The 71,507-nt window shown below is 44.1% G+C and overlaps 1 protein-coding gene across 16 annotated transcripts; it reads left to right on the forward strand.

Annotated features, from left to right (window-relative positions):
• The first annotated feature begins 4,410 nt into the window (after nucleotides 1-4,410).
• Nucleotides 4,411-57,357, forward strand: LOC123849904 (integrator complex subunit 6-like). Of its 16 annotated transcripts, XM_064574614.1 has the most exons (19): nucleotides 4,447-4,797; nucleotides 4,939-5,016; nucleotides 26,951-27,100; nucleotides 27,816-27,905; nucleotides 28,132-28,333; nucleotides 28,533-28,661; nucleotides 30,827-30,990; nucleotides 33,425-33,577; nucleotides 36,369-36,501; nucleotides 44,392-44,486; nucleotides 45,473-45,583; nucleotides 47,823-48,041; nucleotides 48,694-48,817; nucleotides 50,026-50,168; nucleotides 51,690-51,924; nucleotides 54,247-54,621; nucleotides 55,621-55,714; nucleotides 56,340-56,472; nucleotides 57,091-57,357. In XM_064574614.1, the coding sequence occupies exons 1-18, from the start codon at nucleotides 4,687-4,689 to the stop codon at nucleotides 56,446-56,448; spliced, it is 2,715 nt and encodes a 904-aa protein (XP_064430684.1). In that variant the 5' UTR covers nucleotides 4,447-4,686; the 3' UTR covers nucleotides 56,449-56,472; nucleotides 57,091-57,357. The 16 variants fall into 16 exon arrangements, 12 of the variants coding, with proteins under 12 accessions (XP_064430680.1, XP_064430682.1, XP_064430687.1 ...); XM_064574610.1 differs by lacking the exon at nucleotides 57,091-57,357 and having other exon boundaries at nucleotides 4,445-4,797; nucleotides 56,039-56,360; XM_064574612.1 differs by lacking the exon at nucleotides 57,091-57,357 and having other exon boundaries at nucleotides 4,445-4,797; nucleotides 56,057-56,360.
• Nucleotides 57,358-71,507: the final 14,150 nt, after the last annotated feature.

Below are 71,507 nucleotides of genomic sequence, written 5' to 3' on the forward strand. Positions count from 1 at the left end.
AGGCAAAGCCAAGGCACAAATTAACCTATAACCCGAGGGGGCTGATGGTCCGGAGCGGAAAAAGATGAAGAAAGGGCCCTTGGGGGGGCGCGGGGTTTAGCGTTGATGTGTGCCAAAGACATGTGATAAAGGGGTCTACGCGGGCTCAAGCATGCCAAGCTGTTTACTTTCCTCCAGGAAGTGAGGAAGAGAGGTTTTACGCTGAGGGCTGGGGGTTTGGTTTGATCTGGATAAGCCAATAAATCCACTAGATGGTTATTTTTAAAATATATTTTGTCACTTTTGTATTTTATAATGAGACACAGAGAGTTTTCAGATTCTATATTTACATCATTTCAATTCCATTTGCCCTTATGCTGAGAAAGATCAATAACGTGCCCTGGTAGGGGGAAAAGGAACCATGAAAAGGCATTTACCTGCACAGGGAGCATATCCTAAGGACGGTCCTATGGGGCCTGCATGCCCTCAACCCCGGGATCACTGCCGCACTGGAAGCACATGTGCTTCCCCAATACTGGTAAAGCATTTCTGGAAACTGTTTCAGCAGTATTCACCTGGGAGGGATTGTTTTGAATAGTTTGTATGTCATTTTTAAAATTATTTATTTATTTATTTATTATTATGTTCAATTAGCCAGCATATAGTACATCATTAGTTTCTGATGTAGTGTTCAACGATTCATCAGCTGCATACAACACCCAGTGCCCATCACATCACATGCCCTCCTTAGTACCCCATCCCCCCACCCCCACTTTGTATGTCATTTTGTAACATAATCTCTTGCCTGACTGTAAAAGTAGGGCACACTCATTGTAGAGAAGTTGGGGGGAAAGCATAAAGAAGATTTTTTTGTGTCATCTCAAAATGCCATCGGGGTACTGGGGCATAGATCTATCTGTCTATCTAACTGCCTATCTATCATCTATGATATAATATATTATAAAAATATACATGTTTATAATTAAATATATTTATTACTATAGATAAATGTTTTTGTATAAATACAAATGCATAAATAAGGAGTGTGATCTGCCTCAATTCACAAATGATATTTATAAATTATATCAATATATTATAAAATATATTAAAATGTATAATAAAAATATATTATGTATCTGATATAAACTCCTAATAGGAAACCTTTTTTAATTTTTAAAATTTAAAAAATTCTTTTCCTTTTTTTAAAATTTAAATTCAATTAGCCCACATATAGTACATCATTAGTTTCAGATGTAGTGTTCAATGGTTCATCAGCTTTATACAACACCCAGTGCTCATCATATTACATGCCCTCCTGAATGCCCATCCCCCAGTTACCCCATCCCCCCCCACCTCCCCTTCCGCAACCCTCAGTTTGTTTTCCAGGGTCGAGAGTCTTTCATGGTTTGTCTCCCTCTCTGATTTCTTCCCATTCAGTTTTCCCTCCCTTCCCCTATGATCCTCTGCACTATTTCTTATATTCCACATATGAGTGAAACCATATAATTGTCTTTCTCTGATTTACTTATTTCACGTAGCATAATACCTTCCAGTTCCATCCACGTCCATGTAAATGGTGGGCATTCATAATTTTTAAAATTTTTTAAATTTATTCATTTGAGAAAGAGAGACACAGCGAGAGAGGGAACACAAGGAGGGGGAGTGGGAGAGGAAGAAGCAGGCTTCCCACAGAGCAGGGAGCCCGGATGCAGGGCTCGATCCCAGGACCCTGGGGTCATGACCTGAGCTGAAGGCAGATGCCCAACGACTGAGCCACCCAGGCACCCCTATTCGTCCTTTCTGATGGCTGAGTAATAGTCCATTGTATATATGAACGACATCTTCTTTATCCGTTCATCTGTTGATGGACATCTGGGCTCCTTCCACAGTTTGGCTATTGTGGACTTTGTTGCTATGAACATTGGGGTGCAGGTGCCCCTTCTTTTCACTACATCTGTATCTCTGGGGTAAATACCCAGTAGTGCAATTGATGGGTCGTAGGGTAGCTCTATTTTTGACTTCTTGAGGAACCTCCATACTGTTTTCCCATACTTTTGCATTCCCACCAACAGTGTAAGAGGGTTCCCCGTTCTCCACATCCTCGCCAACATTTGTTGTTTCCTGTCTTGTTAATTTTAGCCATTCTAATTGGTGTAAGGTGGTATCTGGTGTAAGGTGGTATCATAAATAAGGAGTATGATCTGCCTCAATTCACAAATGATATTTATATATTATATCAATATATTATAAAATATATTAAAATGTATAATATAAAATATATTATATATCTGATATAAACTCCTAATAGGAAATATTTTTTAAAAGACGTGTTTATTTTAGAGAGAGAACGCCTGTGTGTGAGTGGGGGGAGGGGCAGTGGGAGAGGGAAAGAGAGAATCTTGAGCAGATTCTCCACTGAGTGCACACTATTCCTTCCAACCCAGAATCCCTCCCTCCTGCCTCTGTGCTCCATCTGTGAAACCTTCTGAACTTCTAGACTACTGGCCCATTGCTTCTGTTGCGCTTTTTACTTGCATCGCTTGTTTGTCCCTGGTTCAAATACTGCCATGTGGCCTCTTCTGAAATCTTATTTTTCTGAAAATGTTATTGAATGTATATGTAGGTATATGTATACATGTGCATACATACATACATATATATATGTACATATATATATACACATATATATAACAAAGAACATATGAAATTGTAAGCTCATTGACGTTCAAGGATTCCACGTTGCTTATAGCATACTGCTGGGAATCACACTTCCATATTTGAAAGTTGTGTTACATGAAGTAGTCAGCCAAGCGTGGTTGGCCCCCTCCTGAGCCTCTCCATAGAGCCAGACCTGAGAATATTTCTTTTTTTTTTAAGATTTTATTTATTTATTTATTTGAGAGAGAGAGAGAGAGAGAGAGAAACAGCATGAGAGGGGATAAGGTCAGAGGGAGAAGCAGGCTCCCCGCCGAGCCAGGAGCCCGATGCGGGACTCGATTCCAGGACTCCGGGATCATGACCCGAGCGGAAGGCAGTCGCTCAACCAACTGAGCCACCCAGGGCGCCCCTAATATTTCTTTTTTTTTTTTTTTAAAGATTTTATTTATTTATTTGACAGAGAGATAGAGAGATCCAGAGAGCAGAAGCGGTGGAACGGGGCGGGGGTGGGGGGGGTGGGGAGGTGATGGCAGAGGGAGAAGAAGTAGGCTCCCCTCCTGGCTGAGGAGGGAGCCCGTTTCGGGGCTCAATCCCAGGACTCTGGGATCCTGACTTGAGCCAAAGGCAGACACTTAACCATCTGAGCCACCCAGGAGCCCCTATTTTATTTTTAAAAAGATTTTATTTATTTATTTGAGAGAGAGTGAGCGCACAAGCAAGGGGGAGAGGCAGAGGAAGAGGGAGAAGCAGACTCCCCACTGAGCAGGTTGCCCAATGCGGGGGCTGGATCCCAGGCTGAGATCATGACCTGGGCCGAAGGCAGATGCTTAACCGACTGAGCCACCCAGGCGCCCCCTCCCCTTTTTAAAGAGAGAATATTCCTCATTGTTGCCCTAATTCCGGCAAGCTGCACTTTCCCTTACTGAAAATCGAATTTAATGCCATCTACCATAATTGTTTCAAAGATTAAATAAAGCTAATGTGGGTGCCTGGCACTTCATAGGTGCTCAATAAACGTGAGCTGAATCAGAACCGAGGTTGGCAAACCTCCCATGTGTAAAGGCTGTGCAGACGCAACCATGGGTGGAATTATCCCTGGCAGGCCAATACTGAAAAAGCTCAATGAAACTGAAGAAACTTGTGCATTCAAAAGGCCGGTTTAGGTAACTGTGTTTAAGCTTTAGCTTTCTTTCTGAGTGGATATGTGTGGAATGCAAGGCCAGCAACCGCCTCACAAATACTGATCAAGAGTGGGGAGGCATCGAAAGGAATGCGAGTAGGCCTTGCCAGGAAAGAAGTTTGCTGCTTCTGAAATGTTTTGGTCTTAGCCAGTGGCAGGATTGATCGATTGCAGTTAGCAGAGCGTCTTCTGTGCAGCCTGTCCAAGCATCTGCTTCTGCAGTGCTGCACAACTGTTGCTCAAATTCACTCTCCCTTTCGAGTCATCATCTCTGAAGAGCCAGCGAAAAATCCCTTCAAGCCACCCGAAGTATCCTAACAGCTTTCAAGTCCCTTCAAGGAGGGTCCTTAACATTTCCCCTTACCCCCTGCCTGGGTTCAAACTTCAACTCCCAGGGTTCGCCCAAGGCCCTCCCCTTGCCCTGTCATCTAATGAATATGCAAATACCACATAATTGGCAGCCAATGGCGTGGGTTCTGGTCACATGGTGCCCATGGTAGGTGAGCGGACAGAAGTTGTGTGTCGGTGAACAGAGACAGCTCTCAGTCTGGGGCGAGCGCTTGAGTGAGCGTGGACGGATGCTTGGGCAGTAGTCCCTGCGGCGGCGGCGGCGGCGGCAGGGGAGGGGAAGGGGGAGGGCCCCGAGGGCTACACACGCTCACACTTTCAAGTTCCCTTGGAGGGAGAGGAGGTGGGGCTGCAGAAAGAGGAGGCCAGGAGCAGTTCCATCCGTCCCGTCCCGTCTGCCCCTTTTCTTCTTGCTCCCTGCACCTTGGCTCTGCGAGAGTTGAGGGTTCGGGTGGTAGTCCGCGGCAGTGAGGGCAAGAGGGTCAGGAGAGTGGGCAGCGGAGCCAGGGGTGCGGGGGAAGATGCCCATCCTGCTGTTCCTCATAGACACGTCCGCCTCTATGAACCAGCGCACTGACTTGGGCACCTCCTATTTGGACATTGCCAAAGGCGCTGTGGAGTTATTCTTGAAGGTAAAGGGAGGGGAGGGGAGAGCTGGGGAGAACTCCCGAGGGATGGGGGTGGTGGTGGATCTAGGTGCTTCTGTAACGTCCGTGTCGCCCCCTCCTCCCTCCTTCCCTTCGCGGCCCCCTCCGTCATCCCTCGTCACGCAGCTGCGCGCCCGGGACCCGGCCAGCCGCGGAGACAGGTACATGCTGGTCACCTACGACGAACCCCCGTACTGCATCAAGGTAAAGGGGCCCTTGAGGGCGTGGGCGGGCGGGAAGCGGGAGCCAGGCGCCCGCGGCTGCCGCCCCTGCCCCCGCCCGAGGCGGTGCTGCGGTGCCCGGCGGGGCGCGCGGGCCGGGCGGGGGCGCGCGGAGGGCTTGGCGGAGCTGCGGCGGCGCCCGCGGCCGGGGCCGGGGGACGCGGGAGGGGCGGCCGCGGGGCAAACGGCTGGGTGTGGGGGGGTGGGGGGGGCCGCCGAGCCGGTGGCGGCGCCGACCGCAGCGGCCTCGGAACATGGCGGACATTTTGCTTTTGTATGAGCCAGAGAGGGAGACTGAGGGCGCTGCTGAGATGGAAGGGAGGGAGGGGAGGGAGGGGGGGGAAGGAGGGCCCGAGACCCGGAGGGAGGCCGCGGGGTGGGCCCGCCCCCTCGGGGTGCACCGGGCGCGGCGGCGGCGGCGGCGGCCGAGAGGCCGGGCGGGCCGAGCGACTCCGCCCAGAGGTGCTGCCGGCCCGGCGCGCGGGCTCTCCGGGCGCCGGCTCCTCCTCCGGCCCTGCCTCCCCCCGCTCCCCGCGCCTCCCGCTCTTCCTCCCGCTGCCCTCCCCTTCCTGCTGAGAGCGTGGCCGAGCCAGCCGCCGGCCCTCGGAGAGGAGACGGAGCCTGTGCACGACTGTGGTCTCTCCCCCGCCCCTCCCGATGGCAGATCTGCCCGCGGAGCGAGCCTCCCCAGCCTCAGACCCGGAGAAACTTCTCATTTCCCCGCCCCCCGGGATCGGTCCGCTCCAGCCCGCTCGCGGGCACCTCCGCTGTTAGTGTTTCATCGCCGACTCCGGCGAAGCCGCGGCGGGCTGGGGCGGGGACGTGCTGATTGGAACTCACACGGGGCCCGAGCTTTTTAGGGACCTGGCCTACCTATTTACATCCTAAATTAGGTTGCTGTTAGCCACGTAGGGATTTGTCCCGGGAGAAGAAAGGAAGGGGGAGGACTCGACTGCGCGCGGCTGCAGTAGCCAAATTCGATGATTGGATCCACGGCACTCTGACCTACAGGCGAAAAGGAGGGAGGATTTAACCTCCGTGGGGGTAGTTAATTTATGTTCCGAATGGTGAGGGGATAAAGAACTTCCTTGCCTGCAGTGGCCCGATAAAGTAGAACGCAGACTATCAAATCAACCTGCATGAGAGTCCTGCTTGCATGTTGAAATTTCAGAAATGCATTATTACCATAATCCTTGACGTCTTTTGCGAGACGCCTTCTTTTTCTCAGAATCATCTTAATAGTGCTGGGGAGCAGCAGTCTGGATGTGTTGTAATCCGTTTTCAGGCGAGGGAAGTGTTTAAAAGAATGGAACCTACCAAAACCGAATGGTTGGCCAGAGAGAGTGTGCCTTCAGAAATAAATCCAAAGGGAGGCTTTAATCTTGTAACTCGGAGCTTGGGTTAGCAGTTCGATTGGTGGGTTCCCCTCCAAACTGTTCTGGATTGGAGGTTTTGTTTTTAGTTTTCGATTTATCTATATTAAAAACTGCAGCGAGTAGACAGCTTTCAAAATGCCATAAGCTTTTAAAAAATGTCAGTTTCCCAAAAGGGTGTGACCATTTTTTTTTTCCACATAGAAAAGCAGATGTTTGTACATCCTAAGTCTGAAAGCCTACACCCTTTGAGTACTAATGCAGATAAGAACCCACCATCTGTAGTGTGGCCATTGGAAATTCTCTTTAATTTGAAGTAGTAAAAAGGATAAGCCACAAAGCAGTGTGGCTTTTTTTTTTTTCTTGAAAGGATAACTTATTTAACATTTTTGATATAGAAACATTTCATGGCAATATTTACAGAATCTTTGGAAAGGAAAAAGAAAGTCTCCCCCCCTCCCCCTTAACAACCATCATGCATCTTAACCACGTATACATATTACTTTGTGTTCTTGCTTTCCCCACCTATTTTGTCCCATGAATTATTCCGGGTTGCCACATAGTCTTCATACTTAAAATTTTTAGTGGCTGCGTAACTTATCCATGGTATTTTGGAGGCTCCAGATAGTTCTGGGAACAGAGGGGAAAAGTTGGATCTTGTTTTTAGTGGAAACTTCATCTGTTAGCTCATTTTATCCTGCCATGTTATAGATCACATTTTTTCCCCTTAAGGAAAAAAAAAAAAAAAGGCGTCCTTCCAAGTTGAATTTGATCCTTGTTTTCTGCCGTAGGTCAGGTATGGGAAGGCACTTTGGGTAATGCTTTTAATTACCGATCATTAGTTGCCTTCTTATTTAGGCTTGATGCTTTTCCAAGGTTCGCTCAGGGTTTTCATTTTCATCTCACAAGATAACTCCATGTGCTAGAAGATGGCTCATGGTTAATGATCTTAATGATGTTTCTGTCATGTTGCTGTGTGTACCTGAATCACTAATGATCCGCATCTTTGGTAGCATTTTCTTTTTCGGAGTCTCCTCAGCCACTCTCTCCTTGCCTTCCCCCCAACCCTCCCCTCAGCATGTGGTAACTATTTGTTCTTTGGCTTTTAGGATCTAGGCATTTGGAAGGCCTGACATTTTAGAACATCTGGTGAATTTTTCTTAAAATTTAGTTGAGTCTTTCATTAGCTGATAGCTGGGAGCCAGAAAGGTCTGTTTTCCGTCACATGGATTATCAAAAAGGTCTTTCTTTGATTGTCAGCGGGCATCTTAGTTCCTACTTGAAACTTCACGCTTTGTTAAGAGCCTGGGTCCCTTCAGCCAAGTGATGTTATATATAGGGCTTATTGGTAGCTTATTTTCTGCAGAATACTGTGTTCTGTTATTTCTCAGTTGCTCTACAGTTGGAGGGCCATTGTTTATCTCTTCTCAAAATAACTGCTTATTTCTCAGGTCTTGGTTATATACAGCTCCAAACACTGCAGAGAGAATTTTTTTTTTCTACTAGAAGATTCAGTTCTGTTCGTGGTGTAACAGGCAGGAGTTGTGCATTTGGTTGGGAGGTTTTTTTCTAATAGGCGTGGAACTATTCCCAGTGTATCCACTTACAGGCTCTGACAATAAATCTTGTGAAAAGTTACAGTGACTGGAATTCTTCTCTAATGTATACTGTTGGAGTACATGAATATAGTGTTTCACCTAGGACTTAGTAACTTCTTACTGCATCTCCCCTAGGAATGGCTTTGTGCTCTTTTAAAATTAGTCATACCTGTTACTTGCAGTCGGCTTGGCAGGGATGGAATGAGGTTTGATTTGGGGACCGTATGAAAAGCATATGGAATGCAAGCATTTTGTGCGACATCTGTTTCAAGCATTGCTTTGTAGACCGGTTTTATACACAGTGTCACAAGTGTTAACACTACTTTTATAAAATACAGCCTTAGTGTACACAGCTGGGATGAAACCCTGTTTAATATTTTATTTTATTATTTTTTAAAGATGTTATTTACTTATTTATTTATTAGAGAGAGAAACAGCACGAAAGGGGAGAGGGTCAGAGGGAGAAGCAGACTCCCCGCCGAGCGGGGAGCCCGATGCGGGGCTCGATCCCAGGACTCCAGGATCATGACCTGAGCCAAAGGCAGACGCTTAACGACTGAGCCACCCAGGCGCCCCCTGTTTAATATTTTAAATTTCTAGTGTAACCATATAAGACTAATACAGGGTTTTTTTAAAAAAAGTGGGGCTTGTTTTGCATACTGGTTCTTAATAGTTTGGCTGAGGTTCTGCTGTCTTGTATGTTTTGTTTTGCTATGAATCATAATTTCCTTTTATTCAGTGAATAGCTGAGGTAAGCTTGTCGCTGCTACTAGTTCTGAGCAAGCTGAAGGCTCCGAGAAGAAAGTGAGCCATGAGACTGGGGGATATAATAAATATTCAAAATGGTTTGATGTTTGAAGCTACTTTCTTAAAATGATTTCTTTTTTATTGAAGGAAATGCTTTTTTAACATAAAACTGAGTCACTTTTCTAAAAATAGCTGAAACACATTTATAAATAGTGGGCAGAAGTTGTTTTTTTTTTTTTTTTTATAAATAGGAAGAGATGTTTCAAAGAAATATCCCAAGTCTGTAATTTGAAAACACAGAGCACTTGAAAAAGTGAAATTTTCCCTTGAGTGTTGCTTTTTCACATCCTGTAGCTAGTTTTGTTCACTGGTAGCTGCATGCCCGAGTCCACATGTGTCAGCAAAGGCAGCAGTTTGGCTTACAGATTTAGGAAGTAAACTTAATGCTCTTTAAATGATCTGTGTTCCAAACATGTATTGGTAGTTTAACTAAGGTATCACTTTTTCCTATGCCCCGGAGTATAGGTGATGGGCCTTATTTGGACAAAAGAGTGACTTAGAGGGGAGCCTTTCACTGTGGCTGGAAGCTAAGGAAGTGCTTTTGGGTGAACCGGTAGCAATGGGGGCCTGTGAGAGCACCCTGAGACAAGAAGGTGCACTCGAATCTCAAAATGCCACAAAGGGGGTGCATTGACTTCTATGATGAACTGTGTCTCCCCTGACCTTGCTTCCTTTTCAGCTTTCATTGGCCATTCCGAAGCATGCGATGATAGGCATTTTGCAATAACAAAAGGGGAGAGGAACCATTCACACAATGAAAAGGCAACCTACTGAATGGGGAGAAAATACTTGCAAATCATGTATCTGGATAAGGCATTGATGTCCAACATCTATAAAGAACTCATCCAACTCAATAGCAAAAAACCAATCATCTGACTTAAAAATGGGCAGAGGAGGGGCATCTGGGTGGCTCAGTGGGTTAAGCGTCTGCTTTTGGCTCAGGCCATGATCCCAGGGTCCCACATTGGGCTCCTCGCTCAGCGGTGGCCTGCTTCTCCCTCTCCCTCTGCCACTCCCCCTGCTTGTGCTCTCTTGCACTCTGTCAAATTAATAAATAAAATCCCTAAAAAATGGGGATCTGAATTGACATTTCTTCAAAGAAGACGTCCAGATGGCCAACAGGTACATGAAAAGATGCTCAACATCCTTCAGCATCAGGGAAATGCATATCAAAACCACAATGAGGTATCACCTCACATGTGTTAATTAATGACTATTATCAAAAAGACAAGAGATAACAAGTGTTGGCGGGATGTGGAGAAGAGGGAAACTTGTGTGCTGTGAGTGGGAATGCAAACTGGTGCAGCCACTCTGGAAAACAGTATGGAGGTTCCTCAAAGAATTAAAAATAGAAATACCCTTCTGGGTATTTATCTGAAGATCATAAAAACAATGACTCAAAAGACACCTGCACCCTCCAGCCCCCTAGGTTTATTGCAGTATTATTTACAATAGCTAAGTATGGAAGGGACATAAGTGTCCATCGATGGATGAATGGATAGATAGTGATACGTATATTATTCAGCCACACAAAAGAAGGAAATCTTGCCATTTGCAAAACATGGATTATGCTCAGTGGAATAAGTCAGGCAGAGAAAGACAAGTACCATGTGGTCTCACTTATGTGCGGAAGCCAAAACAAAAACAAAACCCAAGGAAACAGATCAGTAGTTGTCAGAGGCAGGAGTTGGGAGGTGGGCAAAATGGGTGAAGGGGTCAAAAGTTACAGACTTCCAGTTATAAAATAAATAAGTCATGGGGATGTAATGTATGGCATGGTGATTATAGTTGATAATAGTGTTATTGCATATTTGAAAGTTGCTAAGAGAGTAAATCTTAAAAGTTCTTATCATAAGAAAAAAAGAAAATAATTTTGTAACTGTGTATGGTGATGGGTGTTAACCAGACTTATTGTGGTGATCATTTTGTAGTATATACAAATACGAAATCAACATGTTGTATTCCTGAAACTAATATAACGATGTATCAGTTATACATACATAGGTAGGAAGTAAATGCTTACAGACTTTTGTCCAACCTATGAATTAAATACAGTTTACTGGAAAGAATTTTCTTTTCTTTTTTAAAAGATTTAATTAATTTATTTATTTGAGAGAGAGAGTGTGCGAGCACATGCTGGGGTGGGAGGGCAGAGGGAGAACCAGACTCCCCACTGAGCAGGGAGCCCTATAGGGGCTTAATCCCAGGACCCTGAGATCATGACCTGAGCTGAAGGCTGACACTTAACCGACTTGAGCCACCCAGACGCCCCTGGAATGAATTTTCTGAGTGAGGTACTCTGAGTGGTAACACTTTTCCTTTATACGAGGAATTAGAACTTTAGTGAAAGCTTATCCAGAAAACCCTTCATCGCTCAAGTATATGCCACTCTATCTGTACTTTTGTTGGTGGTTTTGTTTTGCAGTGAACAAAATTCCATGTTAAAAAAAAAAAAAAAGCAAAGTTTTCCGTAGAAGATTCGGCACGACCTGGCGGATGATGGGGGAGTGCTGACAGAATTGTGGAGGCCAGTCTGTTCCTATCCCAAACCTCTCCTCTGTCCATTCATTGTCGCTCAGCTGGTCTCCCTACTTCCGCTCTTGCTCCCCACTGATTCCTCCCCTTCCTTGCCACTAAATTGGTCATCCTCAAAATAAAACAAAGTAAAATAAAGTCATCCCCCTACTAAAAGATTTTACTTCAGTGGCTCCCCCAGTACATTTCGGAGTAGAATCCAGGCTCCTCCAAGGGCTCCGTGATCTAGTTTACCTTCCCAGCTGTGCCTTCTCTTGGACCTTAGGCTCCAGCCACAGTGAGAAAGTAGGCTGTCTTCCCCAGACTCACTATGCCTCTTGTTGATCCCTCTGCCTGGGACACACTTGGCCTGACATTCTATATGTCTTCATTCCATATTCTCCAAAGTCATCCTGCCCCTCTGCTCCACCTCTACTCCAAAGGGCATAACAACTCCCACCGTGATCCTGCAACACTGTCCGGACCTCAACTCCAGCAGTCAGCACGGCATACGGTGATTCTCAGTGCTCACGTGAGCTTTTTAAGGCCCCATATTTGAACTTCTCTCTACTTGTGCCCCGGGCACCTAGGGAGTGCCTGGATTTTAGCAGGTACTCAATGAATGGGAGAAAAAGGTCTCAAGCAGTATGAAATGTGACAGCTACCCAGTCCTGCTCCAGTTTCTGCTACTCTTCCTTCAGAGGGTGATCGCTATTAACGGATTGACGTGTTTAATGTTGATGACAGCTAGCGTTTTCGCTTAGGTTCAGGTTTATAATTTGGGAGAACTGTGTCTTTGACAAGACCAATGTATGTGCATCCCCTTTCTTTTGTTGGTTGAAGTATAACTTATCTACTGAGATACATCCATCTTAACGACCTGACTCCTTTTTACAAACCTTTCTATGTTCGTGTAACCACTGCCCCAGGGCCAGCTACAGAACATTTCCGTCACCGCAGAAAATGCTTCTTGCGTCTTCCTGCAATCCCTTCCTCCCCTGCAGGTAACTGTTGGTCTGGCTTTTATCACCACGGTGGTGATAGGATCAAAGTGGTGTTTACAGAAGAGAAATCTGACAGTGGATCACCACCACAACCGTCTAGGGCCCTACGATCTAGGCCTGAAAGACCTGGCCCAAGGGGAGACCAGAAGGGTAAAAGTCATGGTCCTAGTCATCAAGGGTCATGAGAATGGTCCTTGGAAAAAAGGTGACTGGAGAATGTGGATGAAGGTATGGGATGTGTCAAGAGCAGTGGACCCTTAACCAACAGATTGGAGGTGAGGGAAGGGGGTGGGCAAGATACAAACAGAATTCAGGTTCTCCAGTCAGGATTGTAACTAGCTGTGACTGGGTCACAAAAGGACTTTGAAACCTCCAAGCCAGAGTGTGTACATTTTTCCGGGGATGAAGAGCTAGGAGACGGAGCTGAAGAGAAATGGGGCTAGACTTGTCTGTGCGCTTGTTCGGTGATTATTCCCAGTGGTGGAGGATGAGGTGGGCTGGGGAGAGGGACATAGGAAAGGTGGGAGGGGACCCAGAAGATGTGGTTGAAATTGCCTAGTTTTGCATTAGTGCTGACCACCTGAGAGCTCTTGGCCTTGAGGCTGGGCTTGGGGTGGGAGGGATGGCAGAAAGGCAGGGCACATGGGAGGAAAGGGCAACTCCTGTCCTCCGCAGGTTGCCTGTGCTTCAGGAAGATAATTAGAACTGCTTCTGAGACAGGGCTCTTAGTTTCACAGAGCGATCAAACGTGGCGTCCAGTTCCCTTTTGCCAAGAGCATAAATGAGAGATCCAGGCGGTCCCTTTGTGTGTGTATTGGGAGGTGGGAACACACTAACTCCTGGATACAATGTTCTAAATGGTGATTAGGTTCCCAGACCTTCCTCCCCAGGAAAGCCTTTTTAACCCTTAATGTCGCTTAGCCCAGAACTATTGTGTTGGTCATTGTTTCTATGGGGAAATGGATTTGGGTTTCCAGGGTGATTTGTTAAAAACACATCCTTCCCCTCTTCCTCACAACTCCTGGTGACTAGTGAGTGGTCCCAGGGAGGGGTAGGGACACTCTAAGGGCTCCAGTAAGGAGGATGAAGGGCTGAGGTGGCAGTGAGGGTAGGCATAGCTCTTCAAATACACCATTCGTGTTTTATTTTTTTAAATCTTTTTAATTCATTTATTATACACACACACACACACACGTATTTTAGAGAGGGAGAAAGAGAGAGGGAGGGGAGGAACAGAGGGAGAGGGAGAGAGAGAATCTTAAGCAGTCTTCATGCCCAGCAGGGGCTCGATCTCATGACCCTGAGATCCTGATCTGAGCCCAAATCGAGAGTTGTACGCTTAACCGACTGAGCCACCCAGGCACCCCTCCATTCATGTTTTAGATCGGCCATATTTACACCGTTCAGTACAGCACCTACTGGGCACATTTGGTGATCAAGCGCTTGAAAGGCGGCTAGTCTGAATCAAGATGTGCTGTAGGTGTAAATTAAACACTTGATTTTGAAGACTCAGTACAAAAATATATAAAGTATCTCAACAGTTTTTGGGTTGATTATAAGTTTAAGCAATCATACTCTTCGTATATTGGGTTAAGTAAAATATACTATCACTTTCACCTATTTCTGTTTTTTAAAATGTGGCTACTTAAAAATATAAAATGACATATGTGGCTTGCACTATATTTCTGTTAGACAGCAGTGTTAATTTATATTCTTTCTTAAGATATTTATGACGTTCATGTCCTAGAAACTATTTGCTAAGGAGGCTCTTTTCCCTTGAAGTTCTGTTTAAAATTAACAGCATAATGGACTCATTTGTGCATGAAAGGTTATCATACAGTTCAGAGTTGATGGGTTGATAACCCTCAGCCCTGGGGCAAAATATGAAAGCATCCCATTCTTGTTTGAATTGAAAGCCAGTTGGGTCGCTTAGACTTTTGGATGCAGTTGGTGATCCAACTGGTTGGGTTAGAAGTGTTTTCCTAGGCTAAGTACAATAGAATATATGTGTGAACTCCTAATGTAACTCCAGGAATGCAGAATTCTGTTTGTAATATGTGCTCGCCAGTGGCCCTAAATGTTGCATGCTTTTAGTGTTATTAGAAATATGGGACATAGCCCTGATTCGATTTATAGAGCTTCTTGGCCCAAGAATCCTTAGGAACAGCATTCATCAAGAAAAGTAGGATAAAGGATAAATTCTCTAGCTTGGCATAGTATAAAACCTAAGAAACAAAGGGGGGTTTGTATCCCTGCTCTTATTGAAGGCGTTCTCGATGTTTCCTAGCCAGAGCCCTTGTCTTATATCATTAAAAGGAGGGGGGAGGCCCAGGTCCACATGATAGGAGAGCTCCCGTGATTATTCCTCTCTCTAACCTTGGTCCCCCTAATGGGGGTTACAGAAGTGAAGTGACTACGTTATCTTGTTGCTACTGTAATGATTCCCACTTAAGGAAGAAATAGCAATGTTCAGTCCTGAGTCTGGACGAAAGTGCAGACGTACTGCTGAAGGGCACGTATTTTACAGACCTAGTTTTGGGACCTCCTAAAACCCACTGTGTTGTCATCGAAAGCGTTATCTGGCTTTTACAGATATGATTGGCCTTATAACTACTTTCTTATAATTCTGAACAATAAATACAGTGGCTTTCTAATAATAGCAGCTGACATTTATTGAGTCATGCCTATGTACAGGGCAATTTGCCAGTGAATATAAAGCACTTATTTCATTTATCTTCCCGACCAGGCTAACTCAGAGAAACCGGGGCCCAGAGGTTACTTATAACACAGCCGAATAGTAACCCGGGACTGTCTCTACTCCAGAGCCTTCGCTAAATGAGCCACTTGACTTTTCCTATCAGTCATGGGAGAGCATTCCTTTTAATAACTTCTCACTGGTATTTTCCCATTCTGATACGCGTCCTGGAGCCATGTTTTTTAGACAGAATTATCATGCTCTTATTTATAGTTGTTCTTGATATAGCAGTGCTTGGTATTAGAGCAAAGCACTCAGTGAATGAAAGTTATGACTGCCAGGGTTGCTAGTTTTATTTTATTTTTTTTCCTGACTATTTCTAGGTGAATATCACGGTGCATTCGTTTGTGAAATGGTTTGGCGTTTGATGTCCCCCGGTTCTGCCCCTACCAGGACGGCGTGTGGAGGTGGTAGAGATTGAGATAGTAGAGATTGAGATAGTAGCTGTATGTTGGGGGTGGAGCTTGAGGGCCGGTCCCCCGGTCTTCCGGGGCTGAGTCCGCCCTATAGGAAGAGTGGGAGGCTTGAAAAAGCAACAGGGCAGTCTCTGCCTAGCTTAGCGGCTTCCAGAATCTGATCTGCCACTTTCACTTTATGAATCTCCTGATACATGTTTTTCTCCTAAGGAAAAGAAAGATGTTCAAGATACACCACAGTAACCATTTCGTTTCTTCTAATCCATAACCTGTGGGGAGGCAGAGTGGTTTTGTAAAAGGCTGGAAGGTGCCAGAAGCACCCTTGCAGTGTTTTAGGCATTGGCCTGTGCCTTACCTAATGCTACCTTCTTGATTCCCTCCACATCACCCAGTCTCCCCAGGCCCCTGACCCCTGCCATAACCAGGTCACTTGTATTTCTTCCTGCTTAGTTAGGTTGGGAGAGGTGGACTTCAAAGAAGGAATGGAGATGCACCCTCCCCGCCCCCGCTGCCCCCAGCCACTGGGGTCTTAACCGGAGAAAAGGCGTATGAAGACTTTCGTGCTAATGTGCCTGATGTCGGGAGGAAAAGTGGAGTGCCATTTCTTTCTTTCTTTTTTTTTTTTAAGATTTTATTTATTTATTTGAGAGAGAGAATGAGAGAGACAGAGAGCATGAGGGGGGGGCAGAGGGAGAAGCAGACTCCCTGCCGAGCAGGGAGCCCGATGCAGGACTCGATGCGGGACTCGATCCAGGGACTCCAGGATCATGACCTGAGCCGAAGGCAGTCGCTTAACCAACTGAGCCACCCAGGCGCCCCGGAGTGCCATTTCTTAAACCATGTTTGCCTGATTATACTCGTCATTAATGGCATTTGCTCTCTCATTATCTATATCCTGACCTGTAGGTTAAACAGTTCAGTAAACTTAGTACCAAGAGCCAGACTCTGGACTTGAGTGCTAATGAACAAAAGACCGAAAGCATTTGTGTTTGTGCAAGTAAGGAACAGTACTAGTGAGAAAAGTAAATATGATTTCTCAAGGTCTTAGGATTCACTATATAGCTACTTGGGCCAATTTACTCATGTTTATTCTCTTTGCTCTTGACCACGTTTGGAACTGTTAATACTCCTTCCTTCCAGAAACTGCCTGCCTCCTCTATATTCTTTCCCTGTCTTCCAAATCCACTCTCTTGGTCAATGTATCTGACCTCATTCATGGTTTCTAATATTTCTTCCACACGGATGCCTCTCCATCTTCAGCTTCTTACTTAGCTGACTACAGGACATCTCCACTTGGCTGTCTCTCCTGCCCTTAGCTCATGGTGGGCACATCAGGAAGACCCTGTGGCCCTGAACCTATCCCCTCTTCCATATTCCCCAGCTTTTAGTCACCCAGGGTTGAAAGCCAGGCATTATTCAGCTTTGACCCTGTCCTTCCATTTCTTCTAAGACCTGTCCATCATCCCTTTGAAATATCTCTTACATATGTTCCTTCAACTCAATTTCCGGCTGCCATCACTTGAGGCCGGGTCCTGACCTTTTGAGCTTTGACCACTATAACAGCCTTCGACTTGGTCTCCCCAGTGCCTCCCAAATTCCTATGCTTCCCACACTGACCGCTAACTTTCTAAAAAAGCTGGTTTCATCATATTCACTTCCTTCCCCCGCCCAGGTCTTCAAAGCTTCCCCAGGGCCTATGGGTGCCATCCTGGGCCCTCTGGGATGTGCTCCATGCGTGTGTATAAAACGTATTCCCCATCATTTCCCCACAGGAGCCCCGCGCTTCAGCCAGACTTGTCTCTTCCACCCCCTGAGTTGGGTCTCCCCATTCCTAATGCCAGCCCTTAGAGCATCAGTTAACCAAAGGAAGGGGAGATGCAGAGCCCAGATAGCCAGAGGCTGGTGGGGGGGAGGAGAGAAAGTGAACTGGCAGCATTCCAATAAGGGTGTGACTTGAGGGGGAGGATGTGACAGAAGGTGCTTTATTATAATGATGAGAAGTTGCAAAAGGAAGAGGGAGGAGGGTGGAATATGACCTTTGGAGGTTGCTTAGCCTGAACTAGACCAAGATGTGATTTAAATCGGCCTGCAGTTGCCTGAAGGCACGGCTGTGTCCTCAGGAGCCCCGGTTCTCTTTGCATTTGTCTGTGCCCAAGGGAGCCTGCATAACTAGACAGGAGACAACAGGATTCTGGGGGAGACTATCTAGGCTTTAATACAGCCATGGCATTGGAAAGTGGGGGTCCCTCCTGGTGTATTTCTTGTAGGAGAAAGCTGAAGATGGGCAGGTCAAAGCTCTCTCCATTTTTCTTAAAAGCTCACACATCTGTGTCGACACACTGTAATCTCCACCTCATAGTGACGCTTCTGAGCTGTGTGTTAGAAGTCTGGTTAAGTCTAGGTCCTTTGACAAAAATCAGTTTCTAGAAAGTGGTTACGGTACATCCTGCCTAGTAGGTCACCCAACCTACTGTCATGTACCTGTGGCGAGGGGTGTCACTTTAGCACGTAGCCACAGTCTGCCGCTGATTAGATAGATACATGACCCTGGGCAAGTCACTTTCCTTTTATAGGGTCGATTTTCTTATCTGTAAAATGAAGGGATTAGACTAGATTATTTCCACTGTTCTTTCCGGAAAAAGTACGGGACAGACCGTATAACCGAAAGGCACGTAGGGGAATAATTGAGGCATGGAATTCAAAATTGCCTTAAATTTTAGAAAAATGGGGGCGCCTGGGTGGCTCAGTCGGTTAAGTGTCTGCCTTCGGCTCAGGTCATGATCCCGGGGTCCTGGGATCGAGCCCCACATCAGGCTCCCTGCTCAGCAGGAAGCCTGCTTCTCCCTCTCCCCCTGCTTGTGTTCCCTCTCTCGCTGTGTCTCTCTCTGTCAAATAAATAAAATCTTAAAAAAAAAATCTATTAAAAAAAAAGTCTAGGGGGGCCTGGGTGACTCTCGGTTTTGGCTCAGGTTGTGATCTCAGAGTCCAGGCTCTGTGCTCAGCAGGGAGTCTGCTTCTCCCTCTCCCTCTGCTCCCCCCTCACCCTCCCTCCCCGTTCGTGCGCTGTCTCTCTCTCTCAAATAAATAAATAAACAAATAATCCTTAAAAAAATTAGTCTGGAGGAAAGAGATGCTATTTAATCTTTGGAAAGTCATGAGCGGCCATTCTACGGTCTCCTCTCTTCAAGTCTTTCTGCAGTGTTTCGGTGGCTTAGTCTCACTTCTGTCCTTGTGTTTTTCCAAGGCCACCTTTGTTAATTTTTATTTTGTGTATGTGTTCATAAAAATGTCTCCTATCAGAACCCAAAGTCTCAACAGTTGAACACGTGATCTGCACAGTGGCTTTTTTTTTTTTTTTCTGATAATAGGTCAATAGCTACCGTTGAAATGGTCTGAGAGTGAGAGAGGTTGCATTTAACACTCTATCTGATGGAGTTTGGCAAATTCTTTGCTACTCTAAGTATTTTTCCTTTAGTAACAGTACAATGAGAAGTTGCACGTTTCTAAAGTTTCTAAAGTTTCTAAAGTTCAGTTTCTATGTGTTAGCATCCTCTGGTGAAGATCAAATTTCTTTTGATCTTACCATGCTTTCAAGTGAGAGGTGTGCTACTTCCTAATTTCATCCTGATTCTCTGGGGTAAGAATTGAAAACTCATAAATGCATTTTGCAGATATTTTATTTATTTTATTTTATTTTTTAAAAGATTTTATTTATTTGACAGAGAGAGACACAGCGAAGGAGGGAACACAAGCAGAGGGAGTGGGAGAGGGAGAAGCAGGCTCCCCACTGAGCAGGGAGCCCGATGTGGGACTCGATCCCAGAATCTCGGGATCATGACCTGAGCCGAAGGCAGACGCTTAACGACTGAGCCACCCAGGCACCCCCATTTTGCAGATATTTTAGAGTAATCTTTAGGATAACGATCCTATCCACTAAAAAAAAAAAAAAATCCTAAAATCCTACCCACTAAAAAACAAAACAAAACAAAAAAACCTCATACTAGGTATTCTAAAGAGACCGGTGACACAAAATCATGAATTTTGTGTCAGTAGAATCAAACTGAATCATTTCTTTCCCCCGTTTACTCAAAAAATAAGTGCTCATGGTGGCACCTGGGTGGCTCAGTGGGTTAAATGTCTGACTTTGGCTCAGGTCATGATCTCGGGGTCCTGGGATCGAGCCCCACGTTGGGCTCTGTGCTCAGTGGGGAGTCTGCTTGAGGATTCTCTCTCTCCCTCTCCTTCTGCCCCTCCCCCTGCTCGTGCTCTCTCTCTCTCAAAGAAATACATAAAATCTTTTTTAAAAAATAGACACTCACGAGGGCCTTTAGCCATCTGCTGGAAAAACAGTCCTGCAGGCTGCGCACTGTCAGATACATTTCTGCAATGTACTAGTTCTTAAGAAATGGTAACTTTTTTAACAAGTAGAGGACTCGAGTAAGCCAGAATTCTTGTGTGTGGTCTTGACTGGTAGTATTTCCTGAAGCACGTGGGTGGAAATTAATTGGTGGACTGAAACACAGAATGGTAGCATTCAGAGTTCTCAGGGAGAGAACCGATTTAATCAAATAAATGCACTTCGACCATTTTAGCAAGTTCAGGACACTAAGTGCCCCTGGGGAAGTGACTTTGACAACAAGGAATCCAAGATAACCGGATATTCTTAAAACCAGTAATTTTATAAGAAAAAGCTGTATTAGTAACACAGAATGATAGACCACCTCTTTTGAACCTGTAAGTGTATCAGTACCTCGAGTCCCCCAAAAGTGAAATCAGTCCAAATCGCTAGTGTTTTGAGGGGGGGAAAAATGTCAGGGTCAGAAAATATAATACCAGAAGAGAGTTTTAAAGGAGATACAAGAGGCAAGACAGTTCCATTCTTTTAATGATACGGTGTCTTTCTCATGTGTAGTTCACCATTTTAACAAGCTCCTTTCTAAGTGTGCGGCCTGTAAATACGATTTCAAAAGAAGTTTGAATGTTTTAAGGTGATTCAGCTATCACAGTGGTCTGTTTACGTAGGAGGGCAAGAAAACCTTGTCTTATATCTCTCAGAATTAGAGTCTGTTTTTGTTGTGAGAAGAAAACTCCAGAAGTTTTAAAGTTTTAATTCGCACAGATATTCCATATAAGGCTAAGGGCAAAGACCAAGGGAAAAGTCATCCGTCTCCTCGGGAGACAGAGTTGATTGGAAAAGCAGGACTTCCTACTCTTCACGTCATTCTGTCTCGCTGGTCAGTTTACCAATGCAAGGACGGTATGCGGTGACAAAGTTGATAGAATGTCAGATGGGAGAAGAAAGTAAGTTGCTCGAAAAATGCGGTGGAAATTGATTTAGTCCGATCGTCCGAGTTGCAGCAGAACCAGTTTGCCCCCAGCTTGCGGAGACCAGATGGAAAAAAAAGGAAAATAGTTTATCTTTCAACAGGAGAAATGGTGGCCCCGCTAAATTTAAACTCCTTGGCTTTAACTTGAGACACCTGGGAAAATACTCAAATCCGTTAATCATCTGGTTTGTAACCACCTCGAAGAAGAGCCCGCGGTCCAGGATAGCCCTCTATCTGGGATTATGAAGGGCAAATATTACCAGGCTGATTTCATTTCCTTTAATAAAAGATTAAAAAAAAAAAAAAGAAAGAAAGTCTTGTCAAGGAGAGGGAAGCAGTGTGTGTTGTCTCTCCCTGAATCCCAGGGAGGCCTTTTTATTCATCACGAAGGGCTTACTAACGAGCTCTGAAGACTTGGGCTGAGCGGAACTATTATTTTTCAGGGGAGTGTCCAGATAGGCTTGTGACAAGCTCTATTTTTGCTCTTTGAGAAGATTCTCTGCGATTCCCTTTCAGTAGCTATCACCCTAGAGAACTGGAATTATTCATTTATTTCTTGATTTATAAGTATTCCATTTACATAGTTTTTAAGGGGGCACTTCTCTTGTGGAAGGTAAGCTGTAGCTGCCCTAAGTCTGTTTTTCGGTTACGTTAGAGGGGGAGATTCACAGCCTGTTCATTAAGTTTGCACGTGAGACTAAGCCTAACAAGGTCATTTGTATTTTGGAGAAGGATTACAAGTGCCCTTTAGAGATGGAGCAGGGCTTTTCCCAAAGGGCTCTAGCGCCACTCCCACATCCCCTTCAAGGACAGTTGATCTGCTTTTATCTCTGTGACTTGTTTACACTTCCTGGCATGATTTCGATGGAGGAAAGGATTCTCCCATTTTAAAAAAGAAAAATAAATAAAAATCAATGAATCGGAGAAATGGTCTGGCCAAAATGGGATGAAGCTCAGGAAGGAGAAGTGTTAGGATGGTGAGATTTGGGGGGAGCCACTAAATAGCACCCCCTCCTTTCCCTCCTCCATTGAAACCAGTAACGAAATAAGACACAGGAGTCCAAGTAATGGCTGTCTTCCTGACAAAGGCTAGACTGGAGGACACAGCCTAGGTGCGTGTTCCCCAAAAGCTCCCACATTGTTCACACGTTGCTAGACCTCCCCTATAGAGCCTACCCCTTAAGCAACATATGTCAGAACATACCAGAAAATTAGAAAGAGTTTCAGCAACAGGCCTACAGGGAGCATGCCACACCCAGCAGTCAGATAAGAAGATGGAAGTAAGGCCGCAGAGGAGAGTGGAAAGTATTTCTTTTAGGCTTCGCCCTTCCAGGGAAAGGAGTGCAGCTTCTCTCCTTTCCGTGGTGATCCTAGGGGGCACTGACAGACTGAAAGGCCCATACTTTTTCTGCTGGTATTCAAAGACGTGTTCAGTTGACTCTACAAATTTTAACCAGGCCTGAATTAACGTGTTTATTAAGATGTGAGGTGTTTTCTTTCTGTAAGTCAGATTTTTATAACGGTATGGAATTAGAAGGTAGGAAATCTCGAAGGGACCTTAGCGGTGGTTTTTCAGCCTTTTCGTTGCTTAGATGAGGCAACAGCCCCAGTAAGGGGTAACCGACTTCCTCTGGACCAGTTGCTTCGCTGATTAGTTCCGGCCAGGATAGACCAGGGTCTTCCACGTCCTAGGTCACTGCTCTCCACACCCAACTGGTCTGCATTTAGACATCAGGGAAAGTAGGCTTCAGTGAAATGAGATTTGGAAGTTTCAATAAATGTATGAACTTTTAAGCTACTAAAACAAGGCCTGTCTATGAGGTGAATATGTGGAATAGGTAGAAGGTTCTCTAGTACAGTGGTTTAAATTGGCAGGCTCTAAACTTAGGCTACCTGGGTTCAAATCCTGGCTGTGTCATTTACTAGTTGTTCGACCTGGACGAGTTTCTATTTCCATTACTATAAAATGGAAATAAGAGCAGCACCTACTTGATGGGGCGGTGGCGGCGCCCGGAAGAGGAGGATACTGTGTTTAGTGTAAGTGGGGTCCTGACACGTCGGCCCAGACACGCATTACCTCTCATTATTATTCAGCACCATCATCATTTGACTTCTGGGAGACTTTTTAAAACTTGACCTGGGAAGACCGTAAACTCTTAATTTAGGATTTCACTCATCCCAGGTTAATCCTTTGTCCCAATCCTCTGTTCCTTCGGTGTCCCGGGCTAGAAGTTTTGTCATCATCTTTTGCTCTGTCTCCTGTAGGCCCATGCATGGTCTGTCTGTCACCAGGTCCTATCTTGTTGGTTTGAAGTGTTTCTCAGTTAACCCCTTCCTCTTCTTTCCCATCCTAATTCGGGCCCTGATTCCCTCAGGCCTGGATTACTAATTCAAGCCTCCTAGTTTCTTTTTCCTGACCACAGCTTCTCCTACTTAAGTCTTACTTCTTCCTGGTTTAGGAAAACAAAAGAGGGATGGTAATACCATGCCTGTTTTATAGGGTTGTCCTACACAAATGTGAAATGGGAAAGTGCTTAGTAAGCTGCAGAGCTCCATAAGAATGTGTGGAACTCATCATCATGAGTCAAGATTTTACAGACATAAGAGTAGGGTGCCTTTGGAGTAAGTTGAAAGAAAAGACTGTATTAAGAAGGTAAATGGGGCGGGGGGGGCGTCTGGCTGGCTCAGTCGGGGGAGCGTGTGACTCTTGATCTCGGGGTTGTGAGTTCGAGCCCGACGTTGGATGTAGAGATGACTTAGGAATAAAATCTTTAAAAAAAAGAAGGCAAATGGGCTGTCCTGAATTCATTTATTAAAAAAAGTCAACTCCGAGCAATGAAGAGTATAATGAGAATGAGAATGAAGAATATAAACATCTACTTTCTGCCACTAGCTTTTTATAATTATCTTTTGGGAAGAAATTTGCCTCATGAATAAGGTTCTCTAAATATTGAGATTAATCCGTAGGCTTTTCCCTCCTCAGCATTGTGAGGAATGCATTTAGGGACATTCGGTTTTCTCTTGAAGGAGCTAGACTGCTCCGAAGACATTTATTGCTTTGGGCCCCCACACTTTGTAGTACCGAGGTGGGAGTAACATCCAAATTTCTTGTACTGTTCCATTCACCGCAAAGAATTGGAATTGACCTAAAAACAATGCCAGTGATTCAGGTGCAGAAACGATTTGCAAAATGCTTTCAATTTATAGTATAAGGGGAAACTCAAAGGGCAATTATTCTGACAGATTGATTAGTAAGATGATGAACAATCAGGACACATTATTTTAAATATGGATGAGTTACAGGGTGCTTGCTTACGTGGTACTCATGTCTTATCTCAGCCCTTCCCCAAATCAAGTAGTCAGCTAATTTTTCTTTGCTCATGCCCTGAACTACTTTGTGGCTCCCGGGAGTTCAGTGCTCGCTGTAGTGAAGTAACTCCGAAAAAGAAGTCAACTGTATAAAGTGGCTTGTGGGTGAACGACGGGCCATTCTCAGATTTGCCCAGGCCACAAAGCTCAACTTAATGGACGACCTTTCTCCCTCACCCAGCCCTTCTAATTAGCTCCTAAGAACTTCTGACTCCGCCTCTGAAACACTTTGTTCATCGGCAGCCTCCTCTCCCTCGCCGCCGCTCTTGCTCAGGCTTTCATCACTCTTCCCATAAGCTATTGCAACAGTTTCCAAACCAGTTTCCCTGCCTCGAGCTTCAGCCTCCCCACCACCCCCCAATTTATTCTCCAGCCCCCCAGCGGAACGATCTTGCTAAAATCCAGATCTGATCGTGCCCCTCCCCTAATTAAAAACCTCAAGTCATTCCCAGAGCCAACAGATAAAATCCAAACTACAGAGCACAACGTACAAAGCACCGTACAGTGAGGGCCCCACTTACTGGCCTCGCCTCCCGCCATGGACCCAGAGCAATGATAATCAAATTACTTGTGGTTCCCCACGAAGCCCTAGCCTTCTATGGACGCTCGTTCTCTTTCTTGGCGTGCCCCTCCACTCCCACCATCAGGGCGGGTTGCCCCATGCTCTTCCGCAGATGCCCCGTGTTCGGTGAGAAGCCCTCCGCGACTTTCTGGCCACTTGTCCCTTCAGCCTGTAGAACTGCATTTCTCATTCCTCTGTGGCAGGAGTTCCTCGAGGGCTGAGCCCTTTCCATATCCCCGGCGTGTAACGTTCTGCCCAGTGCGGCCAAGTTGGCCCATGCAAATGTGTTGACTGAAGGAAAGACTTGCTCTGTCCCTGCCAATGGCAGACCTTTCTCTTCGGCCACAAGGAAGAAAGCTTATTTTTGAACTCAGTGTGATTTGTAACCTTCTGATGTTTCTAGGTATTTGGTGAGGACAATTTCCACCACAAGCCTTCCTTTTAAGTAAAGCTGAGTTTGTCTAATCCAGCAAGATTTTCCTGGGGCCACAAGGAATTGTTCTCATGCTCTACTTTGCCTGGGCGCTAGAAGTCATATCCACAGTGTGGCCAAAGGAGCACGTGGAAAGGTTTCACCTTTAGATCCTTTGCTCTATAGGATATGTTAGGAGTCTTTTTATTTTTATTTTAAAGATTTTATTTATTTATTCATAAGAGACAGAGAGAGAGAGGCAGACGGAGAAGCAGGCTCCCCGCTGAGCAGGGAGCCCAATTCGGGACTTGATCCCAGGACCCTGGGATCATGACCTGAGCCGAAGGCAGACGCTTAACCGACTGAGCCACCCAGGCACCTGTTAGGAGTCTTTTTAAAGGACAACTAAGCACATCTTTAATTTCACAGAATCCCAGACTATTGGACTGGACTGGATCTTAACCAGGTTCTGGACTGTTCAGCGGAAGGGGGCGCCATTCTCACGGATTCCAACGGGAATGACCCCTCCCTTGGGTTGTGTTTTGCGCAGCCTTACGCAGTGTCCCTGCTTGCTTAACCCTCTTCATTTGCAGAGCATACAATTTAGGTCCTCAGAGCCAACAGGTTCGCTCCAGGTCACGCAGACTCTGCCCCCTCCCCGCGCCCCCCCCCCCCCCCGAGTCTGTCTCCCACTCATCCTGACCCAAACTGCTTCTGGAGACTGGGAAACTAGCGAAGATAGTGTTTGCTGTGGTTGCGTGGATAATGGACAGGATGCCTTCAGCTAAACATGACCTTTAAATGCTTTATCGCTTATTATTTGCTTTTGCTTCCACATCCAGCTGTCCTGGCCCAGTTGGCATGACTTCAGCATTCAGCATCTCACACTGCTGCCCTCGGGGCTGCCGAGACCCAGGTGGCCATTCCTCCCACCAAGTTGCCAAGCTGTGTGCTGTTTGCTCTGACCCTGGCTGGCCTTCTCTGTGACCCGCTCTTAGCTGCCAAGTCTTCTTTTGGCTTCTCTTCTTTGCATTTGGTGCTGCTTTGTTTTTGTGGCCGTGACTGACCAGTCACCGTGATCTTTTCCTTCTCTTCTACAAACCATTCAATCAGAGCGTGTTGGCTGCTGGCCTTGGGTCTCTGGTTCTTGGCCGCTGTCCATGGCTGCTGGGGGTGCCGAGGGGGTGCTGCTTCTTTGCCAGAACTTTTTAAATTTCTTTCTCCCCCCTTTCCTAGATTTGGGGCTTTCTGAATGTTTGAAGATGCCAGAAGGGTTGTCTCCAAATAGTTGTGGCTCTATTCCTAGAATTCCCCCTTGACTCTTATTTAAAGTGAAAATATTGTTTGGGCAGAAGAATCTTGGTTAGAAAAGTTCAAGTAGATCAGACAGTCAAGAGCAAGTTGTCTCTATCAAGGACAGTGCATTTAAAAATAGTCCTTCCTCTCCTCCTCACTTCATGCTCATCATCCGTGTCAAAGTAAGGTAAATACTGAGGTGTTTGGGTAGGTTCGATTGGACCTGAACAGAAGATTGGACTTCTTGAGCCAGAGCCTTCCAGCCGTAATGGACGAATGCACTGTTTGCATCTTTGCTGTTGGTCATTAATGCTGACAGATCTTTCTGAAACTGATTGCTTGCTTTAGTTCCACTTGGTCAGTCAAGGCATAGAATAGGATTAGATCAAGGAACTATTAATTTGTTAGAGGTTAGTGGCTGCTTGCACTTTATATATTGTTCATTGTATAATCGGGAATTTCTTTGTAAATGTTTGGTTTTCAGGCTGGTTGGAAGGAAAATCACGCAACATTCATGAGTGAACTAAAAAATCTTCAGGCTTCTGGACTGACTACTCTTGGTCAGGCTCTAAGATCCTCATTTGATTTGTTAAATCTCAATAGATTAATATCTGGAATAGACAATTATGGACAGGTAAAAAAAACTTTGAGTGAGTACAGCTAATTTATTTTGGTGACTTGGGGTAAGAGTTTAAAATTGGGCATGGTTACCGAGTTTTCTGCTACTTTTCACAACTGCCAAAAGGAAGTCCGTATCTTTTAAATACCTGCTTTAAAAAAGATCCCTCTTTTGGGGTGGGGGCGGGGGGGTCCTTATATGTGGCTTGATCATATAAAATATGTAGTGAAGATTGCCTCCCCATCAGATCATCAGCTATCTGAGAATGGAATGAATAAATTGCTGAGAAATATTGGAACGAGGCTTTTAAGGAGAAATTTTCAGTGTCCTGCACTCCCTCGTCTCTCCCAATTCAATGGAAAAGCTCTAGAATAAGAGAAAGGCAAGATAGCATCTGGTGCTCCTGTTGTCCTTACTCTAGAAAACTCTGCGCACAATAACCAGAGTCACTGTCCCGGCTCCAGAGCATAAATCACTACTGAATGATAAGAATTCCTCAGTTTATTCTGAATGTTACCTCAGCAGGGATCCTTATTTTGATTCCCACCCGCTTCAGTCCCTAATCTTTTCCTTCTTATTTATCCAGGCAAATTTTATCACACACTTGAGACATCCCTGTCTCAATGTAAAGGCAAGGCAAATGTAAAAAAAAAAAAAAAAAAAAAAAAAAAAAGTTTAAATACGATTTTATTACTTTACATGGCTCTAATACTTTTTAAATGTATTTTAGGGGAGAAATCCATTTTTTTTAGAACCATCTATTTTAATTACCATCACAGATGGAAACAAGTTAACAAGTACTGCTGGTGTTCAAGAAGAGGTGAGATTTCATTTTTTTTTTTTAAGTTTCGCTTAAATGGCAGAGAACACGCCGCTATTTCTGTGGGAGGCCCGCATTGCCAGTTAAGAATAAGTTTGATCAAGCCTTCCATCTTCACGAGCCCTGAAAGATTGTTGAGTCCACGAAAGAAAAGTGACCCTGTTAACTCTTTCTTCACTGTTGCACGGGTTGTTATGATGAAACGTCTCAACTTTTGCCTTATCAGCTTCATCTCCCTTTGAATTCTCCTCTGCCCGGAAGTGAACTAACCAAAGAACCTTTTCGTTGGGATCAAAGGTTATTTGCCCTGGTGTTGCGTTTGCCTGGATTGGCTTCTACGGAACCAGAGCAACTAGGCAGTGTACCGACTGATGAGTCCGCCATCACTCAGATGTGTGAAGTCACAGGAGGTATTGGCAGTATTCCTCGTAAGCGCCATATTCCGTCTTGTCCTGCTTTCCTCCCGAATCTTATAGCTCTACTGCTACTTCTCGTCGTGAGTGTGAGGTTTGCTGCCAATGTAGTTATGATCCGTTCGAGATGTATTTTAGGATTTCAAATGCTTATATTGTTAAGTCGCATTTTATTTGATCAAACTCACACTGTTTGTTCTTCCTTCTGGTATAGGTCGCTCCTACTGTGTTAGAACACAAAGGATGTTGAATCAGTGTTTAGAATCTCTAGTTCAGAAAATTCAGAGCGGTGTAGTTATTAACTTTGAGAAAACGGGACCAGATCCACTTCCTATTGGAGAAGGTACAGTAGATGACTTTTTTTCCTTTTACCCTGGAGAATGATCGGAGATGGGGAAGACATTAAACGCATAATAGACATGGTCTTTACTGTCTACACCCATTCATGGGGTTACACACATCCGTCCAAACAGCTGCCATTCATTCATTGCCTGGGTGGTCAGATTCTAACAACTTTAATTCAGTGTCAAATCCTCTTACGAAAAGTCTTCCTTTTCCCTACCCTTTTCATATCCCCTGGTCCCAGTCTGGCGATACACTGCATTGTTCACCTCTCAATTCACGAAATATCTAGAGAATCACTTCGGAGTGCCACTTAACCAGTAACCTGGTTTTGGTCTTGTGAGCCCCAAATGTGCCAAGTAATCTTTAGGAAATACGTGTTTGTCACTGCATGTCAGCAAGAGATTGTGAATATTTGTCCAGAAACTGCGTAATGTCCTATAAGATCCTACACCGGGATTTTCCCGCCCACTTTTTAACTGCTGAAACTTTTCTCTTCAAGTGACATTTTACAGAAAGTTCAACATCGCAAAATAGTTGAGCACAGAAGTACTGTTGTATAGGGGAAGGGTCTTCTCCCTCACGTCATCCCCGCGCTGCAAGGCCGCTTCTCCTCGTTCCTGGGCGCTCACACACATCATTACCCATGGTGCTTGTCTCACCTGATCCATACATTGGCGTTGCGTGGCCACAATCAGTGGGGGCTGCTCAGAAAGACAAGTGCTCCTGTCTGAAGCCATGGATCCTGTGGTTCCTGACCTTTTTGATGTTTAGTTCCCAGAACCCTTTAAGAAGCTGTTGGAAATGTAAAGACCGCTCTCCGTAGAATAATGGACATAGGCCACACAAATACAATTTGGTATTTAATTCTAGGGTTTCTTGGACGCCACTTTAAGAACACCCACCACGGAAGACTGAGGACTCACAGCCTATTTGAAAGTCATTCAATTAATTGAGGAAGGGCACGTTTTCTTGCTAATGATTGACGGTTCCATCCATACTTCTGTGTTCATTATCTTAATGTGAACTGGGAACAGTCCTATGGAAAGCCTATTGGATTTGGTGTCCTGTAAATAGCTCAGATTTTCTTTCTAGCTCCATTTCCCCTTTGTCCAGGGTTCTTAGCCTTTGAGATTCTGAAGAAAGCTAAGAACTCTCTCCTCAGAAAGATGCACATCCCCAGAATTGTGAGCTCAACTTCAGGGGGGTCTCTTGGTCCCCTGAAGCCATTACATGTATTCCCTAGAGATCCATGGACCCTAGTAGATCTCCTGGCGTAAAGTAATTACTTGTTTAAAGTGACACTTATATAAGTAAATCAAATGACCTGTAATTTAAGAAATATGACTCAAATCATTAAAACGTCTCTTTTACAAATATAGACTATTGAATCATTGCATTAAAGGTTATATAACTCTGCCTTGCCCTCTTTTGGTGGACAAATGAAATATGCTAGTTTAAACAATTCAAATACATTCAGGATACATCCTTCAGCATTCTACAATGCCCAGCTTCCATGGAATTTTAATGGTGGCTGGGGAAACTATCATGAATTTGTCCATAATAAACTCGATGCATTTGCTTTATGTTCCCTCCCCAAACTATATATGTAGATTGTATTGTCAACATTCCTTCTATTCTTTGAGTGCATCTGGATTGTTTTTATTTTGCCTTTGTGGTCATTGGGTCTGTTTAGTAAAGAATACTTTTTTTCTCCCCATCTAACTGGGAATAGAAAGAAAATCTAAATGGAATTTATGACCTACTTTGTCAGATCCCAAAAATGTAAAAACTATACCAAGGGATGAGCAATTTCATTTACCTAATTTGAAAAAATAACTCTAGTGCTTTGGTGGGGGTAATTTATGTGTCCAAATTCAGAAAATTGAAAACTAATTTTATAATAGTTTTCCATATAACTAGGTGTTCGGGGCATGGTTAAGGATGGGGGTGGGGTGTTGGATTAGAGGGATGGATTAGATGAAAAATGCTAGAGAGAACATTCAGAAATCCTGATAGAGTCTTTGATTTCTCTCATTTTTTTCACCACAAAGTACCGTTTTGGCTTGTTTTGTACTTTGCCTGGAGCTGAAAATTTTGTGCAAGAAGATCAGCAGCTGTAAAAAGAAATTGATGCCTTAGTATCTGTCTTTGTTTACCTTTTAGATGGACTTATGGATTCATCCAGGCCAAGCAATTCATTTGCTGCTCAACCATGGCATAGTTGTCATAAGCTCATCTATGTACGACCTAACTCTAAGACTGGTGTTCCTGTTGGACATTGGCCAATTCCAGAATCTTTCTGGCCAGATCAGAATTTACCTTCACTAGTAAGTGTCATAAAACAAAAAGGTAAACATCATTCCGGATTTTCAGTTTGCTGATTACAGTGACCCTTGTAAAATGGCTTTGAGGCTCTTTTTTTTTTTTTTTTTTTTAAAGATTTTCTTTATTTATTTATTAGAGAGAGAGAAACAGCATGAGAGGGGAGAGAAGGAGAGAGAGGGAGAAGCAGGCTCCCCGCTGAGCCAGGAGCCCGATGTGGGACTCGATCTCAGGCTTTTAAGCTATACCTTTTCTCTCTGGCTGGAAGTCTAAGCTTTTACCTAAAAACAAGAGAGGACTTCCTTGGTCTTCTGGCATTCTTTCTTTTAGTTGCCTTTTGCCACTTGAACTGCCCACTTTGGATGTTAAAGCGTTGTTATTTTTGATGGCGTCGCAATCTGTGGCTTGGTTTTTATTTCCCAGCGGCTGACTTGACTGACATGGGAAACGCCACGTCCAAAGAGCACGGGCATTGTTTTTCGTGTACATCCTCAGGAAATGAAAACTTAGCTTGCACCTTGCCTAGGTTCTAGAAACACAGAAGCTCTTCTACTTCCTCCTGGGGAGTCGTTAGGCACCTAGTGGAACTTTGTGGACCTGCTTTTCATCTTTTTGTAATCCATGGACTTGCGTTCCTTGCAGTGTACCTTTCGGTGATGGGTAATTAAGCAGTATTTGAAAAATGATCTCTAAGCGAGGACTTTTCTTTTTGTTCACTGCATTTGGGAGAAGAGGGTTTGACATTGTAGTTGTTCCTAGTACCAGATGAATTGGCTTTTTTGGGGGGAGAGGGGTGTCTACCAATGAGGGAAAGCATGTGGAGCCCACTGTCCCTTCATCTTCTTCCCCCAAGCCTCTGCACAAAGGCCAGAGTGAGCCTTCTGGTGTGGGGGGAGGGGCACAAAAACGATCACTACGCCTTCAGTGCAGCACCGTCCTGGTTCAGCCAATCTACATCCTGTGTGCGTTTTAGAAATTTCTGACATGAACTGTATTTTCTTCTGGATTACTCTTTCTAGGCTCCTTTTCCCAGGAGATGCCATGAGAATATAGGACTGAAGAGCCACTTCCGCCCCTGCTGTGGGGGAGGGTATATCTCCTCCGCCTTCCCTCAGGGCCCCAAGGTGACACACTGGGCAGATCTCAGTGCCCAGTCGCTCTTAGCTCCAGACCCCAGAGTGAATGTTTTAGTTACGGATTTATGTCATTATTGCTAGTGACAGGGCTTCACTTGTGTCTTTATGGCTTTTTAAAAATCAGTTTAAATCAAAGAAGCCAGAAGTATTTCTCAGGTTTAATTAAAATGAAAATCAGGAGGGGTGCCTGGATGGCCCAGTCAATTAAGCGACTGACTCTTGATTTCAGCTCAGGTCGTGATCTCAGGATCGTGGGATCGAGCCCCGTGTGGGGCTCCACACTCAGTGCAGAGTCTGCTAGTCCCTCTCCGTCTGCCCCTCCCCCCATGCTTGCACGCTCTCTCTCCCTCTCTCTCTCTTTCTCAAATAAGTAAAAATATTAAAAAAAATGAAAATCAGGAAAAACTGGGATGAAAGAAATTCCAGCTAACCCACACATCACCCCTGTTACCACCCCCCCAGCTTTAAAAGCACATTTGATGGCTGTTTCCCTCAGCTCCTCAAACATCTTGTAGGTGTGTAAATCACAAAGGCAAAGGAGTATGTTTTTCCCCTTTATAAGGGAAACGGAGATGTTTTGTCATATTCCTATTAGCCTGAGAGATCTCTCGGCAAGAAGAGGGGGCATCACGTCTCACCCTTGTCCCGGGGATTTGTCCTATCTCCTCATCTCTTCATCTCTACCAGTCCGCTCTGGTACCTCTGCAGCCCGCCCAAAGCATCCTCGGCTCTAACTGGTCTGAGACAAGCTTGTGGGGGTGAGAAATTTCCACTGGTCCTGGGTGTTGTAACTGGCTCATTTTTGGTACTTGCCTTGCCCTTTCCATGGCTTTACAGTTTTTCTGCTTGCTTGTTGGTAGCTCTAGCCCTGTCATTAGCTCCTTTGACAGCTTCATGGATTTCTTCTTCGCTAGCAGCATCTGGACTATCTGTAATCTCATGGTACAAAGAATGAAGGGCAGGTCACGCTTGGAGGTTGCAAAGTGGATCTGAAAATCGGGGTTCATTCTATAGATCATTAGTGACTTCCTAACCGTATTCAAAGCACTTGTCATCTTTACTTCACTGAAATTGTAGTTATGAGTGTTCTAATTCACCTTTCCTCCTCCCAATGCCAAGTAGATGGTAGAGCTAAAGAATCCCTGTGCCCTCCCCAGATGGACGCTGTTGGCGATGCCCTCTTTTTCAAAGCACTGCTCTATATCTCAGTGATGGTTTCACAAAACACGGAAGGGGTTGCGGATTTGTCAGAAATATAAGCTCGCTTTGATAACGGACCGTATCTTCCCCTCTTGTCTTTTAGCCTCCACGAACATCTCATCCTGTTGTGAGGTTCTCCTGCGTAGATTGTGAGCCAATGGTAATAGACAAACTTCCTTTTGACAAATATGAACTTGAACCTTCACCCTTAACTCAGTACATCCTGGAACGAAAGTCTCCCCATACCTGCTGGCAGGTACTTACCCTTACCTGTTGGCCAAATGTCTGTAACCACTCTGGGAGCTGGGAATTCTTTTAAGAAGTTTCAAAGGTGGCTTCTGCAGCTGAGGCTTCGTGTGAACTCGACAGATTGGAAGTACAAGATCAATTTTTTTTTTTTAACGTTTTTCTTTAAATTCCAGGTAGTTAACGGTACAGTGTATAATATTAGTTTCAGGTGTACAAGATATTTTTGACACAAAAAAAAACCCATAAGCCCTGAGACTACTTTTGTGTTTCTGTCATGTAGTCAGACTTCTCTTCCTGTACAAAGCACATCGGTGTGTGTAACATGGATTTTACTCGGATGTGGCAAATGCATGTGTTACCGGCTCTTCCAAACATTATACTTCAGGCGGAAGGGCTTGCTGATTTATTAATAGACTCACCTTTGGATATTAGTTTGTAAAAATCCAGACATGGCAGTCACACAGCCCTTTTATTGGGATATAATAAGGAAGTCCTGCGCTGGAAGTGTGTTTGTTCTATTTCTAAACGCCGGCACCATATAGCAATCAGTAATTGTTAGCTTCTATTTACGCAAGAAACACTTTTAGACTGCCATCTGTTTCATCCTAAAATGTGAGATTATTGCTACTAGTTGTCTTTAAGCTACTTAAATTCTCCGAAGATGCTAAAACTGGGTAGGAGAAAAGAAACACACTTGAAGCAAGAATGTAAAAGTGTAAGATCCTGTGATTCTATTTTATCTACACTCGAAAAGAGGCAAAGCGGGCTGACTCTGTCAGAAGTCGGGTTGGTAGTTTCTCTTGGGGGTGCAGAGCAGTGACCAGCAAGGGACATGAAGGGGTTTCCTTCTGGTTGTGTTCTATTTCTTGATTTGGGTGCTGATGACACAATGCCCCGGAAATGTGCTAGGAACGTAGAGATACGGATGACAGAATGTTAACTCAAAACCACGATAGGAGGTTGACTTCACGGATTGACACAAATTTTGCAACACAAGCAAATACAATTACAAATCATATCTTTTCCCTAAAAAGAAGCCCTCTTTTCTGTATAGCACATTTCTTGTAAAGCTTCTCCAGAGGCGCATAAGACATCCTGCCCTTGCTTCCTGCACCACCCCTCAAATAGGCCATATGCCTATCTCCTGTACCTTATGTGACTTTGGTTTAATTTGAAGGCAAGGAATTAGTGGGAGTGAAAAGGAGTAAGATGAACCAGGAGCCAGGAAATTTGGCTAAATCATGATGGAGCCTGGATTCCAACCCTACGTCTGCCACCAGTAATGTGGTCCTGGGCCAGCCACTTACTTTCTCTAGACAAGATGGTCTCTGATGATCCCTTTGAATCCCCCTCCCCCCATTCTATGAATCTGCAGGTGATAAGGAATTTGGAAAAACTCAGGGGGCTTATGAGAGGGAAGGGAGGGAGGGAGGGAAGAAAGAGAGAAAGGGAGAGAGGAACAAAAAACAGTGTTTCACCTCTCATGGGCCTCCTAGGCCTGACCCCCGATGGCTGTGTGTAACGTTTTTAATCCTTTATGATGATTTCCCCCCTCTTCTGTTCTACATACTTAGGAAATAGGGGGAAATCCACCATGTGTTACTACACTTCTTTGTTTCTATTAAGGTTCAAATTATGACATGAAATCTAGTAGATGAGTCCTGTTTTATAGCACCAGCACGACTCATTGTTTTGTGGGGTCACAAAAGACACAGGAAAGATTTATTCTTAGCTACGACTAAATATAGCAAGAGTTTAGTCAACTGGTAGGTGATATGGCCGGTACCGGGAATTAGCATGGTGAATGGATTCTGTTCACCATCACGGTTTGACTTTTGCCTTCAATGATCCTGCTGAAGGACTTCGGGAAAGGCAAAGGTCTAGGTCCCTAAAAGTATATACCGGCGCCCTAACTTGGGCCAAAGAGGAAACAGGGAACAGAGAGGAAAAAATGGTACCCAGAGGACATCAGCCCAGCATATCGAGTGTACAGGACCTGACCGTATAATCAGGAATCATCAGCGAGGAATAAGATGGTAGTCACATGGAATAAAGATTAATTTTTTTTTTAAGATTTTATTTATTTATTTGAGACAGAGAGAATGAGAGACAGAGAGCATGAGAGGGAGGAGGGTCAGAGGGAGAAGCAGACTCCCCGCCGAGCAGGGAGCCCCATGCGGGACTCGATCCCGGGACTCCAGGATCATGACCTGAGCCGAAGGCAGTCGCCTAACCAACTGAGCCACCCAGGCGCCCAAGATTAATGTTTTGATCGTTACTGAATGTTTGCTCTACCAGCATCATTTAGAAGAGAAAATGCCTTCCAGATTGAACCAAAGCATCTCCTTGCTGCCTCGGTGTCCAGCTCATAATAGGCCACTCGATAAATATTTACCCGATGACAAATGCTCCATTTTTCTCAAGTCCCCACTCTGGTCCCCACTTGTTCTTTTGAGGAGTCCGTTTGTTTTCATGGCTGGTATCACTTAGTGGTATTTCAGCCTCGTTTGCCATTGTGCTAACCAAGTAAATATTTGGGTATTGTTGATGTAGCCCGTGGTCTCCGAATGGTGACCGCATAGTCCGGTTTCAGTTCTTAATATAATGTATAAAGAATTGCAATCAGAACGTTCTTATTTAGTATGGCCTATTTGGACAGGACCCCAGGCTAAAAGCGCTATTGCCATTTTTACATTATAGTTACGCTGTGCCTTAGATGTCATTCTGGAACGTTGCTGGGAGTTTGGTTTCACATAAAATCCTCATTGTCATAACTGTGTCTGATCTCATGTTCTTAGGTATTTGTTACCAGCAGTGGAAAATACAATGAACTTGGCTATCCATTTGGTTATTTAAAAGCCAGTACGACTTTAACTTGTGTAAACCTCTTTGTGATGCCGTACAACTACCCGGTTTTACTCCCTCTTTTAGGTAAGTAAAGTATATGCCACTTCGTCGTCTTTAAAACGCAACAGAAATGAAAAATAGGAGAACGGCTAAGCGTTTTAAATGTCGTCAAAGAATAATTGATATCGGGATATAGAAAAGGCTAAACACCGGTTTGGAAGGATAGAATTTGCACACTGTTTTCTGTTCTGTTCGTTTTGTTACTTCGGTTTTGTTTTGTTTTGTTTTTGTTTTTGTTTTTTTGCATCAGACCGAAGAGACACTTAGCCTCTGGTGCTGACGTTCCCCGCCGCGCCCCCCAGCCCCCTGCCCCCCGTTTCAAGTGACTTGGCTTTTCCATTGACTAATTTGGGACCAAAAATTCCATTGGTTGGGGTTAATGCTCCAAGAATCTGATGGTTTTCTCCAGAAAATAGGGCTTCTGTGTGGGGTATTGGCTCCCACTCGTTCCCCCATAAAAGCATCTTTTTTTTTTTTTTAAAGATTTTATTTATTTATTTGAGACAGAGAGAATGAGAGACAGAGAGCATGAGAGGGAGGAGGGTCAGAGGGAGAAGCAGACTCCCCGCCGAGCAGGGAGCCCGATGCGGGACTCGATCCCGGGACTCCAGGATCATGACCTGAGCCGAAGGCAGTCGCTTAACCGACTGAGCCACCCAGGCGCCCCCCCATAAAAGCATCTTAAATGTTCCGGAGGCATCTGTGTTATAGGCAAGTTAAGGAACTAGGTGCGAGCGTCAATTCTGCAATCACTGTAGTCGGAGCAGCTGTCGTTTCCATGGTAAAATTCTACAAGGAGCGACTCCAGAAGCTGCTACCGAGATATCACTGAAAATGTGTGTAGAGATTTTTTTTTTTTTCTCATTGAAAGAGCCGCATCTGTTTGGAGCAATATAGTCATACCATGTGGTAGGTATCCTTCTAGTTGTAAAGTTGGGATCATTTTTATTCGATGGGGTTTCTTAATTTTTGCAAAAAGTTTCAACCTTTGAGTTTTCATGTAGTCATTAAAAGCGTAAGATTTTTAGTGCTATAAGTAGTGTTTGTACTACATGTCCTGAAAAGAACAATTCTTTCAAATGTTGCAAGTTAAGCAGGTTAAGAATGGGTCATTATAAATGGATTAGCGTGATTATTTTGTATATAGTCTACCGACTTTCTTAGTCCACTCTAAAAATGTCCTCTCAAAGGTGATTGTCATTGATACAAAATATAGGTTATGTCTTTGAGATTAATAAGGGTACCAATAGAAAGTACCTATATTTTGTGGATTTGTTTAAATTATTTTATAAGTTCAAATAGATTTATTAGTTAATGATTTCTTAAAAAATGTTTTTACATGGGGGTAGCTGACACACAATGTTACATTAGTTTCAGGTGTACAACATAGTGATTGGACAAGTCTATACCTTATGCCGTGCTCCCCACAAGTGTGGCTGCCCTCTGTCCCCATACAGCACTGTTACAACACCATTCTCGACGTTCCCTATGCTGTGCCTTTCAGCCCCGTGACTTCCTCATTCCATAACTGGAAGCCTGCACCTCCCATGCCCCTTCACCCATTTCACCCCCACCCCTCACCCCCCTCCCCTCTGGCAGCCATCAGCTTGTTCTCTGGATTTATAGGTCTGATTCTGCTTTCTGTTTGTTTATTCATTTGTTTTGTGTTTTTAGATTCCACATATGAGTGAAATCATACGGTTTTTCTGTTTCTCGGTCCGACCTATTTCACTTATTTTCACCTATTTCTCACCCTTTGTGACTTCAGTTCTCCCAGCTATAAAGTGAAAGATTAGATAATCTCCACTTTGACTGTTAATGGTATTATTTTTCTATTTTTTAAGATGACATTTTATTTTCCGATAACTGTAGATTCGCATGCAGTCGTAAGGAATAACGCTGGTGCAGCCACTGGGGAAGACAGTATAGAGATTCCTCAAAAAGTTAAAAATAGAAAAAAAAAAGTTAAAAATAGAATGGCCCTATGATCCAGTAATTGCACTACTGGATATTTACCCAAAGACTACAAGAACGCTAATTCAGAGGGATCCGTGCACCCCTATGTTTCTGGCAGCATTATTTACAATGGCCAAGATCTGGAAGCAGCCCAAGTGGCCATCGATAGGTGAATGGATAAAGAAGAGGTGGTATGTGTACACAATGGGATATTACTCAGCCATCAAAAATGAAACCTTGCCCTTTGCAACTACATGGATACACCTAGAGAGTATAAGGCTAAGCGAAATAAGCCAGAGAAAGGCAAATACCATATGATTTCACACCTATGTGGAATTTAAGAAACAAAACAAATGAGCAAAAGGAAAAAAAGACAGAGAGGCAAACCAAGAAACAGACTCTTAACCATAGAGAACACACTGCTGGTCACCAGAAGGGAGGAGCAGGGACATGGGGGAAAGAGGGGATGGGCACTAAGGAGTCCACTTGTGATGAACACCGGGTGTGTATGCAAGTGTTGAATCACTACATTCTATACCTGAAATGAATATAACACTGTATGTTCACTAACTGGAATTAAAATAAAAACTGGAAATTAAAAAAAAAGAAATAGGGGCGCCTGGGTGGCTCAGTCGTTAAGCGTCTGCCTTCGGCTCAAGTCATGATCCCAGTGTCCTGGGATCGAGCCCCGCATCGGGCTCCCTGCTCCGCGGGAAGCCTGCTTCTCCCTCTCCCAGTCCCCTCTTGTGTTCCCTCTCTTGCTGTCTCTCTCTGTCAATTAAATAAATAAATAAAATCATCAAACTTAAAAGCTTTTGTGCAGCAAAGGCCATAATTAGCAGAGTGAAAAGGCAAGCTACGGAACGGGGAAAGATTTTCAAATCTTAGACCTGGTCATTTTCGCGTGTGTGTGTGTGTGTGTGTGTGTGTGTGTCTGTGTCTGTGTCTGTGTCTGTGTCTGTTTTCTGTTATTCAGACTGGGTGATTTCTCCTGTTCTCTTTTCCAGTTTACTGATTATTTCCTCTGTCCCCTCCGTTGTGCTTTTGAGCCCATCCGTTGAGCTTTTTATTTTGGTTATTGTATTTCTCAGTTCTGAGATTTCCATTGGGTTCTTCTTTATATCTTCTGCTTTTTCCTTTCTCTTTCTTTGATGAGGCTTTCTGTTTTCTCATTTGTGTCACACCAGTTTATAATTGCTTGTTGAAACCTTTTTTATGCTGGCTCCTTTTACATCTTTATTGGATATTTTTAATGTCTCGGTCATTTTGGTGTTGGCATCTCTTGATGGTCTTTTGAATGTGTCGTGAGATCTTCCTCGTTCTTGGTACGTTGAGGGATTTTCAGTTGACTCCTGTGCCTTTTCAGCATTATGTTAGGAGTCTCGATCTTATTTAAGCCTTCTGGTTCAGCTTCCTCTCTCACTCCTGGCAGAGTTTGCAGGGTACTGCCTTGTTAGTGCCGGGAGGGGGTAGAAGTCCAGGTTCCCCACTTGGCCTCTGTTGACACTCAAAGGGAGGGGCTCCTCGTTACTGCTGTGGGGGTGGGGTGGGGGTTCTGGATCCTCACTAGAATGATACCTCCCTGGCTGGGAGAAGTAGGAGTTCCTCACTACTTCTCCCCATGTGGTCTCCATTGACACCGCAGGGGTTGAGGTGACCTTATTACTGCAGGGCTTATTATGTGAAAGTGCCCCTAACCAGGGTAGCTGCTCTCCCAGTAGAAATTGAGATGCACAGCTCTTCACAATAGCGAGACCCGCCCTCTAAGCCTGGGCTTTTGGTCTTGCGGGTAATAGAAGTCAGATGTGGACATGGCATAAAGGTTAAGAGGAAGCATCCAGGCCTTCCTTTTTGCACCTGCTGTGCCTAAGTAGCCACGTGATGCCCACTCTCACACTCCCCAGCACTAGGTAAGGTCAACTCCCAGCACTGTCTGCTTGGTCACCCGTCAGTCTGCCTCTTCCCCAAATGCCAAGTTCCCCTTCTCCCTGCAATGGCTTCTGTCACAAGAGGTACATGTGCCCCATCTGTCCCTGGTCCTCCTTAACCTCTGACACCAAGGATCCAACCCTGCCTAGAGCATCAACATCCCTCTGCAAACATCCCAAGCCAGAAACCCATTGGCATCTTTGATCCCTCCCCCTTCCCCCATGCCACGCATCCATCTGAGGGTCAGTCTGTCCTTGACTCAGTTCCCATTCTGCCCTTTGCCTTTAAATATCCATTTCCAGGCTTTTCTGTAAGCTGTGTCTTCCCAGGGAGCACAGGAGTTTTCACACCCTTAGAGGCTGGAGGTCCTTGTGCCCCCGAATCCCAAACTTAGGTTTTGTGTTGAGTTCTGAAAAAGACACTCTCAACATTTCCACCATTACTTCGCTTTCTGGGTTGTGTAGCCCCATAGTGTGAAGAGTATGCACTGTAGAGCGGCGCCTGGGTGGCTCTGTCAGTTAAGTGTCCAACTCATGATTTCAGCTCAGGTCATGATCTCGGCTCAGGTCATGATCTCAGGGTCATGGGATCGAGCCCCGTGTCAGGCTCCTCGCTCAGTGGGGAATCTGCTTGTGATTCTCTCTCTCCCACTCTCCCTCTGTCCCTTTCCCCTCTCTCAAATAAAGAAACAAATAAATCTTAAAAAAAGAAGAGTATGGACTGTAGAGCGTAGCTGCCCTCATATGGATCCTGGCTCTGCCGTTTGCTAGCTTTTTGACCTTGGATAAGGTATATAGCTTCTCTGTGCCTTACTTACTTCATCTGTAAAATGGGCGTAATGATAGTACGTATCCCAAAGGCATTTAGTTGGGATTAAATGAATTAATGCAGTTAAATTGCAAATAGTAACTGCTCAATAATGCTCTTAGCATTATCATTACTATTGTCATTATTGATATCTATGTTATTTTCATAGCTCTTGAAGGCACTGCTATTCCATATGAAGGACATTATATAAAGATATAGGACAGTTTTGCAATTTGTTGGGCAGGGCATTTAGTAAAAAGGCAAGTTAAGTCACATACACTTCCTAATGCCCAGAAACATCACTGTATTACTGCATAATATGATAACTGTCCCTAAAGGTCACCCTTGGTTTTTTTTCTTTATTGATTCAAGATTTCCGTCAAAAGTAGTTAACAGAAGTTTAATTATTTAAGCACTAAAACTTACCTGGAATGGATAAGTGAGGCTTAATTGGATCAATGAGCCATCATGAGAATCATGTCGGTAGGGTGGTAACCAGAATATCACAGTTGGCAAGAAGATTATCTCTCAATAAGGAGAGCTTTTTTTCTATCGAGGGCCAATAACTACAGAAATTAAGACATCTGTAGCAACTTTTTTTCCTCAGCTATACCACATTCAGTTCGCCCGTTTTTTTTAAGAGTATTTATTTATTTATTTTAGAGAGAACAGAGAGAGTGTGGGGGGAGGGGCAGAGGGAGCGAGAAATCCAAGCAGACTCCCCACTGAGTACAGAGCCCTACACAGGGCTCGATCTCACGACCCTGAGATCACAACCTGAGCCAAAACCAAAAGTCAGATGCTCAACTGACTGCGCCACCCAGGTGCCTGCCCCGTTTGTTTGTTTTTTTAATTAAGAACTGAGATTTGTGTAAAAAATAAAATTCAGCTCCATATTAAGACCAGTGTTCCAATCAGGAGAACAAAAAGAAACGGAGGCACAAGAAGGCGAAGTGGTTTCTCAAAGCTCATTCTGCTAAGTGTGTGGCTGAGCCACCTCTCCCCCCCCCTTTTTTTGCAGCAGGAAATGGGGAGAAATGAATGGAAGGGAAAATGTTAGTAGTTTTTGAGGTGTGGGTAGTATCACTTTACTCTCCTACACTCTGATCTCTTTGTCTTTCAAACGTTGACTCGCTGAGTGTTTATGACATCTTCACTGTCCTGTCCTAATACAACCTAACGCCATGGAAATCATTTCCTGCCCCGCGGAGAATGTGACTCAAGCAGCCTTACCCCAGTAGCTGTCTACCCTTAATCTAGACTGTGGAACATTCTCTTTCTTCCTCCCCCGTTTCAAAAACTCCCGACAAGAAATAATTAGACTAAATTAGACTAATTGGTGGAATCATTGCAATCGGCATTGTTTGAAATTCTAAGACTATTCTTGACTCTCATTATCTAATCTATTTATATCTAAATGTCTCCCCAGTCTTGTGGTATTTCAATTTGTCAGTTTCCAAAAATCTGCTTAATTCCCAACAGACTCCACATAAAGACCCAAGTATAACAGCATATTTCCACCGTCTCTCGTTCCTTTCTGTCAAGATATGAATGGTCTTTAAAGGACCTGCATGTTACAATGAGCCAGAAATCTCTTCAGATCTGTTTTTCTTTGTTCTTTCTACCCTGCACCAAAAGAACAGAAGACCCACATTTTATGACTTTGTAAATTCATTTAAATTAGTTTCAGCAGGGGTGAATACTTTATTATAGCAGTAAAAGGAAGAAAATGCGTAGTTGCTTTTCTTAACTAAAGTAATTCAGCATTTCAAAGAATAGGCCTATTTGTAGAGAAATCATGCATATGGCATAGGGATGCTTTTGTCCTTGGAAGTAAAGCATTTGGATTTTTTTGGATAAGAGCCAATGAAACCTGAAGAAACAAAATAGAAGATGAATTTAAAATATCTTTGGCATTTGTATTAAGTGCGGCAGGTTCCTGTTGATGTCTGGCGATACCAATTTTGAATTAATATATAAAAAATATTTTTTCATACCCTCAGAAGGAAATAATGACATGGTTTGGCAATTTTCCTGTAGTGTCTATATGCATTTAGATTATGGAAACAATTAAATTTAAGTTTGAAAAAGGTAGAGGGGATGTCCGCTTATTTAAGGACAGTATCTTTAGGGGTATTAACGCACATGGTATTCAAGAAACATATTTAGTTGTACAGAGTTTCGAACTCCCAACCTAACATCTCCACTAGCTTGTGCTAGTGCCATGACCTAATTGTTAGCTAATATTTGACAGACCCAACGTTTGGCTTGAAATGCCTGACCCCTGAAACGGAAGAAATGAAGGAGGGCGGGGAATAGGACTATACAAAGTATAGGCTGATGAAGGCGAATCCAAAGCATAATTTAGAGCTCGCTGTCATTGCCTGGAAGTTAGAGGCTTTGCTTTTGTAAAGTCTCTTTACAACACCCTCCGTTTATTTATTTATTAATTATTGACATATAATTGACACATAACGTTAGTTTCCCGTGCGCAATGTTAATGAGTCAGTCTTTGTACATACTGTGAAAAGAACACTGCGGACACTAGTTCACATCCATCACAACGCGTGATCACAAATTTCTTGCGATGAGAAATTTTAAGATCTACCGTCTTAGCAGCTTGCAAATACGCAATACAGTATCATTAACTAGAGTCACCATGCTGTACGTAACATCCCCCAGGACTTACTTATTTTGTAACTGGAAGTTTGTACCATTTGATCACTTTCAGCCATTTCGCCTACTCCCTACACCCCCACCCCGCCTTTGGCTGCCACTGATCTGTTCTCTGTCTCTGTGATTCCGGGGTTTTGTCCTTGTTGTTGCTTTAACACCCTCCATTCGAATAAAAAAATATTCCGTCAACCAGTGACCATGGATTCCCCCTCAGGTGAAAATTAGTACAGTCATGTTACCAATATGTAACGGGTCAGAAAGATATTTCACGTGTGGATCGGAGTCAGGGCTTAAATATTACATTTTACGTAGCTTCACAGATGGCAGAGGAATATCTAACCTGAGAATTTTTTTTTCTAGAAAAACACTCCATATAATTTTGGTAAATAGTACCAAACAAGACAATCAGATCAATGAGAGGTTCATCTAATGTAATTAAAAGTTGAGATGTCTAGGAAACGATATAGCAGATGCAGGTTGCTTGATTTAGCTCTTGGAATTTAGGACTGGAATCACGTCATACTTTGTTTGGTTTTTCTCTTACAGATGACTTGTTTAAAGTTCACAAGCTTAAGCCAAATCTGAAGTGGCGACAGGCTTTTGACAGCTACTTAAAAACTCTGCCTCCGTACTACTTATTAGTATGTATTTATGTGTATATATGCATTAGCTGTATCAATGATGATTCTTGTCACCAGAAATGTCAGTGAACCAAACACTGGACCCTTGAAATAAGCTCGATATTTTTATTGCTAAATATTTGTGTCGCCACTGTCTTCTCAAATTATGTGGAAGAAAATTGTTTCTTTATTTTATTGCCTTTAACTGCCATGGTTATTTTTTAAAACAACACGTCTATCTATGTTTCTCTTATTAAAGTAACCTTATGAAAGTGGGATTTGGGGACTTAAGAAAAATAGGTCTGGACTCATGTATGATACCAACTTCCCTTTTTAACTCTAGAAATTTTCAATATGGGGTTTTCCTCTGAAAAACAACTCTGAAGGCCATATGTTGACGTACTGCCTGGTAAATGTGTCCGAGACACAGCACGAAGCAGGGGCACTGGTTGGGGGAGGGGAATCCAAAAAGAACAAAAAGCTACTTGGCCTCGTTTGGGTTTCTACAATTTGGGGAAAAACAGTCATGATGATTTTGAACTGGTCGTGTAATCGAAATCAAGATGATCAAAATCATTTCAGAGGCAGATGTGGCAAACTTTTGGCCAAGTTTCTAGAGGTGAAAAGGCAGAATCTTAAAGGGTACCAGTGGTGTCACTGGGAGGAGAAATTGGGGTGTGTTAGTATTTACCATGGCAGGAACGGGGTGCACGATAAAATGCAATATGAAATGATTTTATGATTTGGGAATTAAGCCTGAAAGCAATTTACCTGTTTGAATTTGCTGTTTCTTGCTCTTCTTCTCCCACTCTCTTCTGATTTTGTTACTTTCTGCTCCTTACTCCTCTGCTATATTCATTGCCACTTTTTAATGTTCCATGTTTGGTTTTATGTGCAGCACCTTGACTTCTAAGAAATGAATCATGTCCCTTTGCCCCTTATAACTGAACTTTGAGTATTTTAAGATTTATTCTATTCTTACTGTTGTGTATTTTGTTTCCTTATAGCCATTAAAGAAAGCACTAAGGATGATGGGAGCTCCAAATCTGATATCAGATAATTTAGATTGTGGACTTAGTTACAGTGTTATCTCTTACCTTAAAAAACTCAGCCAACAGGTAGTATTGGTAAAAACAAACAAACAAAAATCCTTTGCCCTCAGAAGTGCATTTCCTTATTCTTTAGTGTAATTGTAATTTTTCAAATTAAATGTGTATCTATTTCTCCACTTTATGGATTAGTAATAATGTGATTCTCTATGGCTTCTAGCTTCACCATTAAACTGCAGTTAAGGGTCTGTCAGTGTCATTGGATGCTGTGCCATTTCTCCTTTCGCTCGCCAGTTTGTGCTACCCACAAGCTGGTTGATATCTTGTGGCCTAAGAGGGGCAGAGGCTTAGTAAAATTATCTCATGGGTCACATTTTGTCTGTCCTCAACCTAGTTTCTCCTTAAGTCACGCTGGGCTAGAGCACCCCCCCCTTTTTTTAGGTCAGCACACGGAGGCATGGTGTGGTGGTTCAACGTCTTGCCTGACATTCGTGTTTAGGCAATAAATATCCAGATGCCTTTTCTTGGAGACGGGGAGATGAGACCAGTGTTCCTCATTGCTGGAGGGTGATAGGCCCCAAGGAGACCTGAAGAGTGGAGTTCAACCTCCTCTCTTCTTGCCCTCCATCTGTTCCTTTATACCCCCACCTCATTTACCATTATTCACCTTGTCCCTTGCCTGCCCCACTATTAGTACCTCATCCTCCACTCACCCCTACTTATCATACTTCTCACCTCTACCTAGCCCATTCTTGCAGGATGGAAATATTTGAGAGCTACTGAGTTAGAGCTTTACTGCCACACAAATGTGTTATGTTATATGACCAATCGATGCAGCCTTTTTACTTTCTTCTTCTGCACAAGGGTATTCCCAGGTAGGGAGCAGTACTAGCATTTGCAGTGGCCGTCAGGCTTTAAGGCAGATACGTTTGGAAGTTGGGCCTGTAGGAGACAGATAGTAGTAAGCCAAAGAGTGTCAGATGTCACTAAAGAACCCAAATGACTCCACAGTTGGGGATGCTGACACACCTTGCGAGGACCTGGCACAGACAGAAGGATGGTCTGAGGCTTACCAGCTCCTACCTGGCCAGCATGCTCATAAATGCGAAAGAAAGTAAAGGCAAACCTAGATTTCTGGTCTACCGAGTGTCCCCACGACCCCCTTTCCTCTAATAGATTTTTGTTGTTGTTAATGTTTTGTTTTGGTTATTTATTGACTGATTGACCTGTTGATTTATATATATTTTTTATTTGATGTCTACCTTAGGCCTTTAAGGCTGTGTCAGCAGGGTATGGCCACAAGGAAGAATAGAGAGCAGAGTTGAAACTCATGCAAGTTCTGGGACCTCTGGGACATGTTGTTTGTGTAGTTTTTCAAATGAGATTTCGGAACGATTTCTGGAAACAGGCCCTTCATTTGCTCTTCTCCCTTATTTCATGACTTAGTTTTTTGGAAAAATAATAAACGTACTTAGTTCCAATCATAGTGAGAATTAGCGAATATCTCCGACCTAATCATAAGAAACTCAAAATTCTTTTGGGCTTACGGGGCATTGGTGGGATTCCTTCTTTTAGAGAAAAAGAAAAGATTATTACTAATTTATAATCACTCCAATTACTAATTTAATTACTAATTTAATAGCTATGTCGCCAGTGTTCCTTGAACCATCTCAGATGTATGTAAATCACAAAATGTGCCCAGTACACTGTCAAGCAATATTTATCAATGTGGTTTAACAGTGTCTAGTAAGAGGATTTTTTTTGTAAGTTAGCTAGAAACTTACTGAATACACATTACATATTATTTATGTGGTAATGTTTGTTAAATTAAGCATTACTTTTTGGGGGGTGGTCCGATATTAGAAATAAACAATATAATTTTTTCCAGATGTGATGCCAATCTATGTAATCCGAATTTTAGCACTAGTTTATGTTTGTAAATACAGAGTCTTAAACCTTTATGTCTGGGTCTGAAATAAATACGTTGACTTAGACTAGATTCTACAGCAACAAAATGTGATTTTAAATGTCTGTGAATGGAAGTCTTAGCCACAGTTTCCATTCTCTCCATGATTCAATCATAATTTTGACACTAGACGAGAGGAAAAAAAAATGTAGTAAGTCATTTACCTTTCTAGGCCCCCTCCCTGTTTGCTATGCACAGGGAAATATTTAATTATCAGTTTTTCTATGATTTACGATTGAAAAATTCTTCTGTGGGGTTCTTAAAGTATTACCTTTCTTAAGTAGTGAAAACAACCATGATAATGTAGATCTTTTCTTAACATACTATGTACTTTCATTTTAGACCAAACTAGAGTCAGAACGAATACTAGCATCCGTGGGGAAGAAACCTCCCCAGGAAATTGGAATCAAAGTGAAAAACCATTCTGGAGGTGGCGTGTCCATGACTCACAGTAAAAATTTTAGAAAACTATTGAAAGAAATCATAGGGGAAAGTGCACCAAGACTGACAGAATTGAATACCAAAGAATTTGCTGGCTTCCAGTTAGGGCTCTTAAACAAGGTAAACTGTGACATAAATCGTTCATGTTTGTTTGAACTCGTCAGAAACATTTATGTCATATTACTTTAATTTTGAAATGATTACGATCCTGTTTTGGACTTCATGGTTATCCATATGGACCAGTCTAGGAATTGTCTTGCCCACAGACGCCGATATGGAATTAAATGTACAAGATACGTTCGGCGGGGAGGGGTGGGTAATGTCTGGGAAGGATAAAGGGGCGAGAGGACAGGAGTAGACAGGGAGAGCCTTCAGGTCGTACTGCTCCCCTGGCACCTGTGAGAGGAGAGGACAAGGAAGAGGATCGGGTTTGAGGAGTCTCGGGCAACAGAGCATCTGTGAGAGAGTCTTGGCCAGCCCTGCCGGGACCCCTGGACCCACGATTTCCCAGAGAGGAGGTCCACGTTAGGCAGAATGGGCCGGGCCAGCTGACATACTTGGAAAAGGATATTCCCAGTGCTTTGAATATTTTGTGGGCGTACTGGAATTCAGAAAAAGGCCATCGAAGGCAAATTGGCCACCGGCCAATTTCTACTACAGTTAGTTATATTGACTGTCGTTCTCTTCACTAAGATTTTAAGAGAGTAAGAATGACACTTTCGATGTCAAAAGCCCCAGGAGTGACTGAAATTATTTCTTCCCTTTCGAATAGGATTTGAAACCTCAGACATATAGAAATGCTTATGATATTCCACGTAGAGGTCTTTTAGACCAGTTAACCAGAATGAGATCCAATTTGCTGAAGACACACAAGTTTATCGTGGGACAAGATGAAGGTAAATGAACAAAGCAGTACTTTTTGTTGATTAGGAGAGCGGCAAGCCTGACTTCCATGAAGGTGCTTACTGCATAATCTGTAGGTTATTTTGTAATATTTTAAGGCTTAGAATGCCTATTTTTGCTTAATCCCTACACTCCCCAGCACAATTTGCTTGTCCTCAGGTTTTAGGGGAGGTGTGCATGCTTCAGCTTTTGTAAGCTTCAAAACAGTCCCATGAGAGAGAGACTGCTTTTATGCCCATTTTATGGACATGGAAACCAAGAGTGAGCATTTTTTTCTTTTTTTGAAGTTTTTATTTTAATTCCAGTCTAGTTCACATACAATGTAATATTAGTTTCAGGTGTATAATTCAACACTTCCATACAAAGACCGGGAGCTCATCACAAGTGCCCTCCATCCCTGTCACCTCTTTCACCCATTCCTCCCACCCCCTCTGCTCTGGTAACCATCAGTTTGTTCTCTATGGTTAAGAATCTGTTTCTCTCTCTCTCTCTCTCTCTCTCTCTCTCTCTCTCTCTCTCATTTTAATGGCTAGTCCAGGTTCCAGGAGTTGGAAAGTGGCAGGATCTAGGTCTGTCAGATTTCGGAAATTGCACAACCCAGCCTGCCATGATGAATTCAATCCAGAATTCCTCATTTACGCCTGATAGTGTCTAGGATAATTGGTGATGGTATACAATTCCCCTTTACTCCCTTTTGTTCATTTTAAAATGGGTCATTTGTCTGTTAAAATGAGCAAATCTTAGCTTGGCCCATCTCCTGAAATTATACACCAAGTTTTGTGGTGAGGAGGAAGCTTCTCTAAGGAAGAGAGCCTGTAGATTTAATCACATTCTCCCAAGAACAGAAGGCCTACTAACCAAGGTTCTCCAGATGATAAGAGAGAACCATGGAGCCTAGGCTCTTTGAAATGCAGAACAAACATAGTGCCTCAAGTTGGGTGGTGGTGTACCAGATGTCAGCCCATTTTCAAACCTGGTTGGAAGCAGAAGGGAGTTGTGGTTGACCTCATGATCTGAGCCTGTAGGCAGTAGTGATGGTACCCTGAGTAATGAGTGGGTTGAAGAGAGATGCTTTTGGATCTTAGAATTCAAGATTTTATGCCAAGGCCCACATTGCTAAAGCCGACTGTGATCGTGTCCTCTCAAAAGGGTGGGACACTGCAGCTGTAGACCATGTGTTTTTCTCCCTATGATGTTACAGATTCCCTTCATAGTGTTCCAGTCGCACAAATGGGTAACTATCAGGAATATCTAAAGACATTGGCTTCTCCTCTTCGAGAGATCGATCCCGATCAACCAAAAAGACTGCATACTTTCGGCAATCCGTTCAAACAAGATAAGAAGGTAAGATGCCGATTTCTGAGTCTGCCTACTTGGTGATATCCTTGCTATAATTCCTTTCTTCTGGGCACGATGAATATAAATCAGAGCTCCCTCTGTTTAAAAGATAAAATAGACTGTAGGGCTCTTTGTGCATGGAAAGCAGGTGCCTCCTGATGCAAAGGTGTGTTGCTTGAAGAAAATAATAGGCCTTGATTGAGTACCAAGTAGGAGCTGGTGTTTTAAATGATCACATTTAATGCTTGCAGTGCAGATGAGTGTTCCTATCTGCCCTTTCATAAGAAGAAATCAAGGCTTACAGTGGTCAAGTGGCATGCCCTGAGTAAACACGGCTGATAAGAGCCAGGATTTGAACCCACATCTTTCCAGCTCCAGAGTCTGTATCCATTCCCATGTCTACACGCTAATTCCTGTAATATTGAGATCACCATTTATTTCCTGTTTCCATGACTCGGGTCTCTAATGCTCTATCTAGACCGTGATGAAGTGTTCCTCTTGAAATAGGAAGTACTAGGTGATGTTGCTTTATTTGGATTGTCCTACTAGAGATCTAAATGTGACGTGTGTGTGTATGTGTGTGTGTGTGTGAGAGAGAGAGAGATGCTGACTTGACCATTTAAGGATGAGGGCACATGGGGATTATATCTGCACACACGGAGAAGACAATTGGTATTAAGGTGCAGACCATACAATAATCTCTCTTGTAACCAAACAAGACTGGAAGGTATCCCACTTCACCCACTTCACCCCCATCCTCAATTAATTGGAGTTTTTCTTAATCTTTCTGTGCCTTGGTTTCCTCACTTGTAGCATTGGGGCTCTTTGTTATGCTTAACTAATAGAGCCCTGTGGAGTATTGAGTGAGTGCGTGTAATACTGTTTCGAACATGACCTGACATGTAGTAAAGCTCAGTGAATGTGTTCTCACCTTTCTGGACTGCTTTGCTTTGGAAAGTGCCTTGGAAATGTCATTTATTATGATTTCATGAAAATACTTTCATATTCTTGGGTTATCCTTGGATGACAACAGCTTTTAGCTACCCTTCTACACTTCTACTCTTATCCTTTACCCCCCAGAGTGAGAATCCCCCCACAGTGGACATATTTGAATCTCTATGAGGTTGCTGTCGGGGGAATGACATTTTCTTTTTTTTTCCATCAGCCGGCTGTCCACCATTTAGATGCAGCATTCTGTACGGTGATAATCAGTATTTCCTAATGATGCGTTTAAAGCGCAAAAGCACACAAGGGAATTGTTGGTTCAGCATGGTTTGTCCTTCCTCAGAAAGGTCACTGTGGGTTTATTCCCATCTCGGTTCATGCGAGTTGCTCATTCCTCAAGCTTTCTGGGTAACCGTGATTGTACCGTGTCTGACCTTGGCGACCCGTTCTACTGGACCAGAGTGGCGCCGTCTGAGCGAGGAGTCGGTGTGGGGCGTGGCAGATCTCGGGCCCGTGAGCAGGGCCTGTGTTGGTGGTGGGACGCATGATCTTTAATGGAACATGTTCGTTGATGTCTTCTAGGGAATGATGATTGATGAAGCAGATGAGTTCGTAGCAGGGCCACAAAACAAAGTGAAGCGTCCCGGAGAAGCCAGCAGTCCTCTGTCACCTAAGAGAAGGCGGAGTATGTCCCTGCTGTTGGCGGAACCACAAACACCACCTACTGTAACTAACCACGTGGGCGGCAAGGGACCACCCTCAGCCTCGTGGTTACCATCTTATCCAAACCTCATAAAACCCACCCTTGTCCACACAGGTATAGAGTAGTGGTTGTGATTTCCTTATGGCTCCTAGACGACTAAGACACTAAGCAACTTTAGTTTCCTTTGTGCTCATTTCTTTTGTATTCGCTTTTTGGTCGTTAAGTAAACCGTTATTAAATCATCCATGGGGTAGGTGCAGAGGTGCCCCGTGGGGCACGGAGGCCCTGCTGTGGAGGTAGGCGCATGTTGCTGCGTGAGTCAGAGCGAGGAAGCAGGTTCCCGAAGGAGCAGGACCGAACGGGCCCAAGAAGAGCATGGCCGGGTCTGCACTGGCTTTGTGGCCTCATCTCCTCTTCCTGCTCTCACCCAGAGGCTCCGCCTCTCCCCTCTGCTGCATGTTGCCATTGCTCCTTCGCGCCATTTGACGCAGTTGTTCACTCCCTCCTCCATGGAAACAGACACCACGAGCCCTGATTTTCTTTGCCCTTTTATGGCAACCCCTCTTCATCCTCTTTTTGTGGTTTCTCCCCTTCTCTCCCACCTGTAAATAGTGTAGGGACCCGACACTCCATCCTGGCCCCCCTCCCCTCCCTAGGTGACCCCGTGCAGTCTTAGGCTTTCCAGGAGACGCACATGTCAACAACTCGGGTATTTACCCCTCTCGACTACAACTTGCTCCAAACGCCAGAATTAAATTTATCCATGGACATGGTATCTCCACTGAGGTGTCCGACGGGCAGACAAAACTCAGTCGGTTTCACGTGGTTCATTGGAAAGCCTCACCTCCGCTCTCTCCAAAACAGCTCTCCCCGCAGCCGTCCCCAGTGCATGACGCTTCATCTTAAGTGACACCACCTGTTAGCATGAGGTCAATGAGCCAGATCGGGAAGAGCAGGGCACGATCCACTCTCAGGAGCAGTATGGGCATGGGCCCCTGCCCAGCCCTGGCACTATTATTTCCCCAGGGTTTCAGGTGAAAACCCTTGGAGTCACCATGATTTCTCTTAATTCTTCTCTCACTTCCATCCCTTAGCAAGTCCAGGCAACCTGACACCCAATAGAATTCCTGTATCGCCCCCTTTGTCTCCATCCCTCTAGTCCATGCTGCCACCATCTGTCCCCAAGCTACTACAGCAGCTTCTCATCTGATTTCCCTGCTTCCCATTCTTGGCCCTGTCTAACCCATTCACTGTGCTGTGGCCAGAGTGGCCATGGCCGCACAGAAACCAGATCGTGCCATGTCCATCTTCAAACCCGTCATCAACTCCCCCCGCACGCAGAACAATCTGAGCTCCCGATGCTGGTTTCCACGCCCTGCACGACTTGGCCCTGTCATCCTCTTTTGCCATCACGCATCCTCTCTGTGTCCTTCTTGCTCTCTCTGCCTCTGTCCTTTGCTGGTCCCCATGCCCTGCACCACCTGACCCTGTCATCCTTTCCTACATGTGTCCTCTCCATGTCTTTCTTGCTCTCTCTGCCTCTGTCTTTTGCTCCTCGGCCCCGGCTTGTCCCCTCCTAGGAGCCCTGCACGGCCCTCCCGGCAGCTGGACCTCCTCCTCTGCGTGTGCACAGGCCGCCTCCGTCTCCTGTTCCTGGCTCTGCCCAGGGCTCACCTCCTCAGGGGGCCCCGCCCGACCACGCCTCATGGAGGCTTCCCCTCCTGCTCTCGCTCACATCCCTGCTTCCATCCTTCCTAACACGAATACAAGCTGTTAATCCCTTTGCATTTTTTACATGTACCGTCTGCCTCCCCCATGAGGATGTAAGTTCCATAACGGTAGGGATTGTTTCCGTCTGTCTCATTCCTTGCTGATCCCCTGGCTTTGGCTCGGTGCCTGGCCCAGAGGAGGCTAAGCATATGAAGTACAGGGATCAGACTTGGGAGTAAAAGGAAACCCACTTCTTTGTCACAGAAGGGAATGATGAGAATCATATACAGACAAAGATTTTTGGTGATGGAGTCCACCTAATGGCCACCTGTGTTTCCTCAGAACTTTTGAGGTAGAGAGGAGGGAGGGTGAAGCATGGTGTCTTATATGTCAATGACAGGAGTCATGACATCAAGTGAGACTTGCTGCTTTTCAGCTTGTAAAACACAGGCAGCCGCTAAATATGGATGCCAGGGATCTGAGAATGCTTATTCGTTGTACTCTCTGACTTGGTTTCCATATGTATTCAGAGCACCATGAAGAGAAGAAAGTGGTTTTGCAGTAGGATCTTCCTGAGCTCAGTTGGAGGGGTCTCAGACTCCATCTGTACATCTTCTTGCTCTCTGAAGCAAAGAATTTCCTCAGAACTGAGGAGCACTGGGATCTACCTGTGGGGTGGATAGAACGCCCCTACCTCACAGCTCAACTTCTTAATTTGGTTTCCAGATGTTACTGTCATTCCTGAGGTCCATGAGGAGAAGATGGAAAATGGTCAGATCCCACCTGATGGCTTCTTGTCAAAATCTGCCCCACCAGAGCTTATGAATATGGCAGGAGATGGTATTCCACACAACCAGTTGGATTCTCTGTCTGATGACTTCGCTAGTCTAAGGAAAGATGGCCTGATTCACAAACCTGGGACTAACGCACTTATAGGAGGAAGCAAAAACGGCAGTGTCTCTGTAGAGGATCGAAAAGCCTCAGTAACGTCGACTTTGGGAACTGTACCAAACACTTTGCAAATAACTCCTGCCATGGCGCAAGGAATCAATGCGGATATAAAACATCAGTTAATGAAGGAAGTTCGGAAATTTGGACGGAGTAAGTAGTGAAAGAACACACGTCAGTAATATGACGGAAGGTCCTCATTCTCTGATGCAGGATATGATTCATGCTATCTCTTGAGGTACATTTTTGGGAAGTATTGGGTTTTCACATCACTTAAAGTGATTCCTCTTGCTTTAACTTAAAGGACCCAATACGGAAGTCAGAATCCTGAGATTATTTTCACTGGGCTAAAAGGAAGGCACTAGCAGGCCGGTGTTCCTTCTGGAGACTCTAGGGAGAATCTGTCTCCTTGCCCTTTCCAGCTTCCACAGGCTGCCTGCACTCCTTAGTTCCTGGCCCCTTCCTCCGTCTTCGAGCCGGTCGCACTGGCGCCTTCTCTCCTGCCTAGCCTCCTCTCCCATCCTTACATCTTTTCTCTCTGACGCCAACTCTACGGCCTCCCTCTTATTCGGGTGTTTGTGACTACGCTGATGCATAAACCTGAATTATCTCCCCATCTCAAGATCCATAACTTAATCACATCTGCAAAGCCAAGTCCCTTCTGCCAAATACGATAACGTATTCGCGGGTTCTGGGAATTAGAGCACAGACAACGTTGGGGGCCGTCACTCAACCTACCCCTTCTGTGCAGTGTTTACGAGAGTTTCCTTAGTAGCTAATGGGCAGCTATTTTTTCTTTAAAGATTTTTTATTATTATTTATTTATTTGAGACAGAATGAGAGAGAGAGAGCACATGAGAGGGGGGAGGGTCAGAGGCAGAAGCAGGCTCCCTGCCGAGCAGGGAGCCCGATGCGGGACTCGATCCAGGGACTCCAGGATCATGACCTGAGCCGAAGGCAGTCGCTTAACCAACTGAGCCACCCAGGCGCCCCAATGGGCAGCTATTTTGATTTGAACGGTTAAAGTACAAATTATATCTAACTTCCCACCCGTGAAGAATGACTCCCGAGGATGTGTAAAGATTGAATTTTATTTCCCACTCGTGTTTTTTTTTTAAATACTGAAGCTGGTTTTCTTTTTTATATCTTCAGAGTACGAAAGGATTTTCATTTTGCTTGAAGAAGTGCAAGGGCCTCTTGCGGTCAAGAAACAATTTGTTGAATTTACCATCAAGGAAGCCGCAAGGTGGGTGTAAAGAGGAGACCTTCATTTTTTTTCTCTTTTTTTTTTTGAGGCAGTAGGGCCCAATGCAGGACAGGGGGAGGAAGGAGCTCCGCTTTGCTTTTCTCCAACCCTGGCTCTCACTCAGAGTTAAGGCTGTCTCCAGAGGCATTTAGATTGATAGTATCTGAGTCCAACTCATTCATCCAACTCTGTGGAATCCTCTGGGCTCACCACAGTCTGAGGCGGGCTTGGGCCCTCCCTCAGTTGGCATTGTTAGCATTTGCTAAGCCCCATCTTTACACGAGGATGCATTTTCTTTCTTTCTTTCTTTTTTTTTTTTTAAAGATTTTATTTATTTGATAGAGAAAGACACAGCGAGAGAGGGGACACAAGCAGGGGGAGTGGGAGAGGAAGAAGCAGGCTTCCCACCAAGCAGGGAGCCCGATGCGGGGCTCGATCCCAGGACCCCGGGACCATGACCTGAGCCGAAGGCAGACGCTTAATGACTGAGCCACCCAGGCGCCCCGAGGATGCATTTTCGATCCCCATGGAGATCACCAGCCCAACTTTGTCCCCTGCACGGTGCCTTGCACATTGGAAGTGCTTTTAGTATCTTTTGGTTAATAAAATTTCTCTTTATTTTTAGGTTTAAAAGACGAGTCTTAATCCAGTACCTTGAGAAGGTCCTAGAAAAAATAGACTCCCATCACCACCTCAACAATGTTAATCACATCAACAACAGATCATTGTGTTAATGCAAAGACCAAGGAGAAAAAAGGGCAAGTTCTCCGTGCTGTAGGATGGAACAGCATATTGTTAAAGCTTCCTAGAATGTTTTAGCCAAGGGAATTGCCTTCCTGAGGCTAAGAAAAAGCCATGGAGCTTTTTTTTTTTTTTTTAAAAATGAGTATCTGGAAGTAAAAGCTGGCTTTTGCCCTAAGAGTTTTTCCCTTGAAAGTATTAGTTTGTTGTTCCGTTGTTTCTTTTCCCAGTTGAGGAAGGTGATCTTAGTAATATCAGCCGGTTCAATTCAGTAAACACTGTCACCCCTACTAGATGTGATAAGGGTTTCCTCCATGGAGCTTTGTTGTTCTGGGCATTTCCAGAATGACTAGGGGCCCCCTGTAACTGGAGCACTGCTTGGTGCCCTTACTACGTCCTCCAGAAAGAATAGGTGTTCAGAAGCCAATTGGTCATCTTGTGCGTACCGAACAAAGTTTTCAACTTTGTTCAACAATTGTTTTCAACAATTCATAGTTGTGCCTTTTAAATGCAATATTCAGGACAGTTTGAATCAAAGAGTAAGAAAGCTGCTATTAGGGTAACTTATTTCTCTGTGGGAGGGGGCAGGGAGAGTCACAAACGATCTACCTCCAACTCTCTTCTATTTTGTCTAGAGACATTACCAAGTGCACCTGAGGCTACCCCAGCCCTGACATTTGTTCTTGCATGTGACGCCAGAAAGTCTTCAGGTGGACTTGGACATTCTGTGCTTTGGAAGCACTAAAAGAAAAAAAAAATCATGTATATATTTCCTTTAATGTTTATACAAAGGTTTATATGGAGCAGTATTGTGATGTCTGTATTAATTTGCAAAAATTTAAGTGTACCAAGAGATTTTGAGTTTGCGTATATGAAATAAATCATTTTATGGATTTTCACAAGTTTGGTAATGCTAGAGAAATTTCTAGTTTGTTTTAAAGATTTTATTTATTTATTTGAAAGAGAGAGAGCACAAGCAGGGGGAGGGGCAGAGGGAGATGGCATTCTCCCCGCTGAGCAGGAGCCTGACTCAGGGCTCGATCCCAGGACTCTGGGATCATGACCTGAGCCGAAGGCAGATGCTTAACCGACTGAGCCACCCAGGCGCCCCGAGGATTTTATCTTTCCTGTGATGCGTTATTCCTTTCAGAAAACAGAGTACACATTGTTAAATGAAGATGTTAACATTAGGATTTAAGCTAATGTTTAAATCCTAAACATTAAATTGAACCCAGAACCCAGTGATGTTGGGAAAAATGGCAGAGCAGTGTACTCTGGGGGGTCAACCCCTCTCCAGACACACTGAAAAACCTGTCGGAATGAAGGACTCTGGAAGATAGTCAAAGATGTACAGCAACCAAGCAAAACGCTGAATCAGGAAAAAAGCCATCGAATCATGATAAGAGAGTTTTGGGGCATTTGAACATATTCTTGCCCACCCCCTCCCTGGTCTTGAGGATAGCAGCTTGCATTCTAAGTGTGGGTTCCTGATTCTGGAGGGAGGTGAGTGGACCTTAGTCCCAAGGAATTGTGTTTGTCTGTTTGAACCTGCCTGGGGGCTGCTGGAAGGACTGACAGAAGGGGAATGATTTCTTCTGTTTGGCCCACCTCCTGGAAGGAAACACTGGGGAATGAATTACCTTGGAGAATAAGGGCTTTGACATGCTCCCGTGTGTACTTGAGTATCTAGAAAACCATGTGCATGCCCGGGGCAGAGGTCAGAGTCAGAAAAGACCTGAGAAGCCCATAAGACTTCACCTCTGGCTAAGCTTTAGGCTCAGCATGATAGTGGGTATAACAACTAGTCAGAGGATCAGTAAGGAAATAGAGCACTTGAACAACACTGTAAATCACTTAGATCTAACAGATACGTATAGAACACTCACCAACAACAGCAGAGTACATATTCTCAGGTGCTCACAAAGTACTCTCCAGGATTGTCCACATATTAAGCCATAAAACAAGTCTCGATGAATTTTAAAAGATTGAAATCATGCAAAGTATCTTTTTTAAAAAGATTTTATTTATTTGTTGAGAGAGTGAGTTTGTGCAAGTGGAGGGGAGGGAGCAGAGGGAGAGGGAGAGAGAATCTCATGCAGACTCCCCACTTAGTGAGGAGCCAGACTTAGGGCTCGATCCCATGACCCTGAGATCATGACCTGAGCCAAAATCAAAAGTTGGACCCTTAACCGACTGAGCCACCCAGGCGCCCCTACAAAGTATCCTTTTTGCCATAATGGAATCAAACTAGAAATCAATAACAGAAGTTGGATATTCACTTCATACCATATACAAAAATTAACTAAAATCAATAAGAGCTAAAGTCATAAAACTCTTAAAGGAAACTTTGGAGTTAACTTTCATGACCTTAGGATTTGGCAATGGTTTCTTAAATATGGCACCAAAAGCACAAGCAATGAAAGAAAAATATAGATAATTTGACTTCATCAAAATTAAAAAGCTTCTGTGCATCAAAGGACTATTGAGAGAGTGAAAAGACCACTCATATATGGGAGTATTTTAAAATATTTGCAAAGCATACATCTAATATGGGTCCAGTATTCATAATATAAAAAGAATTCTTTCAACTCAACAGCAAAGAGGCAGTCTAAGGAAAAATAGGCCAAAAATTCTTTGAAAAAATGTATCTCTAAAGAACATACACAAAAGGCCAACAAGCGCATGGAAAGAGATGCTCAACATCATTAGTCAGTAGGGACATGCAAATCAAAACCACAATAAGATAAACACTTCACACCTACCAGGATGATCATAATCAAAAAGAAACAGAACAAGTGTTGAGGATGTAGAGAAACTGGAACCCTCATACATTGCTGGGAATAAAGTACTGACACATGATACAACATGGGTGAACATTGAAAGCATTATGCTAAGTGAAAGAAGCCAAACAAAAGACAAGACAGGGCATATATATGTATGAATCCATTTATATGAAATATCAAGAACTGGCCAATCCATAGAGACAGAAAGTAGATAACTGGCTCTAAGGGGCTGGGGGGAGGAGGAAATGGGGGATGACTGCTAGTGTAGCTTCCTTTTGGGATAGTAAGAAAGTTCTAGAACTAGATAGTTCTGTGATGGTTGCACAACATCGTGAATGAACTTTATGCCATTGAACTGTACATTTTAAAATGGTAAATTTTATGTGTAGCTTACAACAACAACAACAAAATGCTCCAGAGTAGTCCCGCTGCCATCTGATACCACTTGATGCCATATGGAGCAGAATGAGTGCCATCTCAGCCCTGCTCAAATTCCTGACATGCAAAATTATGAGATGCAATAATGTTTTATTTTAATTCAAGCATAATTAACATACAGCGTTATATTAGTTTCAGATGTACAATACAGTGATTTAACACTTCGATACATGACTCAGTGTCCATCACAGTAAGTGTGGTCTTCATCCCCTTCACTTAATTCACCCATCCTCCCTCCCACCTTCCTTCTGGCAACCACCCCAGTTTGTTCTCTAAATTTAAGAGTCTGTTGTTTCGTTTGTCTCTTTTTTGTTTTTGTTCATTTGTTTTCTTTCTTAAATTCCACATATGAGTGAAATCATATGGTATTTGTCTTTCTCTGACTGGCTTTTTCACTTACATTATACCTTCTAGCTCCATCCACGTCATTGAAAATGGCAAGATTTCATTCTTTTTATGGCTGAGTAATATTCCATCACATGTGCCCACCCCCTCCCCACACACACCCCACATCTTCATCTTTATCTATTTATCAATGGACACTTGGGTTTCTTCCGTATCTTCATTATTTAAAAAATGCTGCAGTAAACATAGGAGTGCATATATCTTTTTATATTAGCATTTTTGTTTTCTTTGGGTAAATACCTAGTAGTAGAATTACTGGATCATATGGTAATTCTATTTTTGATTTTTTGAGAGAAGTAATAACGTTTTTTAAAAAAATCATTGACTTCTGGTTTCTGGTCTGCATGTAAGGAGCTTGGAATTCATCACTCCATCCCAACAAGTGAAAGCCTGAACAGACTGAAAAACCAACAACTCTTCTTGGATCTGTAAGTGAGGGGAGGACACAAGGCAGAGCACTGCTCCCAAGATTGGAGAGACAGGCAAATAACAGGGGGGGGTCATGGTTTTTTGGAGCAGAGATTAATGATAGGAAACCACCATGAGAATGAGGGCCAGGGTAGAAGAACCTGAACTATAATCAACAAATTGTTGAATGCTTAGTGTGGATAAGTCTGAGAGTTAAAAACTCCAGTCTTTGATTGTCAAGATGTCAGTTCTTCCCAACTTGATCTATAGATTCAATGCAATCCTAGTCAAAATCCTAACATCTTCTGGATATTGATAAACTGTTCCTAAGATTTATATGGAGAAGCAAAAGATCCAGAAGAGACAACACAATATTGAAGGAAAAGAAGAAAGTTGGAGGACTGACCTTATCCAACTTCAAGACTTACTATGAAGCTGCAATGTGGTATTGGCGAAAGAACAGACAGATCAATGGAACATAATAGAGAACTTGGAAATAGGCCCATAAAAAATAGTCAACTGATCTTTGACAAAGGAGTAAAGGCAATACAGTGGAGCCAAGACAGTCTCTTCAACAAATGGTGCTGGAACACCTAGACATTCACATACAAAAAAAAAAAAAAAAAAAAGAATTTAGACGCAGATCCTTCACAAAAATTAACACAAAATGGATCATAGACCAAAATATAAAATAGAAAACTATTAAACTAGAAGATCACATAGGAGAAAACCTAGAAGACTTTGGGTATGATGATGACTTTCTAGACACAGTACCAAAGGCACAATTAATGAAAGAAAAATTGACAAGCTGGACCTCATTAAAATTAAAAGCTTCTTCTCCATGGAAGACCAATGTCATGAGAATGGGAAGTCAAACCACAAACTGGGAGAAAAGATTTGCAAAAGACATATGTGATAAAGGACTTTTCTTGAAAATATTCAAAGAACTCTTAAAATAATAAGAAAACAATACAACCGAACTAAAAAAAAAAATGGTCCAGAGACAACAGGCATCTCACCAGAGATGACATACAGATAGCAAATAAGTATATGAAAAGATGATCCATGTCCTAAGTCATTAGGGAATTGCAAATTAAAACAGCAATGAGATACGGCTGCACTCCTATTAGAATGGCCAAAATCCAGAACACTGACACCACCAAATGCTGACAAGGATGTGGAGCAACAGGAACTCTCATTCATTGCTTGTGGGAACACAAAATGGTATAGTCACTTTGGAAGACAGTTTGGCAGTTTCTTACAAAACTAAACACATTCTTGCCATACCATCTTGCAATCACTCTCCTTGGTATTTACCCAAAGTAGTTTAAAGCTTACGGCAACACAAAAACCTGCACCTAAGTGTTTATTGCAGTTTTACTCTTAATTGCCAAAACTTGGAAGTGACCATTGTCCTTCAGTAGGTGAATGGATAAATAAACTGGCATATCCAGACAATGGAATATCACTCAGTGTTAAAAAGAAATGAACTATCAAGCCATGAAAAGACATCAAGAAACCTTAAATGCATATTAATAAGTGAAAGCAGCCGATGTGAAAAAGCCATTTACTGCACGATTCCAACTATCTGCCTTTCCAGAAAAGGCAAAGCTCTGGAGACAATGAAAATATAGTGGTTGCCAGAAGTTGGAGGGATTGAGGAGAAATGAATGGACCAAGCACAGAGGATTTTTAAAAAGACTTATTTATTTTATATATAGAGAGAGAGCATGGGGGGAGGGGCAAAGGGAGAGGGAGAGAAAGAGTCCTGAGCAGACTCCACACGGAGCGGGGAGCCTGACGTGAGGCTCGATCTCTTGACCCCGAGATCACGACTTGAGCCAAAGCCAAGCCTCGGATGCTTAACTGATTGAGCCACCCAGGCGCCCAAGCACAGGGGATTTTTAAGGCAGTGAAAATACTCTGTCTGATACTATAATGGTGGATACATGTCATTATACATTTACCGAAACCCATAGAATGTGCCACACCAAGACCGAACCCGAATGTAAACTCTGGTTGATAATGATGCACAAATGTATGTCCATCAATTGTAACACATGTCCCACTCTGGAGGTGATGCTCATAGTGGGGGAGGCTGTGCATGTGTGGGATTGTGTTAGGAGGTGGGGCCTTTGGGGGGTGACTAAGTCATGGGGGTGGGGCCCTCCTGAATGGGATTAGTTCCTTTATGAAAGAGACCCCAGAGAGCTCTCCTGTGCTCTTGCTGTTATATGAAGACCCAACGAGAAGTAAGCAGTCTGCAACCTGGAGTAGGGCCCTCACTAGAACCCGATCATGCCAGCACCTAGATCGCGGACTTCCATCAATAACGGTATTTGTTTATGCTGGATTTGGAAACTTTGAACCGAACAACAAATTGTAAAAAATGAAATTCGAAGATGTTCCTATCTACAGTATATCAGCATAGGGAAAACTACCAAACTCTAGAAGCCAGTGGTATAAGGAGGCTTAATAAGATTTAGTCATCCTCGGGCGCCTGGGTGGCTCAGTCGGTTAAGCGACTGCCTTTGGCTCAGGTCAGGATCCTGGAGTCCCGGGATCGAGTCCCGCATCGGGCTCCCTGCTCGGCGGGGAGTCTGCTTCTCCCTCTGACCCTCTCCCCTCTCATGTGTTCTCTCTCTCTCTCTCAAATAAATAAATAAAATCTTTTTTTTTTTTTTAAAGATTTAGTCATCCTCCTGTCTATATCAGTCAGCTAGAGATGCAGAAAAAGTAGGGGATATATATGTTGTTGTAGCTGCTGCTGGTGATGCTGGTACAGAAAATTGGTCTTATTTATCTAACTGTGGAATGTGGTTACAAAGTCTCTAAAAGGGTGCTGTCACCTCAGCCGGGGTAGGAGGGAAAACTCATGGGCTAAAACCTACAAACTTGATCTGGAAACCTGTAAGAACAAACAAACGCATCACCATTCTTGTTGCCTCTGACCTTGGGGACAAGGGTGTCTGCAGAATCCAGGGCCCTGCTTCACGGGGCTAAACCCGAACATCCACGAGATAGAGGGACTGAGGGAGAATCCAGGAGGATGTCACAAACACTTCCACTGGCTCCTTCCAGTGGTTGTAATGTGTGCCATCGAACCAAGTGAACACGTTACAGTGGGCGCCCGCTTGTCAGTTTGGCACCTGTGAACATCTCTGTAAACCACATTTCATCTTTAAGTGAAGGCCATAACAAAACCAGATTCCTGGCTAACACGATACAAGACTCTCTGCTTATGACGGAGAATATGTTAACCCTTTTCCTAAAGAGGGTACAAAGCTCAATTTTTGCCTTTAGGTCTTTGTCATTCTTTGGTTGCTGAAATCACCCTTGCCTTTATTTTTTTATTTTTGAGAGAGAGAGAGAGTGCATGAGTGTGTGTGGGGGGAGAGGGGCAGAGGGGGAGAGAGAGAATCTTAAGCAGGCTCCACGCCCAGCACGGAGCCCGCTGTGGGGCTCGATCTCTCGACCGTGAGATCATGACCTGAGCTGAAACCAAGAGTCGGACGCTTAGGAGACCCAGGTGCCCCTCCTCTGCCTTTAATATCCTGCATCTTAAATACTGAGAAATAAAGTTAGCTCACATTAACACATTCTATGTTAGTAGCTAAGGGGCTGAGAGGGGATGAAACCCCAAAATATTTGGTGGGGTGCCTGGGTGGTGTTAAGCATCTGCCTTCAGCTCAGGACATGATCTCAGGGTCCTGGGATTAAGCCCCACATCAGGCTCCCTGCTCACTGGGGAGTCTGCTTCTCCCTCTGCTCCTCCCCCCCAGCTCGTGCTCTCTCTCTCAAATAAATAAAATCTTAAAAAAAATAAGAAAATATTTTGTTACTATGTATGTAAAATTATTCATATCAAAATAAAGTAACACTCATACCCTATTATAGTCCTTGATTCTGCAAATGGCTGTGTGGTCACTTCTCTCATTATCCATTCCACATTCCCTTAACCCTCAGCAAGCACCTTGCCTGGTGATGGTCCTGTTCCTATTGGGGTGACCCAAACCTTTATTCCTGATGCTCACGGGCATTAGCAGTCCTGAGTCGATTAACTTGGTGTAGTTTCCATTGACCGTAGTAAGTGGACGTGGGAGTATTGACGTGGGAGTATCTCTTGCATTCACACATACACCTGCTTACTCCCCTTCTGACCAAGGGTCCCTGAATTAATCAAACCCCACACTTGACTTGGTTAAAGAGCCAAAACCTCGTGTATGAAGGGGACGCTTCTCAAGGAAGGAAGCTTCTAAAAACGTTTCCGTTATTATCTTTCTCCCATGCGTACCCAAAGGGGCCTGCAACCCTTTACTAGTGTGACTGTCCACTGGGGATGAGAAATATTCAGATTTGTCCATGATTGCAGGACCCCGGCACAGGACCCCGGCTCCGTACGGGCACTAGTGTCCTGGACCCACGAAACGTCATTCTGGTCCTTTGGAACAACAGTGGGCTTACTACTGGGCCTTAGCAGGATTGAATGCTTGACCAGGGGACACCGAGTCCCCGTGCCGCCTGAGCCGTCCGTCCTAACCTGGGTGCTTTCCGACCCACCAAGTCACAGCCGGGGGGGTGCACACAGGCACCCCTTTTCAAATGGAAGCGATGTGTGCAAGATCAACCCATGCAGGTCCCGAAGACGCAAGGGCTCTGCATGAGGAAGCGGCCCCAAACCCACGGCTCCGACTCCAGCCGCCTAACTTCTTTCTCTGGCTTGGAAGAATTCCAAGATGTTCTCCATGCTCTTTGCCCTCTGGTGTTCTCCCATCATGACGTGACAGGACAGAAAGGACTCTGCAGACGGAACTAAGATTGCTAATCATTTGACCTTTATAGTGGGATGAGCGGGAGCGCCCAGGCCGAGGTGGTAAGGAAGCCCGAGAAGAATTGGATGTGTCATCGCTGACTTGGAGATGAACAGAGCCACAGGACAAGGGCCTGAGCGTGGCCTCTAGAGGTGACACTGAGCCCTAGCCAACGGCCTGTGGGAAAGGCAGCATCTATCTGTCTCATAGCACAAAGGACCTGAACCCGGCCACCCATCCCCATGAATCTGGACGCGCATCCCACCCCAGAGCTTCCAGGTGAGAACCCAGCTTGGCTAACATCTTGACTCCGGCCTTTTAGGCCCTGAAGCAGAGAACCGAGTGGAAACCACCCAGACTTCTGAGCTACAGGACTGTGAGAGAAGAAAGAACAAAGACTGTTCCAAGCCTCTAAGTCTGGTAAAATTGTGGAAGCTGCTAAGTTGGGGGTAATTTGTCACGCAAAATAAAAAATGAATAAACACCCTCTCTGAATGGGGATCCACATACGCTCGTGTGGATTTCGCTAAAACCAGCTGGCTAGAGAAGCGATACATGAAGCCTGGATTATAGATAGTTCTTCCTCATAGGCAGGCCCTGCCGATCCTCGTTTCCTTCCCCACAAGAAGGGAAACAGTCGAAATGATTTACAGTCGGATACACCGGAGTGACACTTAGTCTAATGTGTAGCCCGTAGGAGGAGGCGCTTGTGGGTTGGTGGGCGAAGGGCCTGTGAAAATCCACTCCAGCACACGAGCGGTGAGAACACGGGCAAACCCTGTCCCAGTAAAGGGTTTCGGGACCGTGCAAACAACCCAAGCCTGGCAACAACCGGAAGGGCGTTCCGTCAGGAGAGACGGCTCCATCCCAGCAGGGACAGTGAGCTTTGGGCTGTTGTGACCAGCACTGTTCCCTCCGCCCTCTCCTCAGCTCCGTGGTGGCCCTGAAACCAAGGACCTCACGGGCACAGTAGCTCCGAACACCGCCACCTGTCAGCCGCGGGAGGGGACTAAACCGATTGCAGCTCCCCACAACTCTCTCTTGCCAGCCAGTTGGCGCCGTTGGACGTGCCTGGTGACTCCCTGAAAAGCACCACTCCTGGGGCTCGTCCATCACCGAACAGTCTGGAGCTCGCTCTGTGGGCACAGCCCTGTTCCCCATCTTAAGGTGCCAGGCAGGACCCCTGTAAGGAGGGTTGAATAGAAGGGACAACAGTAGGCAACCTTGTTTCTGATCTCACAGGCAATACTTCTAATTTTTCACCTAGGAATAATGTATGCTGTATTTCTGTAGATTTATTTTTATTTTTATTTTTTGATTTCTGTAGATTTATATACCCTTCTCAACAAATGCTTTTAACTTTTTCTTCATGAATAGTTGTTGCTTTTTATCCCGTTTTTTTGCATTCTTTGGGATGATCATGTGACATTCCTCTTTTAGTGTGTTAATAAAGTGCCTGGTTATATTGCCTGTAAGCCCCAAATTCACTCTTGTCCTGCTCTGTGGAAGTGTTCTGGGGCCTTTAAATTTTTCTTGTAGCGGTTGTTACGGAAGATTTCCTCTAGGGGGCGCCAGAGTCAAGGGAAAAGTTTTCGCTTCCTGGTTCTGGGCAGTTGACCCCGCAGGCTCCTGGGGGGCATGAGGCTTCTCCTGCACCAGGCTCTGCACCGCACACAGCTTCTCGGGGACCAGGCTGCTGCAGGGCGGTGTGGCCGGCAGCACCCCAAGTCCCGCAGCTTCCCTGACACCTCCCTGGGGCAGTAATAATAGATCAGAGTCTTCTGGTGAGAAATACTTTGCCTTGTGTGCTCTCTCTCAGCCCTGACAGGGTACTTCCTGGGTGCTCAGCTCTGAGCAGGAGAGTCTTCCTTGTGGGAGCTAACTCAATCCTTGGGCAATTCCACCTTGAGTGCTTTAATTGGGCCAAGGAATGGCCGGGGCAGGGGGTGGGGGTGGGTGGTGGGCTTTTCTTTGAATGTTCTATCTCAACAATGGCCGGGTGAACAATGTGGGGGGATAGACTGTCTTGGGTGCTGTAACAGATGACTGGGTGGCCTAAGAAGCACCAGCAATTTATTTCTTACAGTTCTGAGGCTGGAAGTTCAAGACCAGGGTGCCAGCACGGACAGGTTCTGGCGAGGGACCTCTTCCAGGTGGCAGACGGCTGACTTCTTGTAGCCTCATGTGGCAGAAAGAGAGCCTCATGTGGCAGAAAGAGAGCCTCCTCCAGGGCACTAATCCCACTCCCATAAAGGTGGAGCCCCCATAGTGTAATTACCATGGAAGCGGAGCCCTTATGATGCAGTTACCTCTCAGAGATCCCAGCTGCAAATACCACCGTACTGGGATTAGGGTTTCATATATGAATTTAGGGAGCCAGGCACAAACATCCAGCCCACCGCAGGTGCTCTCTTTCAGTTCTGGGGACAGTAGCTGCTCCTTATATCCCCTCTTCCTCTATTTAGAGTTCTCCTTTACCTCTTACCAGACAATCCCTTGTTACTCTATTTCCCCCCTGTTATAGTTAATAATTGTTTGTATTAAACATTTACTGTTCAAATTACTCTGTGGTTTCTCTCTACTGATGTGATGCGCTCTGAAACCGAGCTGGTGGTGTGGGTAAGATGGTCCCCGAGGCAGACCCTTCGGATGAGATTTTGCTGTTGGTTTGGTTGTGTCTTTGGGCTTGAGCGCAGTGCTGTTTCTTGCCAGTGGTAAACGGGATAAAAGTAATCCATGGGGGCGCCTGGGTGGCTCAGTTGGTTGAGCGACTGCCTTCGGCTCAGGTCATGATCCTGGAGTCCCGGGATCGAGTCCCGCATCAGGCTCCCTGCTCGGCGGGGAGTCTGCTTCTCCCTCTGACCCTCCCCCCTCTCATGTGCTCTCTGTCTCTATCTCATTCTCTCTCTCAAATAAATAAACAAAATCTTTAAAAAAAAAGAAAATTGTCCTAGGGCGCCTGGGTGGCTCAGTTGGTTAAGTGACTGCCTTCGGCTCAGGTCATGATCCTGGAGTCCCGGGATCGAGTCCCGCATCGGGCTCCCTGCTCGGCAGGGAGTCTGCTTCTCCTTCTGACCCTCCTCCCTCTCATGCTCTCTGTCTCTCATTCTCTCTCTCTCAAATAAATAAATAAAATCTTAAAAAAAAAAAAGTGATCCATGGCATGCAGTGATGTCACAATTTGTCAGACTGTCACAGTGGATGATTGTGATAAAGTGCCAACTTTATCAAATAAAAGAAATTAAATCCGACGAAGGATTTGAGTTCAGAACTCCTACAAATTGATAAGAAAAAGGCAACCATACACTGGTATCAATCTGGTTCCAGAAATGCATGAGAGTTCCAGTTACATCAAATTCTCACAAACATATGGTCACAGTCTGTCTTAAATTTTAGCCATTCTGGTGGGTGTTTAGTGGCATCTCATTGTGGCTTTAATTTATGTCCCTCTGCAGATTAATGAGTTATACTTATTTATATGTTTAGTGACCATTTGGGGATGTTCTTTTTTTTTTTTTTAAAGATTTTATTTATTTGAGAGAGAGAGAAAATGAGAGAGAGAGAGCACATGAGAGGGAGAGGATCAGAGGGAGAAGCAGACTCCCCGCCGAGCAGGGAGCCCGATGCAGGACTCGATCCCGGGACTCCAGGATCGTGACCTGAGCCAAAGGGAGTCGCTTAACCAACTGAGCCACCCAGGCGCCCTGGGGATGTTCTTATGAAGTAACTTTTCAGGCATTTTGTCCATCTTTTTAGGGGTTGCCTTTTTCTTATCAATTTTTAGGAGTTCTGAACTCAAATCCTTCGTCGGATGTATATATTATGATATATAATTTATCTTCTATGACTCTCTGGTTTACTTTTTCACTCTTAATAGTGTCTTTTGATGAAAAGAAGTTCTTAATGAAGTCCAATTAGTCAATCATAGATTTATTTTTGTACCCTGTTTAAATATCTTTGCCTACCCCAAAGTCATGAAGATGATGTCCCAAGTTTTCTTCTAGATTTCTGATGCATCTGAAATAATTTTTGTGTATGGAATGTTGTAAAGATGAAGGTTCATTTTTCCCATATGGTTATCTAGTGGACTTATTAAAAGATTCTCAGGGCGCCTGGATGGCTCAGTTGGTTAAGTGTCCAACTCTTGATTTTGGCTCAGGTCATGACCTCAGTGTCGTGAGTTTGAGCCCCTTGTTGGGCTCTGTGCTGGGCATGGAGGCTGCTTAAGTTTCTCTCTGTTCCTCTCCCTCTGCTCCTCCCTCCCCCCTGCACGAATTCTCTCTCGCTCTCTAAAAAGAAAAAAAAAAAAGAGTCTCATTTCCACACAGATATGCAGTTATATTTTTCTGTGAATTTGTCTATTTCCCCTATGTTTTCAAATTTAATATAAACTTCACAGTATTTACCATCCCCTCTTAAAAATCTTTGCTGGTCCACATTATATTTCTGTTTTCATTCTTAGTATTATTTATTGGTAGATTATCTTTCTCTTGATCAACCTCATTAAAGGCTTGTCTGTGTTTTTGTTGTTTTCAAAGGACAAACTTTGGATTTTGTTGATTTTCTTTATTGCAGTTTCTTTTTCTATTTCATTAATTTCTGTTCTATTTCTTTCTATTTTCTTTGGGTTTATTCTACCCTTCTTCTTCCAACTTTTAACATTGGACACAGATAACTGACTGTCAGGCTTTTTTTCTTTTTCCTTTTTATTTTTTTAAAGATTTTATTTATTTGTTTGAGAGAGAGAACACAAGCAGGGGGAAGGGCAGAGGGAGAGGGGCTCACTCCCCACTGAGCAGAGAGCTCTATGTGGGGCTCGATCCCAGAACCCTGAGATTGTGACCTGAGCTGAAGGCAGACGCTTAGCCAACTGAGCCACCCAGGTACCCCGTTTTTTTCCTTTTTTAACAAAAGAGCATAAGGAAAGCTATACCTTTGAGGTCCACATTCACTGCATCCAAAAAGTTTGTTATATAATATTTTCCTTATTCATTTCTATGTATTGGTTTAGAATAGTGTTTAAAAACCTCTAAATATATTTTCCTTTTGCTCTTGACTTCTAATTTAATTTCATTTTGCTTAGAGAGTATGTGCTGTATGAAGCTATGTATTTGAACATTGATGAGACTGTGGCCATTTTTCTAAGTATGCTTGAGAAGAATTTGTACTATGATTGTTGGCCATAAATCAAACTTGTTAACTGTATTGTTAACATTTACGCATTTACTCATCTTTTGTCTGTTTGAACTAACAGTAATGTAGAGAATTGTGTTAAAAATCTTCCACAAGGAAGGTGAAATTTTCAATTTCCTTCAGTAGTTCTGCTTATTCTTGCTTTATATATTTTTGAGGCTGTTTTATTAGGTTCATGCAAGTGGACAATTGTTAAACATTTCGGGTGAAATAAAATCTGATTATTTTATAGTGACCTTTGCACCTTAATAATGCATTTTTGGTCTCTTTTACCTGATATTAATATAATTACCTCAGCTTTCTTTTGGTTGATATTTGCCTGGTATAAAAATACTTGCCTGGCATATTTTTAATTTTTAATTTAGATTTTTTTTTAAATTTATTTGAGAGAGAGACAATGAGAGACAGAGAGCGTGAGAGGGAGGAGGGTCAGAGGGAGAAGCAGACTCCCTGCCGAGCAGGGAGCCCGATGCGGGACTCGATCCTGGGACTCCAGGATCTTGACCTGAGCCGAAGGCAGTTGCTTAACCGACTGAGCCACCCAGGAGCCCTTTAATTTAGATTTTTGACAATATATTAAAACATGAATGAATGCTGTTGTGGATTTTTTTCTTTTCTGATCACAAAGCCTATTTGTAGTTGGCACTTATTATTTGCTTACATTTAGGTCTATGATCCACGTAGGATAATTTTTTTTAAAGATTGTATTTATTTATTTGAGAGAGAAAGAGAGCACACAAGTTGTGGGGGAGGGGAAGAGGGAGAAGCAGGATCTTCACTGGGCCGGGAGCCTGACGAGGGGCCGGTTCAAGACCCTCGGATCATGACCTGAGCCAAAGGCAGATGCTTAACCAACTGAGCCACCCAGGTGCCCCACTTGGGGTAATTTTTGTATATGATGTGAGGAAGGGGTCTGACTTCATTCTTTTGCATGTGGATGTCCAGTTCTCCCAGCAACATTTGTTGATAAGACAATTTTTTCCCATTGAATAGTCTTGGCATCCTTGTCAAACT

The sequence above is a fragment of the Mirounga angustirostris genome, unplaced genomic scaffold (genome assembly GCF_029215605.1).
Source record: "Mirounga angustirostris isolate CCGP_5_RB_7025 unplaced genomic scaffold, mMirAng1.0.hap1 SCAF_11, whole genome shotgun sequence".
Taxonomy (NCBI): Eukaryota; Metazoa; Chordata; class Mammalia; order Carnivora; family Phocidae; genus Mirounga; species Mirounga angustirostris.

Excerpts from the sequence above, each read along its gene's own strand:
- LOC123849904 (XM_064574610.1), top strand. The coding sequence starts at position 4,687 with ATGCCCATCCTGCTGTTCCTCATAGACACGTCCGCCTCTATGAACCAG. Across the intron at positions 30,991-33,424 it reads ATCAGAATTTACCTTCACTA|CCTCCACGAACATCTCATCC; the intron begins GTAAGTGTCATA and ends CTTGTCTTTTAG. Across the intron at positions 51,925-54,246 it reads ACCCACCCTTGTCCACACAG|ATGTTACTGTCATTCCTGAG; the intron begins GTATAGAGTAGT and ends TTTGGTTTCCAG.